The following is a 72,089-nucleotide window of genomic DNA, read 5'->3' on the forward strand; positions in this document are numbered from 1 at the left end:
TTTCAATTACTGTGGGACCTTTGTTCTGAGAGATCATCGTCTCTCAGCACTCAGGGCTTCATCAGCATGCAGCTCCTCCATGGATCCACAGGGTTAGCTGCTTCTCCGAACATCATTAAAAATAGTTCAGACTGTTGCTTCGCCGACTACATAGACTGATTCAATTAGCTATGTGGATCTGCAGAGAGACAGAGGCCAACCAGGTGTATGAGAGAGAGAAAAGGGGAAGGTGGTGCTTCTCCACTTTAAAATGGTTCTCTGGCTGGTTCTGGTTCTTTCTGGTCTGGGTTATGCCTGCAGGCTCCGGAAGGTTTCCTCTTCAGCTACCTCTCTGTGGCTCCCAGACAGACAAGACAAGGACCTGGCCTGGGGAATTGCAAAGCACTGTGTGTGTATGTGTGTGTGTGTGTGTGTGTGTGTGTGTGTGTGTGTGTGTGTGTGTGTGTGTGTGTGTGTGTGTGTGAATAGAAAGATCCTTATGGTTCAAGCCAGGCCTCTGAAGTAAAATATAGTGAAAAATAATAGAAAGTTGTCCAGAGAGAGAGAGAGAGATGGGAAAGACAGAATCACTAAAGAGCTAATTTCAGCCGGCCCAAGTTCACGTGGCCCAGTTTGTTTGGATCATAAGCCTGCTTCCCTAATTAATCACATTTTAATTAATGAGTGTGTAACAGACAAAACAGCAGCAGCACTCCACACTGCAGAGTCATCCAGCTATAAATAATCGCCTGAGCATTTACACACACTGACACACACACCCACGCATGCACGCACACACAAACATGCAGAGGTGCATACACACCCATACACACATTGATACTCAGAGATGCACTACATAGCAAAGGTGACAGGTCATTTTACTGTCCCCTGAGAATCTAATTGATTATCTCCCAGTTGGTTGATGAGCACTATATGCATTGAACAAGACTAGTGAAGAGCTGCAATATGCTGTACTTCAGAGGGCTGCTGCACATTCTGATGGAGCTAAGCTACTCTGTCGGTTAATTAATCACACAGACACATTAAGTGTGAAGACAACACTGATACTTAGGAATCAACCAAGAGAAAAAAGAGTAGGGAGTCGCATCCTTTTAAATACAACCCTGAATAATAGATGAATAGGCTCTCCATCTTCTCTTTCCCGCTGTCTATAGTTCAATCACTATCTGTTCAAAGATACAAATGAAATTGTATTCGTCACATGCGCCGAATACAACAGGTATAGATCTTACAGTGAAATGCTTACTTACAAGCCCTTAATCAACAATGCAGTTTTTTTTAAGTGTTAAAGTATTTACTAAAATATTGAAAAATTCCAAAACAAAGCAATGTACAGTAAGTAGAGGGAATTGTCTTTGGGAGAGGACAAGGTACAGTTTGCTACCACACCAGGGAATACAGGGAATACTGCAGGACTTGACTTTGTGGTCAAATGCATTTAAGTGAAGATACCAGTGGAGAGTCCACTGTCCTGCAGCCCTGCGGTGCCCTTACAAACCTTGCTCTTTTCTCTCTTCTCCCTACTGTGACTCTTGAATTAAACACTTGTGGGAAATCGCCTGGCAATTTGCTTCTGGTGCTGGAATGTGAGCCACCACCAACCAAACACTAAATTTCCCCCCAAAATGACTCTGGGAGGCAGGTGGCTGCGTTGGTTGCATCGGACACAGCCAGTGGGACACATTATTCAATTATTCATTGGGCCCAGATGAGTTTAGTCTCTTGTTAGGCAGATTGGTGGCGGTGGTATTTGTCCTCATGCTGTACATCCCGCTGATTTGGGATAAGCCACTTTCCCCTCGGTAAAAAGCGCTGCTTCAACATCTTTCAACGGTTTTTATTAGTTTCCCCCTGACAGGTACATGGCTCTCTCTCTCTGGCTATCTCTCGCTCCAACTTCTGCAGATGACAATCTATCTTGCAAATAAAAATGAGACTACTGTACAGCTAAATGATCTTCCTTCAGTTCAAAGGAAAATTCAAGAAAAAATGTAAAACATTAACGCCTAATGCCATCTGGTGAGATCCATGGCACAATAAATTAGGGAAGTTCTCTTTTCCAGGCACATTGTCGTCATCAGGCAGGAGCCTTTCTACTTCTTTATTGTAGCCTGTGGACACCATGCACAGTCTGAGCAGGGAAAAACCTTGACACTTAACCAGCCTCCAATGTCCTCTCAAGGTGAAATCTCATGTGGTGCTGCAGGAATGCTCTCTGTCTCTCTCTCTCTCACACACACACACACACACACACACACACACACACACTGTGAACCTGGACGGAAGTTCTTATCGTCAGGGAGATTCTATTATCTTTTTGCCTGACTCCAACAAATAACAGTTATGAGAATGTCAGGTAGGTTAGTGTTTAAGAGCTTTGGGCCAGTAACCAAAAGGTCGCTGGTTCGCATCCCATAGCCGACTAGGTGAAAAAAAAATCTGTCGGTGCCCTTAAGCAAGGTACTTAAACCCTTAACCCTCCAGTGAGTCGCACTGGATAAGAGTGTCTGCTCAATGACTAAAATGTCAAATCTAATGAGGAAATAAGTGTCTCCTTTGAACTGTTTGGACCAAGAAACGAGGCCTTTTTCAGGGCCGACATGTCAGTCCATTTAACTATATAACAGTAGCTCTGAACTTCAACTACAATGTGATGATTCAAAAGTGATGTGACAGCTTGTTCAAATGAAAATTAATTATTCAGTGAGACGGCAACGCACAATGCAATTCAAATGGAGAAGGTCAACACAGACTAAAATACAACTCCGGGAAAAATGCCAGCTCCATGAAAAATGAAAAAGGCTGCAGATGACGACATTGGAGAAAAAACAAATTGACGTATTGATGAATCAGTCTGTGTCCAAACCACATTTTTATACATAGAGGTAATTTTGCTGAAGGTTAAACAAAGACGTGGAGCAATATTCACTCAAAATATTAATGTCTGTTTGTGCTTCTCTTGCTAACTGAGCTATAGTATTGTCACGTTCTGACCTTTATTTCCTTTGTTTTGTATTTATTTAGTATGGTCAGGGCGTGAGTTGGGTGGGCAGTCTATGTTTGTTTTCTATGATTTGGGTATTTCTATGTTTCGGCCTAGTATGGTTCTCAATCAGAGGCAGGTGTCATTAGTTGTCTCTGATTGAGAATCATACTTAGGTAGCCTGGGTGTCACTGTTTGTTTGTGGGTGATTGTTCCTGTCTCTGTGTTTTGCACCAGATAGGGCTGTTTTGGGTTTTCACGGTTCTTGTTTTTGTTAGTTTGTTCATGTGAAGTGATTTATTAAAACATGAATCAAAATAACCACGCTGCGCTTTGGTCCGCCTCTCCGTCAATGGAAGAAATCCCTTACAAGTATAGATTTTCTATATGATAACCATATAACCGTTACACTTTAGCCCATCTCAATCAGTGCAATCCCAGCAGAAGCATGCACGCTAGGAGCAAAGCATATGAGAGAAGTCAATTTGAAAATGGTTGTTTTCTTTTCTTAGTTGTAAAACTTAGCTAAACGTTTGAGGTTGGATTGAAAAGTCAAAAGAAATGGGAAAATGGTATAATGGCCGAACTACTCACTTTTCTCATCGAGTATTACTCCACTTTCCCATGCACATCCAAACATACTTCAAAGCAATGTTTAATGTGCAGTTCCTTTAATCTTATGATAAATTCAAACTAAAAACAGGTGCCGGAAAAACTTGTGTCAGGTAACCTCTTGTCCTACCCCTCTGTCCTATTGTCCTGTCTTCTATCCTCTTACACATGCACACAGACATGTGACAGGCATAACTGTCTCTCACTGACTACATCGTAGTGTGAGTTCAAACGACACGTTTCATTTTGATAATTAAACAAATTAAACTCTAGCTACTGTACCCTACAAACAACAAAGAGACTGATATGTGAACATAAAAAGAAAGTAATGAATTCCAAATAATTGATCAAAGAATGCTTTGAGTGCTCCCTGCTCTCCCTGCGCTCCCGAGACACTTGCATGCAGTAGAAGCGGTGGAGCATCACGCACACTCTCAATATTTGATAGCACACAGGCTGTAATGGAAACCTCTGGGTGCGAACAAGTCCCCTTGCAGCGTAATGAAGGAGCCTGAAGAAGATGCTATGTGAAGTTTACCCTCAGAAGTGCTCTAAAGCCAATGGTATGGCACGGAGAGGAGAGGAGCTGCTGCAGTAAAAAAACAGTCATATAGTATTGCATCAGAGGGGGGAATTAAGGGTTTTGTCGTAGAAAACAAGGTATGGCGTTCATTGAGTGCCTCCTTCCTTTGACAGTAAATCAGTGCGATAGGGAGATACTGTATTTCCAAGCCTGTCTATGATGAGATAGAAATTAAAGAGGAAGAGCACGTAACAGGAAAGAAGTTGGCCCCTCAGGTCAAAACAGACACGTTTTGGTAGCATGGTGTCGGTTTGACACGCACACTTGCATCATACAGATGGTGATATCAGATCTGTTTCCCCACTGCAGGTGCTATAACCGATACGCACACTGGATATAACTGTTCATCTGGCCAAGTGGGCTTGATAAATGTGAAGTTAATCAAGAACATCACATTACGTGCAATCGAAGGCTGACTTAATGGAGATAAAATACATACAGTACCAGTCAAAAGTTTGGACACACCTACTCATTCAAGGGTTTTTCTTTATTTGACTATTTTCTACATGTAGAATAATAGTGAAGACATCTCAACTATGAAATAACACATGGAATCATGTAGTAACCAAAAAAGTGTTAAACAAATCAAAATATATTTTATATTTGAGATTCTTCAAAGTAGCCAACCGTTGCCTTAATAACAGATTTGCACACTCTTGGCATTCTATCAACCAGCTTCACCTGGAATTGCTTTTCCAAAAGTTCCCACACATGCTGACCACTTGTTGGCTGCTTTTCCTTCACTCTGCGGTCCAACTCATCTCAAACCATCTCAATTGGGTTGAGGTTGGGTGATTGTGGAGGCCAGGTCATCTGATGCAGCACTCCATCACTCTCCTTCTTGGTCAAAAAGTCCTTACACAGCCTGGAGGTGTGTTAGGTCATTGTCCTGTTGAAAAACAAATGATAGTCCCACAAACACAAATCAGATGGGATGGCAAATCGCTGCAGAATGCTGGTTAAGTGTGACATGAATTCTAAATAAATCACTGACAGTGTAACCAGCAAAGCACCCCCACACCATCACACCTCCTTTTCCATGCTTCACTGTGGGAAATACACATGCAGAGATCACCCCTTCACCTACTCTGCGTCTCACAAAGAAACGGCGGTAGGAACCAAAAATCTCTCATTTGGACTAATCAGGACAGATTTCCACCAGTCTAATGTCCCTTGCTCGTGTTTCTTGGCCCAAGCAAGTCTCTTATTATTATTGGTGTCCTTTAGTAGTGGTTTCTTTGCAGCAATTCGACCATGAAGGCCTGATTCACTCTGTTTCCTCTGAACAGTTGACGTTGAGATGTGTCTGTTACTTGAACTATGTGAAGCATTTATTTGGGCTGCAATTTCTGACGCTGGTAACTCTGGGTCTTCCGTTCCTGTGGTGGTCCTCATGAGATACAGTTTCATCAGGGAGCTTGATGGTTTTTCCGACTGCACTTGAAGAAACTTTCAAAGTTCTTGAAATGTTCCTGATGAACTGACCTTCATGTCTTAAATTAATGATGGACTGTTGTTTCTCTTTGCTTATTTGAACGGTTCTTGCCAACATGGACTTGGTCTTTTATCAAATAGGGCTATCTTCTGTATACCAATCCTACCTTGTCACAACACAACTGATTGGCTCAAACGCATTAAAGAAAACGCATTAAAGGAAAGAAATTCCACAAATTAACATTGAACAAGGCACATATGTTAATTGAAATGCATCAAATCAAATGTTATTGGTCACATGCACGTGTTTAGCAGATGTTAATGCGAGTGTAGCGAAATGCTTGTGCTTCCAGTTCCGACAATGTAATATCTATCAAGTAATCTAACAAATTCACAACAACTACCTTACACATGCAAATGTAAAGGGATGAATAAGAATATGTACATATAAATATATGGATGAGCGATGGCTGTGCGGCATAGGCAAGATGCAGTAGATGGTATAGAATACAGTATATACATATGAGAGTAATGTAGGATATGTAAATATGATTAAAGTGGCGTTATTTAAAGTGACTAGTGATACCATTATAAAGTCCATTTATTAAAGTGGCTAGAGATTTGAGTCTATATGTTGGCAGCAGCCTCTATGTTAGTGATGGCTTTTTTACAATCTGATGGCCTTGAGATAGAAGCTGTTCTTCAGTCTCGGTCCCAGCTTTGATGCACCTGTACTGACCTCGCCTTCTGGATGATAGCGGGGTGAACAGACAGTGGCTCAGGTGGTTGTTGTCCTTTATGATCTTTATGGCCTTCCTGTGACATCGGGTGCTGTAGATGTCCTGGAGGGCAGGTAGTTTGCCCCGGTGATGCATTGTGCAGACCGCGCTACCCTCTGGAGAGCCTTGCGGTTGAGGGCAGTGCAGTTGCTGTACCAGGTGGTGATACAGCCTGACAGGATGCTCTCGATTGTGCATCTGTAAAGGTTTGTGAGTGTTTTAGGTGACAAGACAAATTTCTTCAGCCTCCTGAGGTTGAAGAGGCACTGTTGCACCTTCTTCACCACACTGTCTGTGTGAGTGGACACAGAGGAACTTAAAACTTTCCACCTTCTCCACTGCTGTCCCATCAATGTGGATAGGGGGCTGCTCCCTCTGCTGTTTCCTGAAGTCCACGATAATCTCCTTTGTTTTGTTGACATTTAGTGAGGGGTTATTTTCCTGACACCACACTCCGAGGGCCCTCACCTCCTCCCTGTAGGCCTTCTTGTCATTTTTGGTAATCAAGCCTACCACTGTAGTGTCGTCTGCAAACGTTATGATTGAGTTGGAAGCGTGCATGGCCACACAGTCATGGGTGAACAGGGAGTACAGGAGAGGGCTGAGAACGCACCCTTGTGGGGCTCCAGTGTTGAGGATCAGCGGGGTGTCGGCCAGTCAGAAAGTCCAGGACCCAGTTGCACAGGGCGGGGTCGAGACCCAGGGTCTTAATGACGAGTTGAGAGGGTACTATTTTATTAAATGATGAGCTGTAGTCAATGAACAGCATTCTTACATAGCAATTCCTCTTGTCCAGATGAGATAGGGCTATGTACAGTGTGATGGCGATTACATTGTCAGTGGACCTATTGGGGTGGTAAGCATATTGGAGTGGGTCTAGGGTATCAGGTAGGGTGGAGGTAATATGATCCTTGACTAGTCTCTAAAAGCACTTCATGATGTCAGAAGTGAGTGCAATGGAGTGGTAGTCATTTAATTCAGTTCTCTTAGCTTTCTTGGGAACAGGAACAATGGAGGCCATCTTGAAGCATGTGGGGACAGCAGACTGGGATAGGGATTGATTGAATATGTCCGTAAACACACCAGCCAGCTGGTCTGCGCATGCTCTGAGGACACGGCTAGGGATGCAGTCTAAGCCGGCAGCCTTGCAAGGGTTAACACGTTTAAATGTTTTACTTACGTTGGCCACAGAGAAGGAGAGCCTATAGGCTTTGGTAGTGGGCCGTGTCAGTGGCACTGTATTGTCCTCAACGCGAGCAAAGAAGTTGTTTAATTTGTCTGGGTGCAAGACGTCGATGTCCACGACGGGGCTGGTTTTATTTTTGTAATATGTGATTGACTGTAGATCCTGCCACATATCTCTCGTGTTTGAGCCATTGAATTGCGACTCTACTTTGTCTCTGTACTGACGCTTGGATTTTTGATGGCCTTGTGGAGGGAACAGCTGCACTGTTTGTATTCGGTCATGTTTCCAGTCGCCTTGCCATGATTAAAAGTGGTGGTTCACGCTTCAGTTTTGCGCAAATGCTGCCATCAATCCACGGTGTCTGGTTAGGAAGGTTTTTATAGTCACAGTGGGTACGACGTCCCTGATGCTCTTGCAAAGTAACTCTCTCACAGAGTCAGCGTATATGTCAATATTATTGTCTGAGGCTATCCGGAACATATCCCAGTCCTCGTGATCAAAGCAATCTTGAAGCGTGGAATCCGAATGGTCAGACCAGCGTTGGATAGACCTAAGCACGGGAGTTTCCTGTTTTAGTTTCTGTTTATAGGCTGGGAGCAAAAAAATGGAGTCATGGTCAGATTTGCCAAACCTTAGGGCGGGGAGGATAGGGCTTTGTATGCATCGCGGAAGTTAGAGTAGCAATGTTCCAGAAAGCTACCAGCTCCTGTCGCACATTCGATAGTCTGATAGAATTTAGGAAGTCTTGTTCTCAGGTTAGCTATGTTTAAATCCCCAGCTACAATAAATTCAGCCTCAAGATGTATGGTTTCCAGTTTACATAGAGTTCAGGGAAGTTCTTTCAGGGCCGACAAGGTACCTGCTTGGGGGAGGTAACATGTGCGGTCAGCATTTGATTGTAAGGAATTCTAGGTCAGGTGAACAAAAGGACTTGAGTTCCTGTATGTTGTTGTGATTACACCATGAGTCGTTAATCATAAGTCATATAACCCCGCCCTTCTTCTTACCAGAGAGATGTTTGTTTCTGTCGGCGCTAATGCATGAAGAAACCGGGTGGCTGTACCAACTCTGACAACATATCTCAAGTGAGCCATGTTTCCGTGAAACAGAGAATGTTACAATCTCTGATGTCTCTCTGGATGGCAACTCGTGCCACCTTGTTAACTAGGGATTGGACATTGGTGAGTAATATGCTCGGAAGCGTTGAATGGTGTGCTCATCTTCTGAGTCTGACCAGCAGGCTGCTCCATCTACCTCTCCTGCGGCGACCGCTTTGATTTGGGTCGGCCTCTGGGATAAGATCCCATGTCCAGGGTGGAGGTCCGAACAATGGATCCGCTTCGGGAAAGACGTATTCCTGGTCATAATGTTGGTAAGTTGATAGCGCTTTTATATCCAATAGTTCTTCCCGGCTGTATGTAATAACACTTGATATTTCCTGGGCTAACAATGTAAGAAATAATACATTAAAAAAACAAATAACTGCATAGTTTCCTAAGGACCTGAAGCGAGGCGACCATCTCTGTCGGCGCCATCATGCTGAAGCTGATTGAGAGAATGCAACCAGTGACTACTTTGAAGAATCTTTTTTGGTTACTACATGATTCCTTAAGTGTTATTTCATAGTTTTGATGTCTTCACTATTATTCTACAATGTAGAAGATAATATAAATAAAGAAAAACCCTGGAATGACTAGGTGTTCAAACTTGACTGGTACTGTATGTGTAGAATAAGTTCAACCCATGGAGACAGGGAGTAAAGCAAGCTTTCTGTTTATGACTGAAAATAATGACAAAGGAATCAGGGCCTGGTGATCTCGAAACAAACAACCCAAACGTGTCTCCAGGGTGTTGTTCAGTTCAGAATCTCCTTCTCATGGCAAAGTACAGACATCTTTCATGGGGGAAGACAAGAGCAAAGACCGTGATCTAATCATCGCAACTTAAAATCTAAATACATGGCCAACAACCGGAGGGCACTCAGTAACCAATGGAATAATGTAATGTTCATGTACCTTGATGGGTAATGATGGGTATCTGTAACTCCAAGACCTGAGCGAATGGGAACTCTTAGGAACAACATGGTAACCAATCATAGCTGAGGAAATACAATGAAAAGCTTTAGGCCTGGTGCACATGCAACTGACCCGGTGCACATGACCAAGGTAAGCACTCATTGGTGGATCTCCTCCCCTGTATGTTAAATTAGAAATGGCCCATGAAGGTTTGGGAATAGAAATAGAGGAGGGGTGCGGGCTGTGTTTGGGGAGGATGGTGGCAACATTATTTGATCTTACATTTGGCTATTGTTAAAAAACGTATATTCCTGCCAGGAATTCATGCAAGTAACTGACAACAACCATACTAAATTTCAACATATAGGAGAGTAATAATGACTAATGTGTAACTACAACGTTGTTACTGAAGTAATTAAAGTGTTATAACAGAAGTATAAGAATAATTAACATTTTTGCAGAAAGGTGAATCAAGAGCCAAAATCTTTTTGTACTCTGACCTGGATGGAAGAGAAAACCTAAGCACAGCTACGTACTATACCACTCTATTGGGCAGCATGTTTCTTCATTCTAACAAAGACACCGGTTGACCTTTATGTGATGAATTAAGATGTACCTTTCAAGGAGCTCCCTTGTCTCTGATTTGAAGGTAATTGTATTTCACTGGATATTAGGTATGCATGGCTGGAAGATTTCAAAACCGCTGTATCAAATTGCTATGAGTCATTCTGACGAAGATGGCTGTCAGTAGGAATAGTCTCTCTGGGAATGTAAGTGAGAAAACAGCTTCTCAAAACTAAGTATTATCACTGCCAGCTCTACATTGATTACCGGGACCTTAGTGAACACAGAGGTTGACCTCTACGTCAATCATGGGGTTATTTGTCTATCCAAAGTCACCCTTCATTTAGCCAGTTTTATAGGCGAGAGGAGTACTGTTCATTACAGACATCCTGAGTGAAAGTGGTTCGACATGTCAGATCACTCATGGATAGAAAGAGAGCCCACCCGTGTTACTAACCCTTCCTCCTATATAGTGTCAAATTGAGATTCCGAATGGGATTATAGGCTGGTATGACGCAGCTGCCATCTAGCTGAATCCCAGATTGTAGCTTTCAATGAGAAAGAAAGGTTCTCAATTGACTTACCTGGTTAAATAAGTATTTTTAGAGTCCAACAGCATCATATCTGAAACACGGAGTATACAAAACATGGCTCTTTCCATGACATAGACTGACAAGGTGAATCCAGGTGAAAGCTATGATCCCTTAGTGATGTCACTTGTTTAATCCACTTCAGTCAGTGTAGATGAAAGGGGAGGAGAAAGGGGAGGAGACAGGTTAAATAAGTGTTTTTAAGTCTTGAGCCAATTGAGACATGGATTGTGTATGTGTGCCATTCAGGGGGTGAATGGGGTATGGTAGTAGTTGCTAGGCACACCGGTTTGTGTCAAGAACTGCAATGCTGCTGGGTTTTTCACTCTCAACAGATTACCATTTGTATCAAGAATAGTCCACCACCCAAAGGACAACTTGACACAATTGTGAGAAGCATTGGAGTCAACATGGGCCAGCATCCCTGTGGAACGCTTCCGACACCTTGTAGAGGCATATATACTGTAAGGTATATTCTTCAAGAATCAATTGGCATTTATTATTCATCTAAAATGTCCCCAAAAAATATTTAGCAATTGCAGATTGCCCCTTTAAATTTCAACTGAAAAATTACTTCAAATTTTCCCCAATATGTTGAGACTGGATAAGTCTGTACAGTCCAGCAGCACAGCTGTGTCTCTTGAAGATGAACAGTGAGGAATGGATGTGAGATGACAGCAGCAGTGAAGGGACTTCAGATATTTGATTGCTGGATGATCATCTTTAAGCGGCTCATCTATTGGAAGGAATCAGTGCTGTCACTTGAGATCTAAAGCCATCGCTGGAAGCAGTGAGGATCTGATAGAAGGGTCTCAGTCAGGAGCAGAATGTGCTCTGAGCAAAAGTAGTGCAAATTATGGAGTATATTTTTCTGAACAATATCAAAAAGGGTCCATTTGAAATATTCATATTAATAGTTTTAATGTTGAATAAATGGAATGTGAAAATAAAATGTGTATTTCAGAATTTAGACATACTCCATATGTTAGAGCACACTATAAGTGTCAGAGTCGTGTGTGTATAGGTGGCAGGGAAGTCAGGCGCAGGAGAATCAAACTTATTGGAATGGAGTTGTTTAATAACTTGAAAACAAACAACTCCAAAACCATGAATACAATAAAACAAAGTGGGTACGAGGACCCGTCGCGCAGCAATACAAACAACACGAATACTGAACAACAAACAATCTCTGACAAGGACATGAGGGGAAACAGAGGGTTAAATACACAACAGGTAATGAATGGGATCGAAACCAGGTGTGTAGGAAGACAAGACAAAACCAATGGAACATGAAAAATGGATCAACGATGGCTAGAAGACCGGTGACGTCGACCGCCGAGCTTCGCCTGAACAAGGAGAGGCATCGACCTCAGCAGAAGTTGTGACAATAAGGACACCAGGATGTCGTCTGTATCATGTACGGTTCACAGATCATAGGGTCCTACAGGAGGCATGTAGAGGTCTAAAAACACGTGTCATTCAGCAAATGCTCTTATCCAGGGACTTAGGGTTAAGTGCCCAGCTCAAGGGCACATCGGCAGATTTTTCACTTAGTCAGCCCATGGATTTGAACCTGCCGCACCTAAAATGACCTAAAATGGCCACTTTTATCATGATTTTCATATTTATTTTATAAAACAGGGGTGGAAACGGGTGGTATACCCTCCAAATTGCATTGTGTTTTGACTAGTAGACAAAGATTTGTGTAGTCGGCGTAATGACAATCACCGAATGTCATTACACTTTTAGTGTTTTTGTAACAGATGTCTCTTTCCACTCATCAAATTGCAGGTACACGTTGGTGTGGAATCACCCCTTTAGTGAATACTGGACATGAAATCAGACATTATGACCACCCAACACACCTTTCCCATACACAATAATAATATTCTGGTTGTGTTCATGTACCAATGCCTTTCACCACTACATACTGGCGTTAAGGAGAATGGACAGTGGATAAGGACAGGTTACTAATAAAGTCATATTATATATTGAAATGCTTCAGATCAATGAGCTATCTGCTAATTAGAGCTCTTCAAATCCTTTGCTACAAAAGCACCACCAACGCCGTAACCATGGAAATAGAGAGACAGCCATGCTGATACTGGCTAATTAACAGTGAAAGATAATGCTTAATTAAAACCTCATAAAGTCAAACCTTTAAGTGAGACATAATTTCAAGGGCCGTCTCCCCCTTCTCTCCTCTCTCCCTTTCTCCCCTCTCCTCCTTTCTCTCGCTCTCTCACACACACACACACACACACTCACGCACCCCCCACCCCCCCTCTCTATCGTTCTCATTCTCCCTCTGTCTCCGTCTCTCTATCTTTGTTCTCTCTGTTACGCAGCTGCTCCAGGAGAATCCCTGGTAATTGTTATGTGATCAGTGTAAGCTGTGTGAGTCTCAGATAAGACATGGCTGGGAATAGGCAGCACAATATTAATAATAACGATGATGGCACTGATGGAACCTGGCTCGAAGAGAGAGACAGAGGGAATGTGAACAATATGTCCTCAGGTAGGAGGGGTGTGTGTGCGCACATTCATGCGTGTACTGTGCTCTGTTGCCTCAACACACAAAGACTTTTATCTGGGGTGTCAGGAAGGGAGGGGAGGAGAGACAGGCCACCTGTATCAGTTTAACTTATAACATTATGTGCGAGAGAGAGGGAGAGAGAGGGAGCGAGAGAGGGAGAGAGAGAGAATCCCCCATTATCCCAGGGGAGGGTTAGTTGATGCCAGAGCAGTGACAGTTTTTTCCTCACAGGATGCAGTCCACCAAGCTGCCACATCACTTCCCTTGCACAGAAAACCACACACAACACGTTATCTTCACAACGCTAAGACCAACAGAGTAGACCTCCACAGGGGCCAAATCTTTCAGATTAAATATGTCTACAACAAATGTCACTTACTTTGCTCATACAGGGACTCAGGTGAAAAGCATGTCACCCACACCTGTGGTGGGTGTAAATATAAAAAGTGAGCATAGACGACTGGAGTGATAATCAACATGCTCCAGTGGGGGTTGAAAGAGACAGGACAAGAGGAGGAGAAGAGAGGGGGTGGAGGGAGATGGAGTAGTCTTGTCGGGCTGACAGGCATGGGACATTCCTGCTGACAAAGCTTTCTCTCTCTCTCTCTCAAATTCAATTCAAAGGGCTTTACTGGCATGGGAAACATGTTTACATTGCAAGTGAAACAGATAATAAACAGAAGTTTATCTTTCTCTACTTGTCCAAGTGAGTTCTGGTCGGCGCAATCGTCCCCCTGCTAGCCATTAAACACAGTAACAAACTGGAATAAGAAAATCGAGCTTGTCAGCTGCCCCACCTCTCTCTCTCTCTCTCTCATAGCCCACCTCTCCCCCCTATCATCCCTTGCTCCAGAGTGCCACTGAGTGGGACCGGGACTGTCAGGAGCATGAAGGGTGTCCTTAGACACCAGGGGCCTCATTTATAAACGTGTACGTACAAAATAGACCCCAAAACATGCGGCCACCAGTTTTCACGGCAAAGTTGGCATTTAAAAACAGAACTGTAAAAATGTACTCACCTTCCCACAAACCTTAGATCATGCATACACAAAGTTTCTAGTGGTTAAGTATTGCATTGCAAGCAGGCAAGTAGATTAGTATTTTGTGCAAATGGGGAATATGATGACACGCTTACTCACAACAGTAAACAGGTTAATAACAAGATGCAATCATTTGCTGTTAGTGGGAAGAGAGAAAACCTATTCAGTTTATATCTTTGCATTTTCAAATGATTAGATATAGGCATCTATTTCCTAGTCGATAATGTATTTATTTATTTATGTCTGTGTAACGGTTTTCTTCCGCTGAAGGAGAGGAGGACCAAAATGCAGCGTGTTTAGTGTTAAACATCTTTAATAAAGACGATAACCGAGAACACTACGAACACCGAAACAGTCCTGTGTGGTGAAACAAACACAGACACGGAAACAATCACCCACAAAACAACAGTGAAACCCAGGCTACCTAAGTATGATTCTCAATCAGAGACAACTAACGACACCTGCCTCTGATTGAGAACCATACTAGGCCTGTAATACTGTAATTTCACATTTCTTGAGTAGACAATGCATTTTTACACATAATCCATCTTTTCATAACCATTGCAAAATAAATTCTTCACCTTTTCTGGCCATGATGGTTAAATAGTCCAGAATTAGCCACAGCCTACAACAAATTACCATGCGCCTACCTAATTTAATTGGACCTAATAAATACACAATTTTGCCAAGTGTTTTGCTCTATGCATCAGAAAGGAAATGTGGTTTATAACATACAATTGAATTTAACATGTGCATTAAAGTGTGTATAGCTACCACTGTGAGTATACCACTGTGAGTATATACCAACTCTGTGGAGTGTATGGCTTAAAGCGATCCTATGGACAGCTTTGCAGCTCCTTCAGGGTTATCTTCGGTCTCTTTGTTGCCTCTCTGATTAATGCCCTCCTGGCTTGGTCCATGAGTTTTGGTGGCAGGTTTGTTGTTGTGCCATATTTGTTTCCATTTTTTAGTAATAGATTTAATGGTGCTCCGTGGGATGTTCAAAGTCTCTGATATTTTTTTATAACCCAACCCTGATCTGTACTTCTCCACAATTTTTTCCCTGACCTGTTTGGAGAGCTCCTTGGTCTTGATGCCGCTTGTTTGGTGGTGCCCCTTGCATAATGATGTTGCAGACTCTGGGACCTTTCAGAACAGGTGTATATATACTAAGATCATGTGACACTTAGATTGCACACAGATGGACTTTATTTAACTAATTATGTGACTTCTGAAGGTAATTGGTTGCACCAGATCTTATTTAGGGGCTTCTTAGCAAAGGGGGTAAATACATATGCACAAACCACTTTTACGTTTATACATTTTTAAATGTAATTTTTTCACTTCACCAATTTGGACTATTTTGTGCATGTCCATTACATGAAATCCAGATAAAAATACATTTAAATTACAGGTTGTAATGCATCAAAATATGAAAAATGCCAAGGGGGGGGGTGAATACTTTTGCAAGGCACTGTAGGTTCAAGGAAAATGTAAATGAAAAACATTAGGCCCTATTCAATTCAAACGGTCTGTTTACAGGTCCACAACAATTTACAATTGTTGTTGTCTTGCATAAACTAATTGCCTGTCAGATAGAATTGGCCTACAGGAAATGTTACTACAAAAGTTTAATATTCTGCCATCGCCTACAAAGCCATTTGATCAAGTTTGTTATTGCTATTTCCTTTAGAAAACTGCCCCGGCCTAATACGAATAATTCCAAAATATACAGACAACAAGGGCGTTATCGTAACCATGAAAGGTGAATGATGGGTGTTTTTCAGGCAGAGTTTTAATGCTTGTTTAGTGGGAAATGTACACAACAGTCATACATGAGGCCTCGGCACCACACAGCCAACACTCAAATTATCTTGCTGGGCTGCAAAACCTGACTTGACCCTGTACCAAATTCAATAAACATTTTCATCCTCCTTTTCCATAGCCCACAACGTTTCGTTTTCAAATCAGCTACCAAATGTCAATGGCATTGCTTGTCAAGAGCAGAAAGGAAGGAAATATAATATTTTTAATTGGAAAATATAATGACTTTAGTGAAGTTAGAGATACTTAATAGCCAAACTGATCACTGTCCCAACAAATCCAGCAGCAATTAAAAACACATTGTGAGTCCTCAGGGAACGGCTTTGTCAAAACAACAACATCAGAAGGCAGTTTATATCCTTCTTGTTAGCACACTATTTATGCCACTTACTGTAAAAAAAACTGTCATTCAATGACAACAATGCTGAGAATGGTTTAGTAGTGAATCAGCTACTCAATGCCCAAGGAAGATAGGGCAGCCAAACAAACACTGTGTGTCTGGTTTCCACCCTAGAGTAGATTATATAGTTAGATGTGGGAGAGTTGTTGTGATATAACAACATACAATGTTTACTATTACAGAGCCCCCAAAATAGTGTATTGCAGTATATAATTATCCTAATGAAATATTCTGGTGTGTAGGCTGTTTAAGAGCCTTGTTTATCATGATTGTAGTGTACAGTACTGTAGTGCAGTGGTTCCCAAACCTTTTATAGTCCCGAACCCCTTCAAACATCCAACTGCGTGCCCACTCTAGTACCAGGGTCAGCGCACTCTCAAATGTTGTTTTTTGCCATCATTGTAAGCATGCCACACACACTATACAATACATTTATTAAACATAAGAATGAGAGTGAGTTTTTGTCACAACCCAGCTCGTGGGAAGTGACAAATAGCTCTTATAGGACCAGGGCACAAATAATAATATAATAATAATCAATCATTTTGCTCTTTATTTAATAATCTTACATATAAAGCCTTATTTGTTCATCGAAAATTGTGAATAATTCACCGCAGGTTAATGAGAATGGTGTGCTTGAAAGGATGCATTGTATTGGAGAGTTAGTCTGTGCCTGTATTTAGTTTTCATGCTAGTGAGGGTTGAGAATCCACTCTCACATTGGTATGTGGTTGCAAAGGGCATCAGTTTCTTAACAGCACAATTTGCCAAGGCAGGATACTCTGAGCGCAGGCCAATCCAGAAATCTGCCAGTGGCTTCTGATTAAATATAATTTTCCCAGAACCGCTTGTTGCAATTTCGATGAGGCTCTCTTGTTCAGATATCGGTAAGTGGACTGAAGGCAGGGCATGAAAGGGATAACGAATCCAGTTGTTTGTGTCATCCATTTCGGGAAAGTACCTGTGTAATTGCACACCCAACTCACTCAGGTGCTTCGCTATGTCATATTTGACATTGTCAGTAAGCTTGAGTTAATTTGCACACTGTCACACCCTGACCTTAGTATTCTTTGTTATTTTAGTTAGGTCAGGGTGTGACATGGGTGATGTAGGGCTTTTGTATGGTTATGGGGGTGTTTCCTATCTAGTTGTTTTTGTAAGTCTATGGTTGCCTAGATTGGTTCTCAATTAGAGGCAGCTGTCTATCGTTGTCTCTGATTGGGAACCATATTTAGGCAGCCATATTCTTTGGGTATTTTGTGGGTTATTGTTCCTGTTGTTTCCAGTGCTCACGTTACGGGACTGTTTTGTCTTCGTTCCTTTCTGTCGGTTTATTGTTTTTGTTCGGTGTTAAAGTATCCCATTAAATATGGATTATAATCACGCTGCATTTTGGTCCTCCTTTTTTTAACCTTTATTTAACTAGGCAAGTCAGTTAAGAACAATTCTTATTTTCAATGACGGGCTAGGAACAGTGGGTTAACTGCCTGTTCAGGGGCAGAATGACAGTTTTGTACCTTGTCAGCTTGGGGGTTTGAACTTGCAACCTTCCGGTTACTAGTCCAACGCTCTAATCAAAAGGCTACCCCTCCTCTCTTTCACCTGAAGACAATCATTACACACACAAAAAATTATACAATGATGGAAAGACCTGTGTGTTGTCCTTGTTAATGCAGACAGAGAAGAGCTCCAACTTCTTAATCATAGCCTCATTTTTGTCCCACACATTGAATATAGTTGCATAGAGTCCCTGTAATCCTAAATTCAGATCATTCATAGTGCAGAAAATACACATGAGTTCAGGGGCCTTGCTTTAACTTCTTGCGTCGAGCCAACCCGGATCCGGGATCATGACTACTGCCTCAAGCCCATTACCATAACGCAACGTTAACTATTCATGAAAATCTCAAATGAAATGAAATCAATATGCTAGCCCTCATGCTTAGCCTTTTGTTAACAACACTGTCATCTCAGATTTTCAAAAATATGCTTCTCAACCATAGCAAAACTAGCATCTAGCATTTAGCGTTAGCATTTAGCATTAGCATTTAGCGTTCGCATCACCAGGCAACATTTTCACAAAAACCAGAAAAACATTCAAATAAATCATTTACCTTTGAAGAACTTCGGATGTTTTCAATGAGGAGACTCAGTTACATAGCAAATGTTCAGTTTTCCTGAAAGATTATTTGTGCAGGAGAAATCGGTCCGTTTTCTGCGTCATGTTTGGCTACCAAAAAAAAACGAAAATTCAGTTATAAAAACACCAAACTTTTTCCAAAATAACTCCATAATATCGACTGAAACATGGCAAACGTTGTTTAGAATCAATCCTCAAGGTGTTTTTCTACATATCTCTTAAATTATGTATAGTTCCTGGAAGTGTGCTTCTCCCTCTGAATGGCATGGTAAAATGATTGCACCTGAGAATTGCGCACCAACTTAGACAAAGGACACCGGGCGGACCCCTGGCAAATGTAGTCTCTTATGGCCAATCTTCCAATGATATGCCTACAAATACGTCACTATGCTGCAGACATCTTGGACGAACGGCAGAGAGCATAAGCTCGTTCACGGCACATTCACAGCCATATAAGGAGACGATAGAAAAACAGAGCTTCAAAAATTCTTCTAATTTCCTGTTTGAGGTTTCATCTTGGTTTCGCCTGTAGCATGAGTTCCGTGGCACTCACAGATAATATCTTTGCAGTTTTGAAAACGTCAGAGTGTTTTCTTTCCAAAGCTGCCAATTATATGCATAGTCGAGCATCTTTTCATGACAAAATATTGCGCTTAAAACGGGAATGTTTTTTTATCCAATAAGGAAATAGCGCCCCCATAGCTTCAACTGGTTAACAAAGTTCACCATTTTCACTGTAGTGTCCAAAACGTCTTTCAAGCTGTCAGACATTCCCTTGGCAGCAAGAGCCTCTCGATGGATGCTGCAGTGTACCTAAGTGGCGTTGGGAGCAACTGCTTGTACACGCGTTACCACTCCACTATGTCTCCCTGTCATGGCTTTTGCCCCATCAGAACAGATACCAACATGAGCAGCAGCTACGTTTGGCTACATACGGACGATTAGTGGAATTCCCGCGAGAGAGTAATGTTCAATGTGATTGGATGTTAATTATTTGACGAGGCTACCTGTATTTGACATTGTGTTGTTATTTCGCTGAACACTAGATGGTTGAATTTTATTTTTGGCAGTGAAACGAGGATACTCAGGTGATTAAAAAAACTCACCGAAGTGTATAGCCCAATTGGAAAATATAAATTGACTTTTTGAAAATGTGAAGAAGCTTTAATTAATGATTTTTTAAAGGTGAATCACATTTTTATTTGACGTACCCCGACAACATTGCGCGTACCACTGGGGGTAGTTTGGGAATACCTGCTGTAGTGTAGAGGCTTGGATGGATTGTGTCGAGGTACAGATCTTGGGACGGGTACCAAAACATTTCTGCAGCTTTGAAGGTCCACAGTGGCCACAGTGACTTTGGAACCACCAAGACTTTTCCTTGAGCTGGCAGCCCAGCCAAACTGAGCAATCGGATGAGAAGGGCCTTGGTCAGTGAGGTGACCAAGAACCCGATGGTCACTCTGACAGAGCTCCAGAATTCCCCTGTAGAGATGGGATAACCTTCTAGAAGGACAACCATCTCAGCAGCACTCCACCAATCAGACTTTTATGGTAGAGTGGCCAGATAGAAGGATCTCCTCAATAAAAATGACAGCCCGCTTGGAGTTTGCCAAAACGCACCTAAAGAATCTCAGACCATGAGAAACAAGATTCTCTGGTCTGATGAAACCAAGATTGAACTCTTAGACCTGGATGCCAAGCATCACGCCTGGAGGAAATCTGGCACCATTCCTATGTTGACGCATGGTGGTCACGCATGCTCTTTATTCTTTATCAGTATTTCTATGTTAAACGTTGTTGTTGTTTAGGGGCTCGTAAGTAAGCATGTGACTAATACAATTTGATTTGATTTGCTATAGGTTTTGCAAGGGAGAGGGGAGAGTTGACCACAAGTTGAATGAATAATACATAATACTCGCTTTTGTGATAACAAAATAAAATCGGCCGGTATAGATCCAGAAATGACTCGACGTTGGCATCGGAAATAAAGAAGAAAAAAATAGAAAGGTAAAAAAATATCCCTCTCTTGACAACATCTTGTAATTACGGTCTCTGAAATGAGAACTTTAATATGATCACATTTAGCTCTATTTGCTTTGACAAATGTATGCAGTGTTTCAGACAGTTTTTTTTTACTGTCATAACACATTTACCGTATCAGCACATTGAACACTTCCTGTCACAGTTCATTGTATGAATATTAATACCTGTGCACTACAATATACTAAGATGGGATGGTTAAGCATGTGAGAAAACATGATACCGAGGCTGTTATGTGATACCAAGGCTGCATCTGTTTAGGATTTCTGGAAAAACCTGGGATTTTTTTCAAAGTTTACAGAATTGTTCAACCCTATGTCCGACAAGTACATTACATTTCCAGAGTGGGCTCTCTGCTAATTCTGAACTTCTGATGCATTTTTTTAAGAGCACCACCAACAAAGTGAATGGTAATTGGATTCATAGGGAATTGCTACTGGTTATTTGCTGAAAATGCAACCCTAAAGGATGGCTGTGATTGGTTAACGACCAATAATGACCATTTCTATCTATAAAATGGGTTATATCATTATAAGTACCAGTGAGCCCACGCATAGTATAAAATTCTGTATACAGTCGAGGACAAAGGTTTTGAGAATCACACAATTATTCATTTTCACAAAGTTTGCTGCTTCAGTGTCTTTAGATATTTTTGTCAGATGTTACTATGGAATGCTGGAGTATAATTACAAGTATTTCATAAGTGTCAAAGGCTTTAATTGACAATTACATGAAGTTGATTCAAAGAGTCAGTATTTGCAGTCTTGACCCTTCTTTTTCAAGACCTCTGCAATCCGCCCTGGCATGCTGTCAATTAACTTCTGGGCCACATCCTGACTGATGGCAGTCCATTCTTGCATAATCAATGCCTGGAGTTTGTGGGTTTTTGTTTGTTCACCCGCCTCTTGATGATTGACCACAAGTTCTCAATGGGATTAAGATCTGGGGAGTTTCCTGGCCATGGACCCAAAATATCAATGTGTTGTTCCCCGAGCCATTTAGTTATCACTTTTGCCTTATGGCAAGGTGCTCCATCATGCTGGAAAAGGCATTGTTCATCACCAAACTGTTCCTGGATGGTTGGGAGTTGCTCTCATAGGATGTGTTGGTACCATTCTTTATTCATGGCTGTGTTCTTAGGCAAAATTGTAAGTGAGCTCACTCCCTTGGCTGAGAAGCAACCACACACATGAATGGTCTCAGGATGCTTTACTGTTGGCATGACACAGGACTGATGGTAGCGCTCACCTTGTCTTCTCCGGACAAGCTTTTTTTCCGGATGACCCAAACAATCGGAAAAGGGGATTCATCAGAGAAAATGACTTTACCCCAGTCCTCAGCAGTTCAATCCCTGTACGCTTTGCAGAATATCAGTCTGTCCCTGATTTTTTTCCTGGAGAGAAGCGGCTTCTTTGCTGCCCTTTTTGACACCAGGCCATCCTCTAAAAGTCTTTGCCTCACTGTGCGTGCAGATGCACTCACACCTGCCTGCTGCCATTCCTGAGCAAGCTCTGTACTGGTGGTGCCCCGATCCCGCAGCTTAATCAACTTTTGGAGACGATCCTGTCGCTTTCTGGACATTCTTGGGTGCCCTGAAGCCTTCTTCACAACAATTGAACCGCTCTCCTTGAAGTTCTTGATGATCTGATAAATGGTTGATTTAGGTGCAATCTTACTGGCAGCAATATCCTTGCCTGTGAAGCCCTTTTTGTGCAAAGCAATGACGACTGCACGTGTTTCCTTGCAGAGAACCATGGTTGACAGAGGAAGAACAATGATTCCAAGCACCACCCTCCAAAACTGCAAAGATATTGTCTGTGAGTGCAACAGAACTGATGTTACAGGCGAAACCCAGATAAACATCCAACCAGGAAGTGCCCCATATTTTGAAAGCCCTGCATGCCAATGACTCCTTATATGGCTGTGAATGCGCTACGAATGAGCTTACGCTTTCTACGTATTCCCCAAGGTGTCTACAGCATTGTGACGTCTTTTTATGCATTTATGTTGAAGAATAGCCGTAAGGGACCACATTGAGCAAGTGGTCACATGATGGCTCCCGCAGAAAATCTTGCGTAAAGTACACAAGTAGCCATTTTTCCAATCGCTTTTTATGAGAAACCAATTGTCCCGGTGGATATTTTATCGAATAGATATGTGAAAAACACCTTGAGGATTGATTCTAAACAACGTTTGCCATGTTTCTGTCAATATTATGGAGCAAGTTTGTAAAAAGGTTTGGCGTTGTAGTGACTGCATTTTCCGTTCAATTTCTCAGCCAAACGTGAAGAACAAACGGAGCTATTTCGCCTACAAAAATAATATTTTTGGAAAAAAGGAACATTTGCTATGTAACTGGGAGTCTCCTGAGTGAAAAAATCCGAAGTTCTTCAAAGGTAAATGATTTAATTTGATTGCTTTTCTTATTTTCGTGAAAATGTTGCCTGCTAGTAGCAGAGCCTAGCATAGCATTATGCCATGATAATCTTACACAAATGCTTGTCTAGCGTTGGCTGTAAAGCATATTTTGAAAATCTGAGATGACAGTGTGATTAACAAAAGGCTAAGCTGTGTCTCAATATATTTCATTTGTGATTTTCATGAACAGGAACATTTGCTAGGGGTATTTATGTCCGCTGTGTTATGCTAATTAGTTTGAGGCTATGATTACGCTCCCGCATGCGGGATGGGTAGTATCAAGAAGTTTAAGTATGCTCTCTCTAATTCTCTTTCTCTCTTTCTTTCGTTCTTTCTCTCTCTCGGAGGACCTGAGCTCTAGGACCCTGCCTCAGCACTAACTGGCCTGATGACTCCTTGCCGTCCCCAGTCCACCTGCTGCTGCTCCAGTTTCAACTGTTCTGCCTGCGGCTATGGAACCCTGACCTGTTCACCGGACTTGCTCCCAAACCTGCTGTTTTCAACTCTCTAGAGAGAGCAGGAGCGGTAGAGATATTCTGAATGATCGGCTTGAAAAGCCAACTGATATTTACTCCTGAGGTGCTGACCTGTTGCACCTTCGACAACCACTGTGATTATTATTATTTGACCCTGCTGGTCATTTATGAACATCTGAACATCTTGGCCATGTTCTGTTATAATCTCCACCCGGCACAGCCAGAAGAGGACTGGCCACCCCTCATAGCCTGGTTCTTTTCTAGGTTTCTTCCTAGGTTCTGGTCTTTCTAGGGAGTTTTTCCTAGCCACTGTGCTTCTACACCTCCATTGCTTGCTGTTTGGGGTTTTAGGCTTGGTTTCTGTACAGTACTTTGTGACATCAGCTGATGTAAGAAGGGCTTTACAAATACATTTGATTGATTGAACTGCCTTTCTCTCCGGAGACAGAAAAAAGGAAACCATTGAGTGGTGAGAGGGCCGGCGCAAACTTCATACTTTTAACAAAATCAGACTTGGCAGACATTGAGTTCTCTGAGGAAATGCTTGCATCTGAGTGGAGGGATATACATGCCTGTTTCTGAGACGAAACAGACGTGATGAACTTCATAGCAGAGTAGTTTACTCTGTCTTCTCCGGTCTGTCACTGTGTGTGGTCGGTCAGTCCACTGAGCCTGGAGCCATTCTGTATCACCAACGTGAACATAATCCATCTCTCTCTTTGAGGGCTTGACAGCTCGTTCCTCCAAGGGGGGCAGACTGACTGGCTCTGTTCATGAATCAATGAACTGTCAATACCCCTGTCTCAGAGGCTGAGACAATCAGCCCATCTCTAGGAACTCTTTGGCTTAATTGTTTGTAATGTGGACTCTGCTTTTCCGACCTTGCTGACTGACAGAGAGAGAGAGAGAGAACAGTTGTCGGGCACTGTTTTATCAATCACCAATATCTCAGTCCCCCAGGAGCACAAATGACTAGCCATGCAGACAGATTGAAATGTCTGTCACATAGTTGGGAAGGACGGCTAAACTTTAATTCCTTTTGATGGATGAAGGCCAGTGACAAGTGAGAGTGAACCCCTCCTCTATTGATAAAGTTTGGTTTGCTCAAGTGATAGCATAGCAGAGATGAATGAGGAGACTTCCTATTCTTTAGTCTTCCCTAATGTTGCAATGCATTAAAATTAGAAACACATTTTAAATCAGAACTGATTACTACCATTAAGTGATTTTTGACAAGCATCATCATGATAGATGCTCGGTTTGTTCACTAAAAGTAAGTGTAAAGGACAGCCCCTTGAGTGTGTGGGAGGAGAGGGTGATACGGGGAAGGGATATGTGTGTGTGGGGGGGGGGGTGTATTGAAGCAAGTGACATCTGTGGATGACGCTGAAAACATAAAGGTCAGGGGATGACAGCTCTGGCACCAGGAACAAAGAGAACAACTAGACAGCACTACCATGTTTTGAAATATATGGCCTACTCTTGCTCTGCCATTTTCTTCAAATGCGTATTCAAGAACTCATATTCTACTTTCCGGTTACGTACATTAGCTACATTTTTGGTCCCCTGTGTTAGCTTGACTAAAGCAGAGGCCAGTTGTCCAGACAAAGTTTTTCAACCATAAAAATACACAATGTCTCTGAGTTTCTGAAGTAGGTGTTGGGACACAAACACCGATATACATCCACCCTGAAATACTAGTTCAGCTTGTTACAGAGCGATTTCATGGCTCTGTGGTGAGAGTACAGAGGCGAGCGTCGAGTCATTTGACCTGCTCATTGAGGATTCTGATGGTGGACCCAGGCAAAAGGCACCGAGATAGGGCTGTCTGAGAGATATCTACAGCCAATAAAAATTCATGATTGTGGGTAATATGATGGAGGAACCTGCATGCAGAGCAGCTTCCACAGTCAACACGATGAGAGGAATGACAAAACACACCTGTCTCTTTTCTTTATTTTTGTTATTGTACGTATGCTCAAGGGAATATGCAGTATAAGTCTACATTCACAACTTTAGAGTTATAACATATTCAGAGGCGTTGTTCACATCCAAACGTGTACTATTTGAACAGGTGGTCCCGTTTGTACAGCTGAATGTGTCGGCTTACATGTTGGAATGTCACTTACAGTATGTGAGTGACTGGACTATAGGGCTTCTTTTCATCCATGAACATCTAGTTCCGATTCAGTAGTTATTCATATAAGAGTGAGCAACATTTTAGCTCAAATTAAGAAACTGTAACACTTTGTGGCTTATTAAAAATGCACACCAGTATTTGCCGAAACTTTAGACAGGAAGTGTATGAAAAACCCTTATTGTACACTGGAATTGCATGATCCCACATGACAACACTATGCTAATTTAGCTCTGCAATATACACAGTATAATGAGAATCAGGACACCAGAATAGGTATTCCAGATTGGATAATGTTGTCTAATTCACTTTAATTTATCTCCCCCCCACCCCTATAACATATCTGGTTGGCTCAATCTACTGTAGGCGATGGGAAATATTTATTCCTGAGTGCTCATACATTTCTGTTAAGATTTTTTATTTTTATTTTAAGAATAAGGATTCTCCTCAAAATATATTTTTGTTTTAAATATATAAACATCTCAAAGTTAGTTAAATTCTCATGAATCTTAATAAAGGGAAAGGAAAGGGGGAAACCTAGTCAGTTGTACAACTGAATCTATTCAACTGAAATGTGTCTTCCAAAATCTTGGTATTCTATGAATTAATGTGTTTGTTGCTTACACACCATCTTGAAGGTGATCTTAGCTGTTATGAATTTTCTGTATATTGTGAGCCGTAGCCAGAAAAATACCTTTCTAAATAAGCAACAAAAAATATATATATTCCAAACTGATCTTTTAATAAAGTCAAAGAAATGTTTGCCTAAATGTTCTTTCATTTTAGTTTGAGTTTTCTTTAAATGGCTACACAACCTTGATTTTACCTTGACTGAAACTTTTTAAAACCTTGTCAGTTTATAAAGGTCTCCGTCCTGTAAATGTTCTGACCTTACTCCTCAAGTCCTTTGTAAAGCGCCAGAGCTAACTCTTTTCCTGCCTACAGTACCTGGGCTTTCTGTGAAGTCAGTATTGCGTTCAGAGAATGAGAAAGAGGAGTGTTAGTGACCTTAAACTCCCTCTACTGAGGATGAAACGCTTGTTCTTTGGGGGTAAGTGTTAAGACCTACACTTTTCTCCCTGGGAATTATAAGCAATGTATCACCTTTCTCTGGATTATTTCTGCACAGTTTCTTAATTCACACAGCTGTAAAAGTTCTCCAGGTATCACAGAGGGCTTTCCGTAACGCTATCTTGATATCCATCTTTTCAATAAGACTTGATATATAATTTGTTATTGTAAAGGTATACTACGCATTAATTTATCAACACTGAGCATTGTGAACTATGGGTTCAATAAAACCTAATTAGATTCCATATGTAGCGGAAACGTGCATATTAGAGCACACATAGTGCTCATTCTTGTACTTGTATGAGTCTCTCAAGTCACAATTACTGTTCAAGTTCTCTCATGAATCCTGTTATAATCACATGCATTCTTGTGTAGGTGGGCCAAACCCGGCCCTGATTCATGGTTGAATGAACACATATATTGAGGTGAAGCATTACACATGGTATCCTATAGTAGCATTCAAAGACCCATCTTCATCCACAGACTTTCCAGTATATGATATGCGTGGAAAAATACCCTTTGTTGAGCTGTGATGAATGTAGATAAATCTGTTTTTTATGTTCAGTAAAGACCCCACAGCAGAGTGGGCAGTCAAGAAAAAGGGTGACAAACATGGGCTAACCTTTGCCAGCCAGTCACCATCATTAGGATTCTACCATAGTTTCCATGCTATTTCTCCTGCAAGGCAAACAATGTGGTCCAGGAGGACCAGAGGATGTTGCTCTAAGACAGTGATGGATATGGGAGAAGTCAGCAGCCATGCCTCAGTGGTGAGTGCTGTGGAAGCCATGTGGTGTCTAGGACCAGAAACCCATGGGGAATGAATTAAGGTAATGATAGAAGTAAGGGTCAAATACTTCTGGGAGGCTTCGGTGCTCGGCCTGGATCCCGTTACAGTCACCACATTAAAGTACATATTACTAGGCAGCGGGAAGTGTAGGAGTATTCATTGGTTGCACCTCCGTCACTCGGCCGGTCATGCCATTATTATGAACGCTCCATAGACGTCTTAGCCATAGTTAAATCCAGTCATGCTCAGTCATTCTGAATGGGGGCTAGTGACAGTTGTGTCTAAATTGCAATAAAGTTGCCTGTAAATACAATAAGATTGTTAAAGAAGGCAAGTAGTAAGTAGGAAACAACTTTGCCATCATTATAATGTCATCCAATTTACTTTAGATGGAAATGTTGCCGGTAGCTAGCAAAGTTAGTCAAAAATAGCTTAGCAATGCTAACGTTAGTCAGCTAAAATTCTGTGCTGTTCCCTCAATCTTAACTAGCTAGCTAAGTTATCCTCTATGGGATAGGTGTCCCTATACCGGGACGGTTGAGCTAACGTGCGCTAATGTGATTAGTATGACGTTGAAAGTAACAGCAAACTTTCCAGGACATAGACATGTCTTATATGGGCTGAAAGCTTAAATTCTTGTTAATCGAACTGCACTGTCCAATTTACAGTAGCTATTACAGTGAAAAAATGCCATACTATTGTTTGAGGAGAGTGCACAACAACAAAAAACTTTTATTATGGCAACTTGTTTGATACATTCACCTCTGAAGGTAAATAATGTACTAATATTCAGTAATCTTGCTCTGATTTGTCATCCTGAGGGTCCCAGAGATAAAATGTAGCATAGTTTGGTTTGATAAAATATATTTTTATATTCAAATGTAGGAACTGAGTTCTACAGTTTGAACCCCTGCTGTCTCTGGCTCTACACCCACCCTGTCCGGCCATCTAGATGTGTGAAAGTTAGTGTGTAAGCTAATGATCCATCATGTAGGTTCCTGGGAGTGTGTAAACTTACATTCTGTATTTCGGCACATTTGGGCAGACTTGATGCAAAATACTGTGCAGTGTTGCAATGTTCCGCTAGATCAATCTGAAACTTTGCACACACAGACAAAATACAAATTGCGCCTAAACGGCAATATTATATTATGGCCTTTCCCTTGCAGTTATTTGTTTGTATTATCTTTTACCAGATCTAATGTTTTATATTCTCCTACATTAATTTCACATTTCCACAAACTTCCAGAAGAAGAATTGGGTATGTAATTTTGGGTATGTCATTTTAAGCAAAAATTTAAAATGAGGGTCAGGATTTATACTGCATCTAGTCAATCTGGCGACATCACAATGATGACAAAAGTTTTCCTACTAATTACTTGCTTCCTTTTGCAATGTCATTATGCTTCCAAGCCACCCATATTCCAAGTATCATACTCCATATTTCTTTCAATGAGCTTGACTATGAAGTCGTCTGTAGTAATTCATTTCAAAACAAGGTCATTACTAAAGAAACATTATTGATGTGAAACGCTTGATAACAAGTTGAATAGGAATGTCTGCTCTTCCCATATGAAAAAATACTACCGTTTACTAAAGAAAACTGCAGTTAATACTATAGAATTCTGTAGTATACTGTAGAATACCATCGATCACATTTAGTACTTACAATGCAATGTTGTAGAATACTATAATAACTACTACAGTATTATAAAGAAACACTAGTAAATACTACAGTAATGTCTGCAAAAACACTGCAGTTAACTATAGTACTACAGTATTTAATTTGCATATACCCTGCCCATTCCCCTCCCCCATATACCAATTTGTCCACCCATAAGTGAGACTCCTACATGCCAAATATAGAAGTTAGAAGAAACTCTGATATATCTGTTAGGACCCTGGTCCTAGATAACTATAGGCTTTGTAAACTTTGCTCTTTTAGTATTTGTCTAGTAAATTTCCTCAAGGAGATTGACCCCACTTCTTTATGAAAGATAACAAAGCAATGATCTTGATTCTTGAAGATTAAGATTTAATTACAGTACCTTCAGAAAGTATTTCACAACTCTTCACTTTTTCCACATTTTGTTGTATTACAGCCTTTGTGTCGCTGACCTACACACAATACCCCATAATGCCAAAGTGGAATTATGTTTTTAGAAATGTTTACAAATGAATTCAAAATTAAAAGCTGAAATGTCTTGAGTCAATAAGTACTCAACTCTTTAAGAAATAACAAGCCTAAAAAAGTTAATGAGTAAAAATTTGCTTAACAAGTCACATAAATTGCACAGACACACTCTGTGTGCAATACGTGTCTAACATGATTTATGAATGACTACCTCATCTCTGTACCCCACACATACAGTGCATTCGGAAAGTATTCAGACCCCTTGACCTTTCCACATTTTGTTACGCCTTATAATTATCTGTAAGGTTCTTCAGTCGAGCAGTGAATTTCAAACACAGATTCAACGACAATAGGGAGGTCTTCCAGGACCTAGCAAAGAAGGGCATCTATTGGTAAATGCGTGAACATTTTAAAAAAGCAGACACTGAGTATCCCTTTGAATTTGGAGAATCAATACACACAGTCACAACAAAGATACAGGCGTCCTTCCTAATTCAGAGGAAGGAAACCGCTCAAGGATTTCACCATGAGGCCAATGGTGACTTTAAATAGGAGAAAACGGAGGATGGATCAACAACATTGTAGTTACTTCACAACACTAATCTAAATGACAGAGTGAAAAAAGGAAGCCTGTACAGAATACAAATATTTAAAAAAAAATGCATCCTGTTTGCAACAAGGCACTAAAGTAATACTGCAAAAAATGTGGCAAAGCAATTAACTTTTTGTCTTGAATAAAAAATATAATGTTTGGAGCAAATCCAATGCAACACATTACTGAATTCTCTGCATAGTGGTGGCTGCATCATGTTATGGGTTTGCTTGTAATCATTAAGAACTAGAGAGTTTTTCAAGATAAAAAATAAACTGAATGGAGCTAAGCACAGGAAAAATCGTAGAGGAAAAAAGTCTGCTTTCCACCAGACACTGGGAGGTGAATTCACCTTTGCAGGACAATAACCTTAAACACAAGGCCAAACCTACACTGGAGTTCCTTACCAAGAATCTGCTTGAAAATGCATGGAAATACTTGAAAATGGTTGTTTAGCAATGATCAATAACCAATCTGACAGAACTTGACATTGTTTTTGAAATGTTCCTCCTGACAGAGCTGGTGTAACTGAGTCAGGTTTGTAGGCCTCCTTGCTCGCATACGCTTTTTCAGTTCTGCCAACACATTTTCTATAGGATTAAGTTCAGGGCTTTGTGATGGCCACTCCAATACCTTGACTTTGTTGTCCTTAAGCCATTTTGCCACAACTTTGGAAGTATGCTTGGGGTCATTGTCCATTTAGAAGACCCATTTGCGACCAGGCTTTAACTTCCTGGCTGATGTCTTGAGATGATGCTTCAATATATCCACATAATTTTCCTCAGTCTTGATATCATCTATTTTGTGAAGTGCACCAGTCCCTCCAGCAGCAAAGCACCCCCACAACATGATGCTGCCACCCACGTGCATCACGGTTGGGATGGCGTTCTTCGGCTTGCAAGCCTCCCCCTTTTCCTTCAAACATAACGATGGTCATTATGTCTAAAAAGTGTTCTATTTTTGTTTCATCAGACGAGAAGACATTTCTCCAAAAAGTACGATCTGTCACCTTCACTGTCTTCAAACTCCCTGTCATAAATGAGCCAAGGTGCAGCGTGCCTGTAATTCCACTTCTTTAATGAAGTGAAACCTTCACAAAAAAACAGTTAAACCCAAACCGAATGTGACGCAACCTTGGCGCACACAAACACTCACAGAAAATACATAATTACCCACAAACACAGGTGGGAAAAAGGCTACCTAAGTATGGTTCCCAATCAGAGACAATGATAGACAGCTGCCCCTGATTGGGAACCATACCCGGCCAAAAAGAAAGAAATAGAAAACATAGAATGCCCACCCAAATCCACCATGACATGACACGATCGTTGTTCCCATGTGCAGTTGCAAACCGTAGTCTAGCTTTTTTATATCGGTTTGGAGCAGTGTCTTCTTCCTTGCTGAGCAGCCTTTCAGGTTATGTCGATAATTTAATGCTGAGTGGCATTGTTATGTCAATATTCGACTTGTTTTACTGTGGATATAGATACTTTTGTATCTGTTTCCTCCAGCATCTTCACAAGGTCCTTTGCTGTTGTTCTGGGATTGATTTTCACTTTTCGCACCAAGTACACTCATCTCTAGGAGATAGAACGCGTATCCTTCCTGAACGGTATGATGGCTGCATGGTCCCAGGATGTTTATACTTGCGTACTATTGCGTGTACAGATGAACGTGGTACCTTCAGGCATTTGGTAATTGCTCCCAAGGATGAACCAGGTGTTGGTCTTGGCTGAGTTCTTTAGATTTTTTTCCATGATGTCAAGCAAAGTGGCACTGAGTTTGAATGTAGGCCTTGAAATACATCCCTTTTCCAAGGTGTTTAAAGACACAGTCAACGTAGTGTATGTACACTTCTGATCCCCTGGAATTGTGATACAGTGAATTATAAGTGAAATAATTTGTCTGTAAACAATTGTTGGAAAATGACTGATGTCATGCACAAAGTAGATGTCCTAACCGACTTGCCAACTTCTTCGGGATAGCGGAGAGCATTTTCACTTTTGGATGAATAGCGTGCCCAAATTCAACTGCCTGCTACTCATCCCCAGAATATAAGATATGCATAGAATTAGTAGATTTGGATAGAAAACATTCTGAAGTTTCTAAAACTTTTTGAATCATGTCTGAGTATAACAGAATTTATTTAGCAGGTGAAACCCCGAGGACAAACCATTCAGATTTGATTTTTTTAGAGGTCACTGTCTTTTAATGAGTTTTCATTTGGGAATCCAGATTTCTAAGGGACTTGCTTACAGTTCCTACCGCTTCCACTGTATGTCGCCAGTCTTTAGAAATTGGTTGAGGTTATTCCTTTGTTTAATGAAGAAGTACGGCCATCTTGAAAAAGTGTCACTTCATGTGTACTGTTTGATAGAGGCGCAAGACCAGAAAGAATGCTTGAGTTAGTTTTCTTCCTGTATTGAACACAGATCATCCCATCTTGAACTTTATCGATTATTTACCTTAATAAATACCTAAAGTAGTTTGAAATGTTTTGGCAAAGTTTACAGGTAACTTTTGAGATATATTATCGTCACGTTGCTCATGTTGGGACCAGTGTTTTTCTGGATCAAACGCGCCAACTAAATTGACATTTTGGATATATATGGACGGAATTAATCGAAGAAAAGGACCAGTTAACCCACTGTTCCCAGGCCGTCCCAGGCCGTCATTGAAAATAAGAATATGTTCTTAACTGACTTGCCTGGTTAAATAAAGATTAAAAATAAAAATACAATTATTTTTTTAAATGGGACATATTGGAGTGCCAACAGAAGAAGCTCGTCAAAGGTAAGGCATGATTTATATTTTTATTACTGCGTTTTGTGTCGTGCCTGCAGGGTTGAAATGTTTTCTCTCTTTTGTTTACTATGGTGCTATGCTCAGATAACAGCATCGTTCGCTTTCGCCGAAAAGCCTTTTTGAAATCTGAGACGTTGGCTGGATTCACAACATGTGTAGCTTTAATTTGGTATCTTACATGTGTGTTTTCATGAATTTGAATATTTGAATTCGGCGCTCTGCATTTTCTCTGGCTTTTGGCCAAGTGGGACGCTACCGTTCCACATATCCCAGAGAGGTTTAACAAGACATTTGTGGAGTGGTTGAAAAATAAATTTGAATGACTCTAACTGAAGTGTATGTTAACTTCCGACTTCGACTGTATCTAATCAAAATACTGTATATTTGTTTTATTTTTCATTTTTTATTTGACAAATTATTGTATTTTTTTATTAGATTGTTCACAGAAAATCACAATGAAATCCATTTGAATCTCACTTTGTAGCACAACAAAATGTGGAAAAGGTCAAGGGATGTGAATTCTGAAGGCATTAATGTAGCTCAGGCAAAACACAAGCTTATTGTTTGGTTTGTGATGGAGTAAGATAGTTGAACTAAGCCCAGAGGTATTTATAAATTAGACTATATTTTTCAAGAATCAATGACTATATTGTTAATTTAAACTACAAAAATAGATGTACACTATCAATCCCAGATTGCCCCTTTAATGTGCCTCAAGCATCCTGGGGGCTATGAATGGATTCCAATCTATTAATATGGGCTTGCGCTAACCAAAACTGTCCATTCACTACAGGATTTTCCTTCAAACAGTTCCTTGTAAAGATGTTTATCGAGATCATATTTGATCAACATAAGTGGAAAAACATATAATAATTTTTCACTGGCCAAATTTACCAAAATACACCCAAGTATCTGACAACAATGTCCCCACGTTACAGTAAGCCAAAATTATAATGTGCCGATGAGATATTGATTAGCTTATCGTAATTTGTTGTGGTCACGCGTATTCCCTTTCACACCCATGAGGTTTTTCTGACATCTAAATGTGCAATGTTATTAGTGAATCTTGACAGGAAAATACAAGCATCACGATAGTCAGTCATTGGTGTGGAGAGAAAGTTCTATCCGGTTATTTGAAAGGCATGGACATCAACACATTGTCCTTGTTATAAGCATTACTATAGAGTTAGCAAAAATCAATCATCGATTTAGGACATTTTCTCTAAGCATTTATTGAGAGACCTATTCTCTTAGGATTCACTCCACTGCACAACGAAAAGCCAGCTCTAAATGTTCTATATATTGTTGTCCTTTATAATTCAGGGAGTGACTCATACATAGCCATTAACCTTTCACTTCGTGAATGGACATTAATATCAAATGTGATGAACAACAGAAAAGGAGCACTTCTTGTTGTTTGTAGGTGTTTATTAGTTCAAGCAATCATCACATTTTATGCATAAAAAAATCGGAACGTAAATTGATATAAGCCTGCAATATAAGATACAGCGCCTTCAGAGAGTATTCGCACCGCTTGACTTATTCCACATTTTGTTGTGTTACAAACTGATTTAATAGTCATTTTATGTCAATGATCTACACAAAATACCCTGTAATGTCAAAGTGGAAGAAACATTCTAACATTTGTAAAAAAATATATACATTTATTTAATTTTTTAAAACTAATATCTTGATTAGGTAGGTATTCAACCCCCTGAATCAATACATCTTAGAATCACCTTGGGCTGCGATTTTAGCTGTGTCTTTCTGGGTAAATATTTGAACAGCTTTGCACACCTGGATTGTGCAGCTTTGGGCCATTACTCTTCTCAAAATTATTTAAGCTCTGTCAAATTTTTTGATGATCATTGCTATACAACCATTTTCAGATATTGATCGAGATTTTCAAGCAGTTTTAAGTCAAAACTGTACCGCGGCTGCTCTGGAACATTAATGTTATAGTTCTGCTGAAAGGTAAATTCATCTCACGGTGTCTGGTGGAAAGAAGACAATCAGGTTTTCCTCTAGTATATTGCCTGTGCATAGTTCCATTCCATTTATTTTTTTGCCTTTGAACTCCCCAGTTCTTAACGATTACAAGAATGCCCATAATACGATGCAGCTACCACTATGTTTGAAAATATGTAGAGTGGTACTCCGTAATGTGTTGTATTGAATTTGCCCCAAACATAATACTTTGTATTCAGGACAAAAAGTTGATTGCTTTGTCACATTTTTTGCAATATTACTTTAGTGCCTTGTTGCAAACAGGATGCATGTTTTGGAATGTTTTTTATTCGTTACAGGATTCCTTCTTTTCACTCTTTTCAGCCATTCACCATTGGCCTGATGGTGAAATCCCTGAGTGGTTTATTTTCTCTCCGACAACTGAGTTAGGAAGGACGCCTGTATCTTTGTAGAGACTGGGTGTATTGATACAATATACAAAGTATATTTAATAATTTCACCATGCTCAAAGGGATATTCAATATCTGCTTTTAATAATCTACCAATAGGTGCCCTTCTTTGCGAGGCATTGGTCTTTGTAGTTGAATCTGTGTTTGAAATTCACTGCTTGACTGAGGGACCTTACAGATAATGATAATATTCAGACCCCTTGACTGTTTCCACATTATGTTACATTACAGCCTTATTCTAAAATGGATTTTTCCTCATCAATCTACACACAGTACCACATAAAAACAGAAATACCTTTTTTACTTAAGTATTTTTCTGCTATGAGACACAAAATTGAGTTCAGGTGTATTATGTTTCCATTGATCATTCTTAACATGTTTCTACAACTTGATTGGAGTCAACCTATGATACATTCAAATGAATGAACATGATTTGGAAATGTACGCATCTGTATATATAAGGTCTCACAGTTTACAGTGCATGTCAGGGCAAACACTAACCCATGAGTTCGAAGGAATTGTCCGTAGAGCTCCGTGACAAGATTGTGTCAAGGCACACCAAGACCCTTCCTAGAGCTGGCCACCCGGCCAAACTGAGCAATTGGGGGAGAAGGGCCCAGGTCAGGAAGGTGACCAAGAACCCAATGGTCATTCTGACAGAGCTCCAGAGTTCCTCTGTGGAAATGGGAGATCCTTCCAGAATGACAATCATCTCTGCAGCACCCCACCAATCAGGCCTTTATGGTAGAGTGGCCACTCCTCAGTAAAAGGCACATGACAGCCTGCTTGGAGTTTGCCAAAAAAGCACTTAAAGGACTCTCAGACCATGATAAACAAGATTCTCTGGTCTGATGAAACCAAGATTGAACCTGAATGCCAAATGTCACGTCTGGAGGATACCTGGCACCATCCCAACGGTGAAGCATGGTGGTGGCAGCATCATGCTGTTCGGAAATTATTCAGCACAAGGGACCGAGAGGACGAAGGTTCACCTTCCAACAGGACAACGACCCTAAGCACACAGCCAAGATAATGCAAGAGTGGTTTTGGGACAAATCTCTGAATGTCCTGGAGTGGCCCAGCTAGAGCCAGGACGGGGGCACACAATGCAAATAGCCCGGGTAGCCATTTTATTACCTGTTCAGGAGTATTATGGCTTGGGGGTAAAAACTGTTGAGAAGCCTTTTTGTCCTAGACTTGGCACTCCGGTATCGCTTGCCATGCGGTAGTAGAGAGAACAGTCTATGACTGGGGTGGCTGGGGTCTTTGACCATTTTTAGGGCCTTCCTCTGACACCGCCTGGTGTAGAGGTCCTGGATGGCAGGCAGCTTAGTCCCAGTGATGCACTGGGCCGTACGCACTACCCTCTGTATTGCCTTGCGGTCAGAGGCAGAGCAATTGCCGTACCAGGCAGTGATGCAACCAGTCACGATGCTGTCGATGTTGCAGCTGTAAAACCATTTGAGGATCTGAGGACCCATGCCAAATCTTTTTAGTTTCCTGAAGGGGAATAGGCTTTGTCGTGCCCTCTTCACAAGTCTCTTGGTGTGTTAGGACCATTCTAGTTTGTTGTTGTGGACTCCAAGGAACTTGAAGCTTTCAACCTGCTCCACTACAGCCCTGTCGAGAAGAATGGGGGTGTGCTCGGTCCTCCTTTTCCTGTAGTCCACAATTATCTCCTTAGACTTGGTTACGTTGAGGGATAGGTTGTTATCCTGGCACCACACGGCCAGGTCTCTGACCTCCTCCTTATAGGCTGTCTCGTCGTTGTCTGTGATCAGGCCTACTACTGTTGTGTCGTCTGCAAACTTAATGATGGTGTTGGAGTCGTGACTGGCGATGCAGTCGTGGGTGAACAGGGAGTACAGGAAGGGACTGAGCACGCACCCCTATGGAGCTCCAGTGTTGAGGATCAGCGTGGTAGGTGTGTTGCTACCTACCCTCACCACCTGGGGGTGGTCCGTCAGGAAGTCCAGGATCCAGTTGCAGAGGGGGTGTTTAGTCCCAGGATCCTTAGCTTAGTGATGAGCTTTGAGGGTACTATGGTGTTGAACGCTGAGCTGTAGTCAATGAATAGCATTCTTACTCGAGGCTGTAATCGCTGCCAAAGGTGCTTCAACAAAGTACTGAGTAAAACTGATATCTGTTTATTTGTTTTATATACATTTGCAAACATTTTAAACACCTGTTTTTGCTTTGTCATTATGGGGTATTGTGTGTAGATTGATGAGAGGGAAAAATAACTTAATCAATTTTAGAATAAGGCTGTAACGTAACAAAATGTGGAAAACCTCAAGGGGTCTGAATTCTTTCCGAATGCACTGTATGTGTGGGTACAGAGTTGTGGTAGTCATTCAAAAATCATGTTAAACACTATTATTGCACACAGAGGGAGTCCATTCAACTCATTATGTGACTTGTTAGGCACATTTTTAACCCTGAACATATTTAGGCATGCAATAACAAATGGGTTGAATACTTATTGACTCAAGACATTGAAGCTTTTCATTTTTAATTAATTTGTTGAAAAAAAATCTGAAAGCATAATTCCACTTTGACATTATGGGATATTGTGTAGGCCAGTGAAAACAAAATCGAAATGTAAGACATTCTTATTTCAGGCTGGAACACAACAAAATGTGGGAAAAGTCCAGACGTTTGAATACTTTAATACGTTTGAATACTTTCTGAAGACACTGTATATGATAATGCCTAGAATTCCATTTTCTTAATTTAATAATCAAATTATCATAACCCATCACCTTGTTTCTGAGGACAAACCCCTACATTGTTGGTACCCCTTGTGGGGACAAACCACTTCGATATATTAAATGTTTTCCTGAGGATTCCCGATCACATTGCATATTGCTTACTTTTATCTGACATCTCCTGCTTTATCCCCCGAGGCTTTTACATCACCATTACCAAGAGCATTTGAGTCTACTTGTCTCATTCGTATGACACATTCCATTATCAAATGGTGTAGGAGTTGATGGAGCCACCTGCCAGTCTGATCAGACAGGTAGCCTCAGTAAACAGGCCAGCATCCAGTTTAACTGCAGGACTATCAATTCTGAGATAGTGCTACATCCACCCTTCACTCCGGCGCTGCCGGAGTCTCCCGTCCATTCGGGACCCGTGGCAATGGTCCCCAGTCCAAGATCGGCAGCGGGCTAAGAGGCGCACCAAAACTATGGTGAAGTGGGGTCCACGTCCCGCGCCAGAGCTGCCACCGTGGACAGACGCCCACCCAGACCCTCCCCTATAGGTTCAGGTTTTGCGGCCGGAGTCCGCACCTGTGGGGGAGGGGGGTACGGTCACGTTCTGACCTTTATTTCCTTTGTTTTGTATGGCCAGGGCATGAGTTGGGGTGGGCAGTCTGTTAGTTTTTTCTATGTTTGGTTTCTGTTTCGGCCTAGTATGGTTCTCAGTCAGAGGCAGGTGTCGTTAGTTGTCTCTGATTGAGAATCATACTTAGGTAGCCTGGGTTTGACTGCTGGTTTGTGGGTGTTTGTTTTCCGAGTCAGTGTTTGTCACCACACAGAACTATTTTGTTGATGCATGTTATTTTTGTTTTGTTCGAGTGTTCAGTTGTTTTTGTAATAAATCATTATGGACACTTACCACGCTGCATCTTGGTCCGATCCTTACTCCTCTTCGGACGAAGAGGAAATCTGCCGTTACACTCTGTATCTTTGAGATCCTGCTTGTGTGTGTAAGAACACAGGCTTAATTACAATGTAAAAAACAAATACTCCATTGTGTGTATTCGTAGGTAGCTCTCAGACCAAGCAGTTACAGTGATGGTGTGGTCAATTATTTCCCTCATTATCCTCAGTGATCTCACAGCGTCAGAGTGGACATGTTTACAGTCTGTCTGACTCTGTGTAATACACCTCATGATTTCCTACTTTTGGCTAATGTGCTGCACTCATCATCAGAGGTGACTACAGAAAACAGGGCACCTTTGTCTGACATGGCCGGCTGAACAAGTTAGATTAAAGAACGTTTTTTACTGCATGTAGTAAGCATGTACGGTGCATGCAATAGGTGTTATTGCTGAATACTTTTGAATAGCATGAGATTATTTAGACAAGCAAGCAATGTCAACATACGAAACAAATTACATTACCGTCACATTCTATTCTCATTTAGGGTGAGGTTAAAATGCCATGAATTAAAATGAATCCCTGCAAGTTAGATTATCACGAAACATCCAGAATTAACGTTTTAATACAGAGAAATACTAAGGAAGTCGATACCATTTGACTTGAAGGACACATGCATGGTAGGTAGGTAAACCCTATTTCGAATTCGGGATGGACTGCTGAATAATGTGATGGTGATGCATTTGCCCCAAAGGATTAATTACCCTTGGCTGCGTTGTCTTCGTTTTTTCCCCAAATTGTAATTGAAAGCAATTCAAGCAGTCAGCAACCATTATGATCCCCCTGACATAAACCAATGTCTGATGAACCAATCTCTTTTCTGTTGTTTTTGCTTTGCTTTACTTTGACGCAGTGAGGAGAATAGGATAAGTGTTTTGTTTTGAGCTTGAAATGAGCTCATCTGGTTTGCAATGTGCTCCAACAAGCACTTATCAGAATCCAGTTGTGTTTTAGCCCACAGATACAGTTGAAGTCTGAAGTTTACATACAACTTTGCCAAATACATTTAAACTCAGTTTTTCCACAATTCCTGACATTTAATCCTTGTAACAATTCCCTGTCTTTGGTCAGTTAGGATCAATACTTTATTTTAAGAATGTGAAATGTCAGAATAATTGAAGAGTGATTTATTTCAGCTTTTATTTCTTTCGTCACATTCCCAGTGGGTCAGAAGTTTACATACACTCAATTAGTATTTGGTAGCATTGTCATTAAATTGTTTAACTTGGTTCAAACGTTTCAGTTAGCCTTCCTACAATAAGATGGGGGAATTTAGCCAATTCCTCCTGACAGAGCTGGTGTAACGGAGTCAGGTTTGTAGGCCTTTTTCAGTTCTGCCAACAAATTTTCTATAGGGTTGAGGTCAGGGCGTTGTGATGGCCACTCCAATACCTTGACTTTGTTGTCCTTAAGCCATGTTGCCACAACTTTGGAAGCATGCTTTGGATCATTGCCCATTTGGAAGATCCATTTGCGACCAAGCTTTAACTTGGTCTTGAGATGGTACTTCAAAATATCCACCTAATTTTCCCACCTCATGATGCCATCTATTTTGTGAAGTGCACCAGTCCCTCCTGCAGCAAGGAGGGACTGGTGCACCCCCACAACATGATGCTGCCACCCCCACAACATGATGCTGCATGATTTATTTTATTTACAACCTTGGCAGAAAAACACAGACACAAAAAGACAAGGTTTTGTTTTACCGAACACCACTAACTCCAATGACTGCTGGATGTTCAAACAGTTTGGGCTTGCATGACATATACTGTATATTTTTGTACATTATATTTTAAGTCATTGCCTAGTGCAGGGGTAGACAACCTTGGAGTGCCATAGTTACTTCATGTTTTAATTGAACTGAACTGGAACACCAGGTGTGTTGAATTTAGACAATCACTGAACTGATAAACTAATATGGTAGCTCAGTGTGGTGCATAGCTGGGACAAAATCCTACAGTACCTGCAACACTCCAGGAACAGGGTTGCCTACCCCTAGCCTAGGGGATAAAGATTCAAAGAAAATAAGTGAGTTTCTATTTATTTTTCTATTTTCTATTTTATTCTCTTCCAGGCCTCCATGTCCCCACAAACCACCAACTGTTCCTTAGAGAAAGCAGCACCGCCTGAAACACTCTTCACAGTGGCACTGAATCACCCCAGCTTTATTGACCTGCTTAAATATTTTATGGATATCTATGTGGAGTAAATATAGATAGAAGCAGAGATGAGCTCACTGCACATCTATAGATATGGAAACTGACACCAGGAACTGCATGATTCATATTAAAATATGAGCATGGTTTCTCTCTCAACATCAAAAGGCTCATCATACTATTATATTTTGCTCCAGTGCTATATCAGAGTATCCTAATCTGCTCTGAAAAGGGTAACCAATTATGAGAGAAAAATATAATTCAAAATAGTCCTCCTGCTCCGCCTCCTCTTTAAGGCACATTGTTGGTAATGATTTATAACTTCATTATAAGTTAAATTCAGTTTTCCTAAAATGTTATGAAAGCATAAATTCTCTGCAATTCAACATTATCGAAGTAATCCAATTAATAATGCAGCTTTTTGATTATAAGAGCCTGTCTCTATATTTCACTAATTTTAGTATTTTTTTTATCCCAACTGAATATCTACAATGTGCTATGATATAATTATTTCCAAAGCCAGTTGGTTCCCTATTCATCAAATCCATATTTTAAAGTTGTGAGCATAGGCAGATCAGGAATGGGAAATCAATGACACTCTGACTAATCTTGGTTGGTGGCTTTTTGCATCTCTGAATGGAATAAACTGTAAAAATGACACCATGAACATATATATTGAAGAGATGGCAATAAGCAATTAATTGTGTCATTATCTTAGATGTGTCAGTTAATTAAATAATTTGTCAGTATATCTGGGACTCAATTCCAAACAGGTAAGCAATGTTTTATTTGAACAGGCCGTGGACTAATGAAGGATCAACTGTGGTTATTCCAAGAGGCAATGGACATTTCTTAAACCTCATCAATTAAAGGGCATTGAGAGGCATTGACCAATTTTAGTGATATATTATATACTGTATTAGTGATGAAATATGAAATACTGTAAATGTTTGTGAAAGGATGTGAGAGGGAAACGGTATGAAATTCTGTTACCATAAAGAAATATACTTGAGAACAAAGCCAGATGCCACAAATAGATCCATGAGACCATAGTTTATACAGAGAAACATACATGGATTACACATTTTTATCCCCTAGCCTAGACTATAAGATACATAAAATATACTGTATATTTATTCTAAGACCTTCACTTTCAATCCAATCCTACTTGACCCTTTTGAGTTATTTTTCACAAAAACTGTGTGAACATTAAATAAACAAGGCCTGCTGAGATTCAATTACTTAGTGTCCCTGCAAATTGAGCTTCCCCACAACCACCGTCTTCAAGGTTGTTCATTTGCAAAAGAAGTTGAGGGAGCTCAGAGACTGTTAGCCTCAGCAATTACCAGAGTAGATGAGCTCCCTTCTAATTACCACCAGGCCCACCAATTTGACTTTGAGAAGCACTTCAAAGTACACACCCTACATTCAATACTGCTAACTAATACTGCACTTTAACATCTTTGGGATCAGGACGGTTGTGCTAACGTAGGCTAATGCGATTAGCATGACGTTGTAAGTAACAAGAACATTTCCCAGGACAAAGACATAACTGATATTGGCAGAAAGCTTAAATTCTTGTTAATCTAACTGCACTGTGCACTTTACAGTAGCTATTACAGTGAAAAAAAATGCCATGCTATTGTTTGAGGAGAGTGCACAATTTTGAATATGAAAAGTTATTAATAAGTGAATTCGGCACATTTTAGGCACTTTTGAACAGAAATGCAATGGTTAATTTGATCAGTCTAAACCTTTGCACATACACTGCTTCCATCTAGTGGCCAAAATCTAAATTGCACATTGGCTGGAATAATACATTATAGCCTTTCTCTTGCATTTCAAAGATATTGGTACAAAAAAATACAAAATAATGGTTGTTTTTTTATTTCTATTATCTTCCTACATTTCTTTCACATTTCCACAAATTACAAAGTGTTTCCTTTCAAATGGTACCAAGAATATGCTTATCCTTGCTCCAGGGCCTGAGCTACATACAGGCAGTTATGGGCATTTTATGTAGCTATTTTGTGTAGGTATCTTTATTGCTGAATGGATCACATGTAATCAATATTTGTGGCCCGTAGTGATATGTGTCATTCAGGGTAACAAAATATTGTCATACAGTATAACACCAGAATTTGATATTAAAATACAATAACTTTGTTTTGTTGACTCAGAGAGACCAAAACAAATCTCAAAGGATGAAGTGAAAGATATTTTTGATAGATTTTAGCATTTTTTTCAGTGTAAGACAAGAAGTTTTTGTAAAAACATTCAACACATTTTGAGTTGTACCTGTGACACATCAAATATGTGCTATTCAAAATGAACAAATGTTGAATTTCTGCCAGTCTAAGCATGACTATATAACCTTGTGATTATGAAAAATGGGCATAAAATTAAAAAACACTTTGTTATACTGAATGACATTTTACTTCATATAAATCACAAAAATGAAATATTGGCTTTATTCGTCAATATAACTAATATAAGGGCATAGGTGACACTCCAATGAACATAAAAAGCCTTTTAGGAAATTGTAATTGCTGTTTTATTTTGCTACTTTGAAAACCTTATACGTCTTTGACCAACGTACTATATACATTTTACGGACACAATCTATTTTAAAATAATTGTATTTTGTTTTTAGTTGTGTCCTTCGCCTACCCTCAACCTCCCCCATCTATTTTGATATCTATTTGCCATATATTTTAACTGTACTTTTCACAAAAGTTCTGAACCTACATATATTTTACAGACACAGTATATTTTACATTTGTTATCTTGTTATTATTATTCCCACCCTTCAGCTCCATTCAACCCCTCCCATCTATCTCTTAACACCATCCATATTGAATTTCTATTCGCTATATATTTTTCGACTTTGCTGTGATGCTTCACAAACGTTCTGAACCTTTCTATTCTCAGTTTCTACAGATTGTAAATTAAAGATAACATTTTATTGATTGATTGACTATGTCTTTCCAAATCACCCAGTATTGCTATCAGCAGCGTTAGCTCAAGGTAAATGTCGCAATTCTGCAGCCATTCCTTGACATGTGACCAAAAGCAAGCTACATATGGACAGTACCAAAATAAATGATGTAATGACTCTCTTCGCAGCAAAACCTGCAGATGTGGGAAGGTTGTATCCCCCCATATGTATATAACATTCTATTGGTTACAAGAATTTTGTATAATAAGTTTTGAATTTTGGGTCGTTTTGCATATCAGTTCATAAACCGTGTGCCATGGAATCGAAAATCTCTTCAACTATTTTGCAATCTATATGGCATAGCTGTCATTTTTTGGTCCTTAAATTAAACTGGTATATTTTTTTATTTATCACAATTTTGGCCTTTTAAGCAAGGCCAAGAGACAAGTTCCTAACTTTTTCCCCGTTCCACTTGCCTCTTCAAAAGGTTATTTGTATAAACTTCGAGATTGGTTCTATAAAAAATCTTTCTCGTTCTCTATAAAGGTTATATAGAGAACCATAGAAAATTGTTCTATATAAAACCAAAAAGGGTTGTAACAATAGTGGGACCCTTTTCAGTGCTATATAGAACCTTTTGTAATGCTTGTCGTCTGGGGAAGGAGAGGATGGCCAAGGTGCAGCGTGGTAAGTGTTCATATTTTAAATATTTTAATGTACACTGAAAACAAAACAATAAACAACCAACGAACAGTCTTATAAGGTCCAACACTAAACAGAAAATAACCACCCACAAAACACAATGAAAAACAGGTTACCTAAATATGGTTCTCAATCAGGGACAACGATTGACAGCTGCCTCTGATTGAGAAACATACCAGGCCAAACACAGACATAGAAAATCATAGACAAACTAACATAGATAACCCACCCAACTCACCCCTGACCATACTAAAACAAAAGATGAAACAAAGGAACTAAGGTCAGAACGTGACAGTACCCCCCCCCCCCCCTCCCCAAAGGTAAGGACCCCGGCTGCAAAACCTGAACCTATAGGGGAGGGTCTGGGTGGGTGTCTGTCGGCGGTGGCGGCTCTGGCGTGGGACGTGGACCCCACTCCACCATAGTCTTTCTCCGCCTCCTTAACCACCTCCGTGGCCTCTTAAGAGCGGCGACCCTCGCCGCCGACCTCAGACTGGGGACCCAAGCCACGGGTCCCGAATGGACGGGAGACTCCGGCAGCGCCGGACGGATCGGAGCACCTGTAGGGAGAAGACGGAGAGACAGCCTGGTGCGGGGGGCTGCCACCGGAGGGCTGGTGTGTGGAGGTGGCACCGGATAGACCGGACAGTGAATGCGCACAGGAGGTCTCGAGCACCGAGCCTGCCCAACCCTACCTGGCTGAAAGCTCCCTGTAGCCAGGCCAGTGCGACGAGGTGGAATAGCCCGCACTGGGCTGTGCTGGCGAACCGGGGACAACATGCGAAGGGCTGGTGCCATGTACACCGGCCAGAGGAGACGCACTGGAGACCAGATGCGCTGAGCCGGCTTCATGGCACCTGGCTTGATGCCCACTCTAGCCCGGCCGATATGAGGCGCTGCAATGTACCGCACCGGGCTATGCACAGGCACCGGGAACACCGTGCGCCTCACGGCATAACACGGTGCCTGCCTGGTCCCTCTCGCTCTCCGGTAAGCACAGGGAGTTGGCTCAGATCTCCTACCTGACTTAGCCACACTCCCCGTGTGCCACCGCAAGAAATGTTTGGGGCTGCCTCTCGGACTTCCAACCGCACTGCCGTGCTGCCTCCTCATACCACCGCCTCTCAGCTTTCGCTGCCTCCACTCCAGCCTGTGCCCATGGTCCCTTGCCGTCCAGAATCTCCTCCCATGTCCAGGAGTCCTGCGATTCCGGCCGCTGCTGCTGCTGCCCGTTACCACGCTGCGTGGTCCTTTCTTGGTGGGGTAAGGGTTCATATTTTAAATATTTTAATGAACACTGAAAACAAAACAAACGAACAGTCCTGTAAGGTGCAACAACACTAAACAGAAAATAACCACCCACAAAACACAATGGAAAACAGGCTACCTAAATATGGTTCTCAATAAGGGACAACGATTGACAGCTGCCTCTGATTGAGAACCATACCAGGCCAAACACAGAAATAGAAAATCATAGACAAACTAACATAGACAACCCACCCAACTCACGCCCTGACCATACTAAAGCAAAAGACAAAACAAAGGAACGTGACACTTTTTAAAATAATCCTTCATAGAACCACAGGAAATAGGTTTTTACAGCACCATAAAGGTCCATTAAGAAGTGTATGATCATGGTTCTATATAGCCTCAAGTAAACCGGGAACATTCTCAGAACATTAGCTAAGATTGCCATTAAATTCTAGTTAGGGATTTATCTAAAATAAGGATGATAAAACCCCCAAAATATTCAAAGAATGTTTTTGATAACAAAATGTACATTTTTTCTTCAGAAAAGGTTTTAAATATCCTTGGAATGTTCCCTTAACGTTCACTAAAATGTGGTGCACAACATCTGTAACAACCACCACAGAACATTCCCCGAATTTTCTCATTAGGTTTCCAGGAAATGTAATAAGACAATGCAACGCTATGTTCTTAGAACATACTGCCACAACGAAATGTTGGAGCAATAGAATTGGTTCTGAGGAAACATTACAGGAATGTTCTGCTAATGTTGATGGATATGTTATTCACAAGACCCATACCAACAAGCAAGGAATATCCCTACTATGCTTTCATAAAGTTATAGTGTGACATCATGACATGATGGTTTAATAACGTTCCCTGAAATACTTTAGCAATAAATTGTTGGAGCAATAGGGTTAGAGTTAGTAGTTCTAAAAAAAACATTCCCGGAATATTCAGTTAATGTTGATGGAGCTATTACTTCTAACACCTGTAACAACAAACAGAAACATTCCTGTGAGACTCGAATATAAAGTATTCTTATTCTTTAAAGTGGCATGATGTTGCAGAATTGTTCATAAAACATACTTCAATGATAATGGAGGTGATTCTAAAAACATTGCTGCAATGTTCTGCTAATAATATAACATTATTATATGAAGTTGCCAAACTTTTCAATAAATGTTATTTCAATCATCTTACATTAGATTTTATTATGGTATTGTCCACACAGCTATAGCTTTTTTTAAAGAATGGTAATCAAGTAGATTTTAACCTGCGATCTATAATCTTCAAGGCCTGTGGGCTACTTTGTCTGCTTAGCCACCAGGATCTTAATGATTCTAGTGAATTTCCTTTTGTATAGAAATCCTTACATTATGATCCAAACTATGGTCTATATGTCTTAGTACATATTCACAACTATGTATACATCCCTGCAATCTGCCAGGCAATATTTGAACATGTTTTATGAAATCAAGTTTGTAGGGAAATTAAAAGTCAAAGCATCCCAACTTTACAGTATATAAAGTAGATTGGTAGAGTAAGAACTAATGGAGGATTGAATGTTGAACGTTATAACTACTAGACAGATTTTGTGTTTTGTGCCTACAAAAAGTATTCATATCCCTTGATCTATTCCACATTTTGTTGTGTTACAGCCTGAATCATAAATTTATTATTTTTCTCCTCACCCATCTACACAGCATACCCTATAATGACAAAGTGAAAACAGGTTTGAAAATTGATAAAATGAAATATAATAGAAATACCTGATTTACATAAGTATTCACACCCTTGAGTCCTTTGGCGGCAATTACAGATGTGAGTCTTTTGGGTTAAGTCTCTAAGAGCTTTGCACACCTGGATTGCACAATATTTGCATATTATTCTTATTTAAAATTATTCAAGCTCTGTCAAGTAGATTGTTGATCAATTCTCGACAGCCAGTTTCAAGACTTGCCATAGATTTTCAAGTTGATTTCAGTCAAAACTGTAACTAGGCCACACAGGAACATTCATTGTCATCCTGGTAAGCAACTCCAGTGTAGTTTGGCCTTGTGTTGTAGGATATTGTCCTGCTGAAAGGTGAATTTGTTTCTCAGTGTTGCAGACTGCAGAGCATGCTCCCATAAGAAATACAATGTAAGCTACAGTGATGATGTGAAAAAAACAAACATTGCATTAAGTAGTTTACCTGCAGAGGGCAAGCGACTCCATGAAATTTCACACATTGATTATTTCTAAACGCTATTTCCTTCTACAGATTCAAAACTAATTAGTATGCTTACATATATTTGTTGCATGTTAAAAGCAACAATTTAGCCATTTACTTTAACTAGGGGCTTATTCAAGAGCTAGGTTGCAGGTATTGTCTTTCTGTGTTAGCTAGCTTGATAATTAAACACAGGTCACATACATGATATGAGTTGAATCCAATTAAAGAAGCAGTCCTCACAAATACATTCATAACAGTCAATGCAGCTACATGCTGTAGTTTCATCAACTCTAACTACAGTATGTAGCCTCACTGGCCTGTAACTTGTTAGTTACAATCAATATGATCTGGCTGCAGACTCTCATTCCACAGGACTATCTCAAAATTCAAAGAAAGTTCATGATTTAACCATGATCACTCTGAAAGCATGTAGTCAACAATTCTCAAATGTCCTTTACAAAAAAATGCATTCTGCACCATTTTGCATCAGAGAAGGAAATCATTGCTCTCTGAGATGTTCCATGTGTCACTTCACAAATCCATCAAAATGAGATGTTCCCACATGCATTCCTCCTATAATGACTTTACATCTCTCTCTTATTAAATACATCTCTATGGCTAGAACAATACAATAGACAGAGAGAGAAATCAATACACGACTTCTTGAAAAATAACTTCCTGCAAATGATTCATATAACCAAATTTGATGATCTAAATGTGTATTTGCTATGCATGAAAGATGGGAGCAGGCAGGAGAGCAGAAGGGCTGCATGTGGTGTAACCTTTTTAATCTATTGTGATTGCGTTCACGCTTGGCTGAGGAGTCGCAGGAGGCCGCCAGCGTGTTTACAGTAGAGAGGCTGGGCAAGCCTAACTGTGAGGAAGTCATGTGCCTTTTACCTCAAAAAAGTAAGAAGACTGCCTACTGTGTCCTAAATGGCACCCTATTCCCTAAATAGTGCAGAAGTTTTGACCAGAGCCCTATTGCTCCTGGTCAAAAGTAGGGCCCTATATAGCCATTTGGGACACATACCTGTCTTCTTCAGGATGCTTCCGCTCATCTCAGCCTATAAGCTGGAGGAGGAAAGCTGCTTGGGGGGCATTAAGCAGGGATATGTTCTGAGGTCAGGAGTCAGATAAGAGGAGGAATCATTCGAGGGGTTTTTAACAAAGCAGATTTGTTTGGCTTACACAAGAAGAAATTCCTGCAATCTGGTAGGGGCCTAATGCAATGAAAATGAGGGAGGGAGAGAATGAGTAGGGAGGGAGGGAGAGAAGGAGGGAGAGGAGGCACATGACTAAGTTATCTCCAAGCAGTGTTTACAACAAATCCCTTAATAGATCTTGGCAGTGTCTAACACTCAGCGATAGGGCTGCTTTAGGGGTTTCATTGGCCGTGCACATGTCTTTGGTGTTCAGGCTGAATTTACCTGTTGGGCTCAGAAGTGATAAGGAAGATGGTGTCTTTCTTGTATTTTTCGGGGTGTCCTTGTATTATACGCTATGCGTTTTTTTTTAACATGAGAGGACAAACACTTCGTCAAGCAAGCAGTTCATATCCTTAAAGTTCATTGGTTCCTGACTCCATGAAAAGTTGCATATCGTGGGACTGTTCGATGCTAGTGCCGTCCGCCACAGGATATTTTTGTGCCTGCCGGTCGAGGGCAGTCAGGTCTGAAGTGAACCAAGGGCTTTATCTGTTAGTTCTATATTTTTTTTGTAAGGGGCATGCTTATTTAAGATGGTGAGGAAATTACTTTTAAAGAATGACCAGGCATCCTCTACTGACGGGATGAGGTCAATATCCTTCCAGGATACCCGGACAAGGTTGATTAGAAAGGCCTGCTCGCAGAAGTGTTTTAGGGAGCGTTTGACAGTGATGCGGGGCGTGCTTCTACACCTGCATTGCTTGCTATTTGGGGTTTTAGGCTGGGTTTCTGTACAGCACTTTGAGATATCAGCTGATGTACGAAGGGCTATATAAATACATGTTTGATTTGATTTGATTTGATGAGGGGTGGTCGTTTGACCACGGACCCAGGCAATGAGGCTGTGATGGCTGAGATCCTGATTGAAAACAGCAGAGGTGTATTTGGAGGGTAAGTTGATCAGGATAATATCTATGAGGGTGCCCATGTTTACAGATTTAGGGTTCTACCTGGTGGGTTCCTTGATCATTTGTGTGATCTGGGAGCTCAGGGGGTCTATAACAGGTGGCAACAATGAGAGACTTATTTATGGAGAGATTAATAAAAATTAAAATTGAAGCTCGAACTGTTTGGGCATGGACCTGGAAAGTATGACAGAACTTTGCAGGCTATCTCTGCAGTAGATTGCAACTCCTCTCCCGTTGGTAGTTCTATCTTGACGGAAAATGTTGTAGTTGGGGTGGAAATCTCCGAATTTTTGGTGGCCTTCCTAAGCCAGGATTCAGACACAGCAAGGACATCAGGGTTGGTGGAGTGTGCTAAAGCATTGAGTAAAACAAACTTAGGACGGAGGCTTCTGATGTTAACATGCATGAAACCAAGGCTTTTACAGTTACAGAAGTCAACAAATGAGAGTGCCTGGGGACATGGAGGGCCTGGGTTAACCTCCACTTCACCCGAGGAACAGAGGAGGAGTAGGATGAGGGTACGGCTAAAGGCTATCAAAACTGGTCGTTTAGTGCGTTGGGGACACAGAATAAAAGGAGCAGATTTATGGGCGTGGTAGGATAGATTCAGGGCGCGGGTACAGTGGAGGTAAACCTAGGCATTGAGAGGTCGCATCTCTGGATGCACTAGTTATGCTGGGTGAGGTCACCGCATGTGTGCGAGGTGGGACAAAAGAGGTATTTAATGCATGTTGAGTGGGTCTAGGGGCTCCACAGTGAACTAAAACAATGATAACTATCCTAAGCAACGGTATACAAGGCATATTGACATTGGAGAGAGACATAAAGCGAGGCATAAAGCAATCACAGGTGTTGATTGGGAGAGCTAGCCAAGACAACAACGGGGAAGACAACAACAGCTAATCAGCTAACACAACAACAAAAGGTAAAATGGTGATGAATGGGCAGAGAAGGTCAGTTAACTACAGGGCCTGAGTTCGAGGCTGGAGTACCGTGATTAATGACCAGTCCAGCAGGCATCAGCTATGTAGTCAAGTTATCATAGGGTCCAGTGAACAGCAATGGATGAAACAGGGAAGCCGCTAGGTAGTCGTTACTATGCTAGCAAGCGGGAGACATGGCGTTAAAAAATAAACAAGTTTGCAGGCCGGGGCTAGTAGAAGCATCTGCTCCGACATCTGGCAAAGGCTGGTTGAGGGCACAACGGATGGAATTACGTCGGCAGACCAGTCGTGATGGAACGGCGCGGCTCTGTGTCGACAAAGAGTCCAGGCCAAGGGGTCTGAGGATCTCATCTCGGTACCTAATGGCAGTCAGGCTACCTCTGGCGAGCACATGGAGGGCTGTGCGGCCCTCCAAAGAAATGCCACCCCACACCATGACTGACCCACCGCCAAACCGGTCATGCTGGAGGATGTTGCAGGCAGCAGAATGTTCTCCATGGCGTCTCCAGACTGTCACGTCTGTCACATGTGCTCAGTGTGAACCTGCTTTCATCTGTGAAGAGCACAGGGCGCCAGTGGCGAATTTGCCAATCTTGGTGTTCTCTGGCAAATGCCAAACGTCCTGCACGGTGTTGGGCTGTAAGCACAACCCCCACCTGTGGACGTCGGGCCCTCATACCACCCTCATGGAGTCTGTTTCTGACCGTTTGAGCAGACACATGCACATTTGTGGCCTGCTGGAGGTCATTTTGCAGGGCTCTGGCAGTGCTCCTCCTGCTCCTCCTTGCACAAAGGCGGAGGTAGCGGTCCTGTAGACTCCGTCTCATGCTACCACTAGAGTGAAAGCACCGCCAGCATTCAAAAGTGACCAAAACATCAGCCAGGAAGCATAGGAACTGAGAAGTGATCTGTGGTCACCACCTGCAGTACCACTCCTTTATTGGGGGTGTCTTGCTAATTGACAACAGGTGGAAATTATAGGCTATTCAATTTGCACAACAGCATGTGAAATTTATTGTCAATCAGTGTTGCTTCCTAAGTGGACAGTTTGATTTCACAGAAGTGTGATTGACTTGGAGTTACATTGTGTTGTTTAAGTGTTCCCTTTATTTTTTTGAGCAGTGTATAATACTAACCAAAATGAAGTCTACTAGCTAACCTAAACCATTCGCAAATGTATGGTGTATGTTAATACTAGAACCACTGGACCACGAGGGAACCCCCTTCAAGCTAATGAGCAGTCAGAATGACTGCAACATTCTAACAGTGTAAAAAATGAATACATTTCCTATGCTAGCACAAAAATAATAATTTGGTTGTGTTTTGAAGGCCTTGGATAGCATTAGAATGCAATTTGTTATATTTATGTTACTGAATGTAAAAACTAAATACCACTAACAACACAAAAATTAAAGTGTTCAATCACAGCTTACACACTCTTGGCATTCGCACAACCAACTTCACCTGGAATGCTTTTCCAACAGCCTTGAAGAAGTTCCCACATATGCTGAGGACTTGTTGGCTGCTTTTCCTTCACTCTGCAGTCCAACTCATCTCAATTGGTTTGAGGTCAGGTGATTGTGGAGGCCAGGTCATCTGATGCAGCACTCTCCTCCTCGGTCAAATAGCCCATAGATAGCCTGGAGGTGTGTTGGGTCATTGTCCTGTTGAAAAACAAATGATAGTCCCACGAAGCGCAAAACAGATGGGATGGCGTATCGCTGCAGAATGCTGTGGTAGCCATGTGGTTAAGTGTGCCTTGATTCTAAATAAATCACAGACAGCGTCACCAGCAAAGCACCCCCACACCTCTTCCTCCATCCTTCACTGTGGGAACCACACATACGGGTATAATCCGTTCATCTGCTCTGCGTCTCACAAAGACAAGGCGGTTGAAACCAAAAATCTAAAATTTGAATTTACCTGTTGGGCTCAGAAGTGATAAGGAAGATGGTGTCTTTCTTGTATTTTTCGGGGTGTCCTTGTATTATACGCTATGCGTTTTTTTTTAACATGAGAGGACAAACACTTCGTCAAGCAAGCAGTTCATATCCTTAAAGTTCATTGGTTCCTGACTCCATGAAAAGTTGCATATCGTGGGACTGTTCGATGCTAGTGCCGTCCGCCACAGGATATTTTTGTGCCTGCCGGTCGAGGGCAGTCAGGTCTGAAGTGAACCAAGGGCTTTATCTGTTAGTTCTATATTTTTTTTGTAAGGGGCATGCTTATTTAAGATGGTGAGGAAATTACTTTTAAAGAATGACCAGGCATCCTCTACTGACGGGATGAGGTCAATATCCTTCCAGGATACCCGGACAAGGTTGATTAGAAAGGCCTGCTCGCAGAAGTGTTTTAGGGAGCGTTTGACAGTGATGCGGGGCGTGCTTCTACACCTGCATTGCTTGCTATTTGGGGTTTTAGGCTGGGTTTCTGTACAGCACTTTGAGATATCAGCTGATGTACGAAGGGCTATATAAATACATGTTTGATTTGATTTGATTTGATGAGGGGTGGTCGTTTGACCACGGACCCAGGCAATGAGGCTGTGATGGCTGAGATCCTGATTGAAAACAGCAGAGGTGTATTTGGAGGGTAAGTTGATCAGGATAATATCTATGAGGGTGCCCATGTTTACAGATTTAGGGTTCTACCTGGTGGGTTCCTTGATCATTTGTGTGATCTGGGAGCTCAGGGGGTCTATAACAGGTGGCAACAATGAGAGACTTATTTATGGAGAGATTAATAAAAATTAAAATTGAAGCTCGAACTGTTTGGGCATGGACCTGGAAAGTATGACAGAACTTTGCAGGCTATCTCTGCAGTAGATTGCAACTCCTCTCCCGTTGGTAGTTCTATCTTGACGGAAAATGTTGTAGTTGGGGGTGGAAATCTCCGAATTTTTGGTGGCCTTCCTAAGCCAGGATTCAGACACAGCAAGGACATCAGGGTTGGTGGAGTGTGCTAAAGCATAGAGTAAAACAAACTTAGGACGGAGGCTTCTGATGTTAACATGCATGAAACCAAGGCTTTTACAGTTACAGAAGTCAACAAATGAGAGTGCCTGGGGACATGGAGGGCCTGGGTTAACCTCCACTTCACCCGAGGAACAGAGGAGGAGTAGGATGAGGGTACGGCTAAAGGCTATCAAAACTGGTCGTTTAGTGCGTTGGGGACACAGAATAAAAGGAGCAGATTTATGGGCGTGGTAGGATAGATTCAGGGCGCGGGTACAGTGGAGGTAAACCTAGGCATTGAGAGGTCGCATCTCTGGATGCACTAGTTATGCTGGGTGAGGTCACCGCATGTGTGCGAGGTGGGACAAAAGAGGTATTTAATGCATGTTGAGTGGGTCTAGGGGCTCCACAGTGAACTAAAACAATGATAACTATCCTAAGCAACGGTATACAAGGCATATTGACATTGGAGAGAGACATAAAGCGAGGCATAAAGCAATCACAGGTGTTGATTGGGAGAGCTAGCCAAGACAACAACGGGGAAGACAACAACAGCTAATCAGCTAACACAACAACAAAAGGTAAAATGGTGATGAATGGGCAGAGAAGGTCAGTTAACTACAGGGCCTGAGTTCGAGGCTGGAGTACCGTGATTAATGACCAGTCCAGCAGGCATCAGCTATGTAGTCAAGTTATCATAGGGTCCAGTGAACAGCAATGGATGAAACAGGGAAGCCGCTAGGTAGTCGTTACTATGCTAGCAAGCGGGAGACATGGCGTTAAAAAATAAACAAGTTTGCAGGCCGGGGCTAGTAGAAGCATCTGCTCCGACATCTGGCAAAGGCTGGTTGAGGGCACAACGGATGGAATTACGTCGGCAGACCAGTCGTGATGGAACGGCGCGGCTCTGTGTCGACAAAGAGTCCAGGCCAAGGGGTCTGAGGATCTCATCTCGGTACCTAATGGCAGTCAGGCTACCTCTGGCGAGCACATGGAGGGCTGTGCGGCCCTCCAAAGAAATGCCACCCCACACCATGACTGACCCACCGCCAAACCGGTCATGCTGGAGGATGTTGCAGGCAGCAGAATGTTCTCCATGGCGTCTCCAGACTGTCACGTCTGTCACATGTGCTCAGTGTGAACCTGCTTTCATCTGTGAAGAGCACAGGGCGCCAGTGGCGAATTTGCCAATCTTGGTGTTCTCTGGCAAATGCCAAACGTCCTGCACGGTGTTGGGCTGTAAGCACAACCCCCACCTGTGGACGTCGGGCCCTCATACCACCCTCATGGAGTCTGTTTCTGACCGTTTGAGCAGACACATGCACATTTGTGGCCTGCTGGAGGTCATTTTGCAGGGCTCTGGCAGTGCTCCTCCTGCTCCTCCTTGCACAAAGGCGGAGGTAGCGGTCCTGTAGACTCCGTCTCATGCTACCACTAGAGTGAAAGCACCGCCAGCATTCAAAAGTGACCAAAACATCAGCCAGGAAGCATAGGAACTGAGAAGTGATCTGTGGTCACCACCTGCAGTACCACTCCTTTATTGGGGGTGTCTTGCTAATTGACAACAGGTGGAAATTATAGGCTATTCAATTTGCACAACAGCATGTGAAATTTATTGTCAATCAGTGTTGCTTCCTAAGTGGACAGTTTGATTTCACAGAAGTGTGATTGACTTGGAGTTACATTGTGTTGTTTAAGTGTTCCCTTTATTTTTTTGAGCAGTGTATAATACTAACCAAAATGAAGTCTACTAGCTAACCTAAACCATTCGCAAATGTATGGTGTATGTTAATACTAGAACCACTGGACCACGAGGGAACCCCCTTCAAGCTAATGAGCAGTCAGAATGACTGCAACATTCTAACAGTGTAAAAAATGAATACATTTCCTATGCTAGCACAAAAATAATAATTTGGTTGTGTTTTGAAGGCCTTGGATAGCATTAGAATGCAATTTGTTATATTTATGTTACTGAATGTAAAAACTAAATACCACTAACAACACAAAAATTAAAGTGTTCAATCACAGCTTACACACTCTTGGCATTCGCACAACCAACTTCACCTGGAATGCTTTTCCAACAGCCTTGAAGAAGTTCCCACATATGCTGAGGACTTGTTGGCTGCTTTTCCTTCACTCTGCAGTCCAACTCATCTCAATTGGTTTGAGGTCAGGTGATTGTGGAGGCCAGGTCATCTGATGCAGCACTCTCCTCCTCGGTCAAATAGCCCATAGATAGCCTGGAGGTGTGTTGGGTCATTGTCCTGTTGAAAAACAAATGATAGTCCCACGAAGCGCAAAACAGATGGGATGGCGTATCGCTGCAGAATGCTGTGGTAGCCATGTGGTTAAGTGTGCCTTGATTCTAAATAAATCACAGACAGCGTCACCAGCAAAGCACCCCCACACCTCTTCCTCCATCCTTCACTGTGGGAACCACACATACGGGTATAATCCGTTCATCTGCTCTGCGTCTCACAAAGACAAGGCGGTTGAAACCAAAAATCTAAAATTTGAACTCATCAGACCAAAGGACAAATGTCCACCGGTCAAATGTCCATTGCTCATGTTTCTTTGCCCAAGCAAGTCTCCTCTACTTATTGGTGACCTTTAGTAGTGGTTTCTTTGCAGCAATTCAACCATGAAGGACTGATTCACAATGTCTCCTCTGAACAGTTGATTTTGAGATGTGTCTGGTACTTGAACTCTGTGAAGCATTTATTTGGGCTGCAATTTCTGAGGCTGAAAACTCCAATGAACGCATCCTCTGCAGTGGAGATATCTCTGGGTCTTCCTTTCCTGTGGCAGTCCTCATGAGAGCCAGTTTCCTCATAGTGCTTGACGGTTTTTGCGACTGCACTTGAAGAAACTTTCAGGATTGACTGACCTTCATGTTTTAAAGTAATGATGGACTGTCGTATCCCTTTAGTTATTTGAGCTGTTCTTGCCATAATATAGACTTGGTCTTTTACGAAATAGGGCTATCTTCTGTATACCACCCCTACCTTGTCACAACATAAGTGATTGGCTCAAACGCATTAAGAAGGAAAGAAATTCCACAAATTAACTTTTAAGGCACACCTGTTAATTGAAATGCATTCCAGGTGACTACCTCATGAAGCTGGTTGAGACAATGCCAAGAGTGTGCAAAGCTGTCATCAAGGCAAAGGGAGGCTACTGTGAAGAATCTCAAATGTAAAATATATTTAGATTTTTTTTGCACTTTTGGTTACTAAATGTGTTATTTCATAGTTTGATGTCTTCACTAACATTAAAAATAGTAAAAATAAAGAAAAACCTTGGAATGAGTTGGTGTGTCCAAATCTTTGACTGGTACTGTATGTGTGAAATTATTTTCGGTAGTTTAGGTTGTTTTGAGGCAATTGTAGGGGTGATTTTAAGCAGGGCAATAAACTTTCAATTATCGGCAGAAGGAGCAGAGCTGGCCTTACTAACTCTAGTTCTGTTTGTGATACTAAGATTCTAACATTGACAGTGTGTTATATATACTTATTTAGTAAAAGTCAAGGACGAAGGGGGTCATTACTTACAAAATGGCAGAGTAATAAAATAATAATTAGTCAAAAACGACTGCTTTAGTGTGTTTTAGTGTTATATGCATAGCTGAGCATCCTGTTGTGCAGATTGCAGAGATGTTTTTGTCCACTTCTCTGGTCTGGAAGGGTATATACCAGGGTTCCCCAACTGGTGGTTGCAAGCCAAATTTGGACTGTGGGTAGTTTTATTCCCCCACCCAAAAAAAGAAATGTATGAGCAATAAAAAATACAAATTATAATACAGTTGAAGTCGGAAGTTTACATACACTTAGGTTGGAGTCATTAAAACTTGTTTTTCAACCACTCCACAAATGTCTTGTTAACAAACTATAGTTTTGGCAAGTCAGTTAGGACATCTACTTTGTGCATGACACGTAATTTTTTCAACAATTGTTTACAGACAGATTATTTAACTTATAATTCACTGTATCACAATTCCAGTGGGTCAGAAGTTTACATACACTAAGTTGACTGTGTCTTTAAACAGCTTGGGAAATTCCAGAAAATGATGTCATGGCTTTAGAAGCTTCTGATAGGCTAAATTACATAATTTGAATCAATTGGAGGTGTACCTGTGGATGTATTTCAAGGCCTATCTTCAAACTCGTGCCTCTTTGCTTGACATCATGGAAAAATCAAGAAGTCAGCCAAAATCTAATTGAAATAAAATTGACCTCCACAAGTCTGGTTCATCCTTGGGAGTAATTTTCTATCTGTGCAAACAATTGTACAAAAGTTTTAACAACATGGGACCATGCAGCTGTCATACCGCTCAGGAAGGAGACGGGTTCTGTCTCCTAGAGAGGAATGTCCTTTGGTGCGAAAAGTGCAAATCAATCCGAGAACAACAGCAAAGGACCTTGTGAAGATGCTGGAGGAAACTGCAGCATCTCTCCCTCTGTCATCCAGCTCTCTCTCGCTCGCTGCAGCTGAAGGAGTGGCTTTGAGATTCCTGGCACTCCAGGCCCTTTGCATGCTATGCTGTCTCTGATGTGGATGATTTGTCTGCTAACACTGAGGGATGGCAGGGACTGGGGATGCTTAGCGACCTGGGGTTGAGTGCCAGCCTATGTTCCCCAAGAGCACTTCTCTGAATAGAAGTGCATGTGGATGCCATTAATGCTAGTTTGAACTGGTGTGTGTGAACTTTAAATATGCCATTCACTTCTGAGTGTCCCTGATGGCCTATTTATTGCACAACATGAGTCGACAGGATTAATAAAATATGCAGATGGATACAGCATGCTGAAGACTATCGAAGAGCAAGATATTTTCTGCCACTTTTTTCTATAAACAAATGAACTTACAGAGTGTCTTAGCCTATGTCTAATGTCTAATTGTCTAATTCCTGTGCATTTTGTCTCTTTTCCATTTTTCCTCTAATCGTTAACTAGAATGATTTTTTTCTGCGAAATAAAGTTCAATGAGGCATGTTCTTTCATTCTCTCAAACCCCTCCGAGATAGACGCACTCCTGGACAGAACAATTATTAAATGAGTGCATGGGTGCATGAATGGCTCCAGGGGTAAGCTCCCTCCCACCAGCCAGCTTCACTGTGTATCACCTCAGGTCTGATGGTAATCTTCACCTTTGGCTTTGAGAAAGCGATAAGATGAGGGGGCCAAAGCGAGAGGGAGCTTCAGAGTTCACATAAGATAAAGAGGCTATGTAATTAGATAAGGCACAACTAGCGCTGTGGTGGTCATGAAATGTTGTCAGCCTGTGATTGTCAAGCAAATTAATATAATAACCTTTAGCATTTCCGGACTTCTATGCATAGCCTACAAGCCACTGGTGCAGACCTTTGGAACATCAACTGTAATGAATATGAGGGGAGACAGAGAGCTGGTTTCTAGCGCAGGGCACAGCAGGTGTTTATTGCAAAGGACCACAGGAAGAGGCAGGTAGCTGGGTCCAGGGGCAGGCAAAAGGGCAACAGTACAGGCAGGGAAAGGCTAGTAACGTAGTCCGGGAGATCAGGCAATAGGTAGATAACAGGAAATCCAATAGGCTAAAGTACAGGCAGGGAATAGGCAAAAGGTGTCGTTAGTGAGGCAGAAAAAAAACTATCATACACGGGAGGAGTAACTCAAGGGGAAACCAGCGCTATGACAGACGTGTAGCACAAAACAAACAATACCTCACAGTGATGGGGTGCAAAGAACTGAACTAAATAGCTTGTGATGATGACATACAGGTGTGTGAACAGGTGATTAGAATTCAGGTGACTGGGATCTGGAGAGTGAGCTGCGTTCAGGGGATCTACATGTTTGAGGGTGTGAGTTGGAAGCAGACGTTACATCTACATTGTAAAAAGTCTAATAAATCCATATAATTTGCCTACACCAGGGGTATGCGCGCTGTGTTAAGAAGTTGTTGGGTTGTGTTTCAGAGGACGCATGGCTTTCGACCTTCGTATCTCCCGAGCCCGTAGGTCGAAAGCCATGCGTCCTCTGAAACACAACCCAACAGCTTCTTAACACAGCACGCATCCAACCCGGAAACCAGCCGCAACAATGTGTCGGAGGAAACCCTGTGCACCTGGCGACCTGGTTAGCGTGCACTGTGCCCGGCCCGCCACAGGAGTCACTAGTGTGAGATGAGACAAGGATATCCCTACTGGCCAAACCCTCCCTAACCCAGACGACGCTAGGCCAATTGTGCGTCGCCACATGGACCTCCCAGTTGCGACAGAGCCTGGGTGCGAACCCAGAGTCTCTGGTGGCACAGCTAGCACTGCGATGCAGTGCCCTAGACCACTACGCCACACGGGAGGCCATTAAGGTGCATTTTTATGGTGAAAATGATCTTCTCCAAACTTGAAACTCATGTGCCGCTTATGCATGCCAGTTAGGCTCTACACCGGTTGTAAATTGGATTCATGCGATTTATGGCCACGTTAGTTGTGATATAAACTTTATCAAAACATATATTTACGCTGTTTCTTGCCTTACTGCATACAGCTGGGCATCATTCACAAGTGATAGGCTAATATTTTCACCCATCAGACTATTCTTAATTTGATGTTGTCTTTTGATTTAGAATGGACCATTATCATGCACCTGTCTCGGCATGGTTAAACAAAATACATGTCATCTATGCACTTAAATAGCGAATGGAGGACGCTTTCCCCGAGATTGATTTTCATGCCAGCCAGGTAGGCTATATGCCTGTTGTAAAGCGAAGCAATGTGCTTGATATGAGGAAAGTATATAAATAAGTATAGTAGGGCTAGCCTATTGAAAGCTGATGGGATCATCCTCTTTTTAATAGAGGCCATTAAAACTGTTTTTAAAACTGCAATTGCATAGCCTATAGAAATGTTGAGCAACATGAGCACATGGGCTCTCATGAAGTGTTTGATTTGATTTTCGAAAACATTTGCATTGATGTCAGAGTGATTAGAGGGACAATAGAGTGCTGAGTACCAGGCAGTTAGCAAGTTTGGTAGGCTATTAATGACCATCAGCAGCATCATAGCTTGGAGAAGCCTAGTTACCATGACTAAACGGTCTTGTGGAATTTAACTGAGTTCATGACTCGTGACCGCCGGTGTGGCGGTAATATGGTCACCATAACAGCCCTAGGCACAGCTCAACTATACTATCCAGGGCCTTCAGATGAAGAAAAGCATGTTAATGTCGCTTTCCTCCAGAGAGGCTCTGACAGTACTTTAAACAGAGACTGTGAATAGAATAGAATAGACTGACAGAACCCTGGAATTCGAGCACTCATTCTTTGTCTGCTGAATCTTGATAGCACTCCTGGGGGAGCCTGGAGCCTGTATAAAGCCAACCCTTTTTACTGCTATGCTCTGCACACAAATACACAGATACTGTATAAACATGAGTGAAGCAGAGATGGTCACATGCTCAAAGAAGCTCCACAGAGACACTTCTCCATCTTTCTCTGTTATTTAATTTATCTCTGACAACACACTTATGGGTGACTAGCTTTATGCCACATCCCCCTCTACTCTCTATAAAGTGCACCTTTAAGGCCAGGCACCAAACCACAATAGGGACATTTTTTTTCTTAATCCTATCACAATCGTCACATAGACATTACACGTTTTCTTAAATATTTTATAAAGTATGCAAATTATCCGATATCTCATTAAATATGCACGTGCATTTGGGAAAGTATTCAGACCCATTGACGTTTTCCACGTTTTGTTACGTTACAGCTTTATTCTACAATTGATTAAATTCATTTTTTCCCTCATCACAGTACCCCATAATGACAAAGCAAAAACAGGTTTTTAGACATTTTTGCAAATGTATTAAAGATAAAAACATTAATACTTATTTACATAAGTATTCCTGACCCTTTGGTCAGTACTTTGTTGAAGTACCTTAACCAGCAATTACAGCATCGAGTCTTCTTGGGTGTGACTCTACAAGCTTGGCACACCTGTATTTGGGGAATTTCTCCTATTCTTCTCTGCAGATCCTCTCAAGCTCTGTCAGGTTGGATTGGTTGCATCGCTTCACAGCTATTTTCAGGTCTCTCCAGAGATGCTCGACTGGGTTCAAGTCCGGGCTCTGGCTGGGCCACTCAAGGACATTCAGAGACTTGTCCCGAAGCCACTCCTGCGGTGTCTTTGCTGTGTGCTTAGGGTCATTGTTCTGTTAGAATGTATACTTCCGCACCAGTCTGAGGTCTTGAACGCTCTGGAGTAGGTTTTCATTAAGGATCTGTACATTTCTCTGTTCATCTTTTCCTCGATCCCGACTAGTCTCCCAGTCCCTGCCACTGAAAAACATCCCCACAGCATGATGCTGCCACCACCATGCTTCACAGTAGGGAGTGTGCCATGTTTTCTCCAGACGTTCAGGCCAAAGAATCTTGTTTCTCATGGTCTGAGAGTCTTTTGGGGAACTCCAAACGGGCTGTCATGTGCTTTTCACTGAGGAGTGGCTTCTGTCTGGCCATGCTACTGTAAAGGCCTAATTGGTGGAGTGCTGCAGAGATGGTTGTCCTTCTGGAAGGTTCTCCCATCTCCACAGAGGAACTCTCAAGCTTTGTCAGAGTGACCATTGGGTTCTTGGTCATCTCCCTGACAAAGGCCCTTCCCCGATCAGTTTGGCTGGGCGGCAAGCTCTAGGAAGAGTCTTGGTGGTTCCAAACATCTTACATTTAAGAATAATGGAGGCAACTGTGTTCTTGGGGACCTTCAATGCTGCAGAAATGTTTTGGTACCATTCCCCAGATCTGTGCCTTGAGACAATCCTGTCTCGAAGCACTACGGACAATTACTTCGACCGCACGGCTTGGTTTTTGCTCTGACATGCACTGTCAACCAAGGGACGTTATAAAGACAGGTTTGTACCTATCCAAATCATGTCCAATCAATGGAATTTACCATAGGTGGACTCCAATCAAGTTGTAGAAACATCAAGGATGATAAATGAAAACAGGATGCACCTAAGCTTAATTTTGAGCAAAAGGTCTGAATACTTATGTAAATATGGTATTTTGGTTTTTCGAAAAACCTGTTTTTGTTTCGTCATTACAGGGTATTGTGTGTAGATTGTTTTTATTTAATCAATGTTTTCCTCATCAATTTTAGAATTAGGCTGTAATGTAACAAAATGTGGAAAAAGTCAATGGGTCTGAATGCTAATCAACTTATCCTCTGCAGCAGACTCTGGGTCTTCCTTTCCTGTGGTGGACCTCATGAGATCCAGTTTCATCATAGCGCTTGATGGTTTTTGCGACTGCACTTCAAGAAACATTCAAAGTTTCCGGATTGACTGACCTTCATGTCTTAAAGTATTGATGGATTCTTATTTGAGCTGTTCTTGCCATAATATGGACTTGGTATTTTATCAAATAGGGCTATCTTCTGTATACCACCCCTACCATGTCACAACACAACCGATCGGCTCAAACGCATTAAGAAGGAAAGAAATTCCACAAATTAACTTATAACAAGGCACACCTGTTAATTGAAATGCATTCCAGGTGACTACCTTATGAAGCTGGTTGAGACAATCCAAAATATATTTGGATTTGTTTAGCACTTTTTTGGTTTCCTACATGATTCCATGTGTTATTTCATAGTTTTGATGTCTTCACTACTATTCTACAATGAAGAAAATAGTAATAAAGTAAAACCATTTAATGAGTAGGTTTGTCCAAACTTTTAATAGGTATTGTATGTATAGTGTACACACACACACACACACACACAGTACCTTCAGAATGTATTCATACCCTTTGTCTTATTCCACATTTTGTGTTACAGCCTGCATTGGATTAAATTCAGGCTGGGTTTAGGGGCCTCAGCCCATGTAAGTCCCTGCATTACAGTTGTTTTCTTCAATTGCTAACAATCGGTCAATACTGAAGCCACTTTTTCAAAACTCTTCACACAGTCTGCATTACCAACATGCATCTTGGCCAAACATTTAATCTCACCTCCAAAACACTTCATGTTTCAAAATAAGCTTGTTTCGACCATAACACTGGCAACAATTCTCATTCAGAAAGGATACATTGTCACTCTTAACACACTGATCTAAAAAAAACACTAACAGGGAGCATTACATAAATTATGAACTTTTCTCTTTGAAGTTGAATGATTTTTCACATAAATCAGTATTTCATTACAGAATAACACCTTTTCATTTTATTGACTGTACTAAAGTATATGTAACAAGAATGAATCAGAAATGCAGCAATTTCCTTCAATAGCCTTTATTGTTTTCTAGATATGATATGCATATAGTAATTTACTTGTGAAAAATAAAAAGTTGAAACAAAAAACAAATTCCTGAAATTCCAGGGCTGCAATAATAATTACAAAAAACAACATGTAAAGTATAGTCACTCATACTGTACAGTACTGTAAGGGTTCTAGTTCTCCCTCTCTCCTGCATTTGGCCACAAGTTCTCATCAAGATCACACCTTATATTTTCTCTTGGAAATCATCTTGGAAGGTATCTTCTGCAATGTATAATCCAACCCTGACAGTCTTCAGGAGAAGTGTATCCTCACCCCGCTTTCAAAGCATCCAGTAACGACATCTGGTCATATGGATGATGCTCATAAACCTTCCACCTGTCAGGACCCGGTTACGAACTCAGGTCTCCGGTGTGAGAAACAGTCACTTAGCAAACTGAGCCACTAATAGTCAGCAGAACCCAGAAGATGAGGCAGACACAGCAGTACTTGAGATGGTGTTTTAATAAAGTAAAAAGGAAGGTTCTTCAGGTAAAAATATAAATCCACAACGTCAAAAGTAATTCCAAGAGAAAAAGGTAATCCTCTAAGTCAAAAGGTAAATCCACAAGGTGGTATGTACAGCAGGGAAATGCCTCAAAAGATAATCAAAAATAAATAAACGAGAACAAAAACAGAGTACCACAAGAGAGCCCAACTGGAGGAACAAATGTTCACAGCATCGCTGGGGCTGGGTGCTAACATTCAAACACAGAGCAAAGAACTGAGGAAAACTAAGGGTTTAAATACATTCAAGGGAAACGAGGCACAGGTGCAAATAATAACTGGAAACAAGGGAAAACAAAAGGGTCAAAAAAGCACAAAGGGGGCATCTAGTGGCCAAAACCGGAACAATCCTGGCCAAATCCTGACACCACTTCCATGCAGAGAAAACCCCCACTATGGGGTTTAGGAAGGGGGAGTATGGAGGCAGGAATATTAGTGACATCCTGGGATGTGCAGCAAACCAGTCTGTGACTGCAGCAGAGTGGTGAAATGCCACATTATCCCACAGAACAACAAAGGTATGGGAGGTTCTTGCCCCTCTCTCCTAAGCTGGCACAAGTTGATTATGCAGGTCATCAATAAAGTAAATTAGCCTCTCTGTATTGTAGGGGCCAATGAGTGGTTTGTGTAACAGAAAATCATCATTTGACACTGCTGCACACATTGTGATGTTAGCTCCTCACTGGCCTGGGACATCCAGGGTTGCTCTCTGTCCAATCACGTCTACCACTGCGGCGATTTTTTGCCAAGTTGAATCCAGCTTCATCCACAAAGATGAATGTCAACTCCCTTTTTCAGGACCCTTTCATTCAAAGATAATTAATAAAAATCCAAATAACTTCACAGATCTTCATTGTAAAGGGTTTAAACACTGTTTCCCATGATTGTTCAATGAACCAATAAATGAACATGCACCTGTGGAACTGTCGTTAAGACACTCACAGCTTACAGACGGTAGGCAATTTAGGTCACAGTCATGAAAACGTAGGACACAAAAGAGGCCTTTCTCCTGACTCTGAAAAACTCCAAAAGAAAGAGGCCCAGTGTCCCTGCTCATCTGCATGAACGTGCCTTAGGCATGCTGCAAGGAGGCATGAGGACTGCAGATGAGGCCAGGGAAATAAATTGCAATGTCCGTATGTGAGACGCCTAAGACAGCAATACAGGGAGACAGGGCGGACAGCTGATCGTCCTCACAGTGGCAGACCACGTGTAACAACACCTGCACAGGATCGGTACATCCAGACATCACACCTGCGGGACAGGTACAGTATGGTAACAACAACAGCCCGAGTTACACCAGGAACGCACAATTCCGGATCTCAATCCCATTGAGCATGTCTGGGACCTGTTGGATTGGAGGGTGAGGGCTAGGGCCATTCCCCCCAGAAATGTCTGGGAACTTGCAGGTGCCTTGGTGAAAGAGTGGGGTAACATCTCACAGCAAGAACTGGCAAATCTGGTGCAGTCCATGAGGAGGAGATGGACTGCAGTATTTAATGCAGCTGGTGGCCACACCAGATACTGACTGTTACTTTTGATCCCTTTGTTCAGGGACACATTATTCAATTTCTGTTAGTCACATGTCTGTGGAACTTGTTCAGTTTATGTCTCAGTTGTTGAATCTTGTTATGTTCATACACATATTTACACATGTTAAGTTTGCTGAAAATAAACGCAGTTGACAGTGAGAGGACATTTCTTTTTTTGTTGAGTTTATATACCGGACAGATGGAGAAGCTTGCATTTTGGAAAATAAACTGCTTAATACCATCAACATGAAGTAGCAGGTCATAATATGGATTTAAAATCTAATAATAAAGTATATTTTAAATGCTATTTAGGTATGACCAATAGCCTGTAACACCTGCATAAATGCAACATGAAATTCAGTATGCAATTTTTTAAACTGTTCTGAATTAATAGAGAAGTAAACATCATTTTAAATGAGCAAAGCTTTAGTATATAATTCTTCCAAATCCTTTATAATTGTACCACTCACTGAACATAGTTGTCCTTTGATGGTAATTTAACCCATATAGTTCTCATTTAGCCTCATTGGCTTTCTCAATTGCCTCTTAAAATAATAAGTGAAGAGTATAAATATATTTGTTGATTACCATTGAGGACACATTTGCCTTTAACACAGAATTTATTAACATTCAACATAGTACCTGGAGAAATTCTGAAAGTCGTCCAATCAAAGATAATTGCAAAAGGTAAGGGGACGAGAAACCAGTGATGCGAGAGCAAGACAAATGCAACAAAGTGGAAAGTGATGGGAAAAGAGTGACACATAAATATTTTATGAATGTGTCAAAACGAATATGTCAATCTGTGTTGAAAATGTTTTCTATTCCATGGGGTAGTTTAGACTCTTAAAGTATCTGATCTTATCATGATTTTTTGATGTCCCGAGTTAAGTAAATGCGGGTAACATCTTATTGGTTCATGGTCTGTGAAAGGGTCATGAATTCTTAATAAAAATGAACTGTGGTAAATGTCATGTACTTCAAAAAAGGAAAATGCATCAATCTGTATGTGTGAAGTGTTCAATTGGCCGCATATTGTATAGCAAGATTAGCTTTTATAGTTGACTGTGATTATTTCTCATGCATTTAAGCATCTTATATATTAACTCGACAAGAAAAGGGCTGACTGGCCACTGTAAGAATATTTTGAAGATAAATACACAACGCAGTTGAAGTCGGAAGTTTACATACACCTTAGCCAAATACATTTAAACTCAGTTTTTCACAATTCCTGACATTTAATCCTAGTAATAAGTCTTAGGTCAGTTAGTATCACCACTTTATTTTAAGAATGTGAAATGTATGAAATAATAGTAGAGAGAATCTTTTATTTCTTTCATTACATTCCCAGTGGGTCAAAAGTTTACATACGCTCAATTAGTATTTGGTAGCACTGTCTTTAAATAGTTTAACTTGGGTCTGTAACGATTGTCCTACCCGTTACCACGCTGCTTGGTCGTTCTAACGAAGAGGAGTAGTAGGAAGGTTCGGAGGACCAATGTGCAGCGTGGTAAGGGTCCATATTGTTTAATAAGAATAATGAACACTGACCAAAACGATAAACGACAACGTGAAATAACAAAACCGAAACAGTTCCGTGTGGAACAAACACTGACACGGAAAATAATCACCCACAACTCAAAAGTGGAACCAGGCTACCTAAGTATGGTTCTCAATCAGGAACAACGGTTGGCAGCTGCCTCTGATTGAGAACCATACCAGGCCAAACACAGAAATCCCAAATCATAGAAAAAGATTTGACAACCCACCCAACTCACACCCTGACCATACTAAAACAAAGACATAACAAACTAAGGTCAGAACGTGACAGCACCCCCCTCCCCAAGGTGCTGACTCTGGCCGCAAAATCTGAACCTATAGGAGAGGGTCTTGGTGGGTGTCTGTCTGCGGTGGCGGCTCTGGCGCGGGACTTGGACCCCACTCCAACATAGTCTTTCTCCGCCTCTTTAACCGCCTCCGTGACCTCTAGAGAGGCGACCCTCGCCGCCGACCTCGGACTGGGGACCCAAGCCACGGGTCCCGAATGGACGGGAGATTCCGGCAGCGCCGGACAGGCGGGAGACTCCGGCTGCTCCGGAGTGAAGGGCGATTCCGGCAGCTCCTGGCTGATGGACGGCTCTGGCAGCTCCTGACTGACGGACGGCTCTGGCAGCTCCTGGCTGACGGACGGCTCTGGCAGCTCCTGGCTGACGGACGGCTCTGGCAGCTCCTGGCTGACGGACGGCTCTGGCAGCTCCTGACTGACAGGCGGGTCTGGCAGCTCCTGACTGACGGGCGGCTCTGGCAGCTCAGGACAGACGGGCGGCTCTGGCAGCTCAGGACAGACGGGAGACTCTGGCAGCGCTGGACAGGAGGAAGAGTCTGGGCAGCACTGAGCAGGCGGGAGCACCTGTAGGGAGGAGACGGAGAGACAGCCTGGTGCGGGGGACTGCCACCGGAGGGCTGGTGTGTGGAGGCGGCACCGGATAGACCGGACCGTGAAGGTGCACTGGAGGTCTCGAGCCTGCCCAACCTTACCTGGCTGAATGCTCCCTGTAGCCAGACCAGTGCGGCGAGGTGGAATAGCCCACACTGGGCTGTGCTGGCGAACCGGGGACACCATGCGTAGGGCTGGTGCCATGTACACCGGCCCGAGGAGACGCACTGGAGACCAGATGCGCTGAGCCGGCTTCATGGCACCTGGCTCGATGCCCACTCTAGCCCGGCCGATAAAAGGCGCTGCTATGTTCCGCACCGGGGACACCGTGCGCCTCACGGCATAACACGGTGCCTGCCCGGTCCCTCTCTCTCCACAGTAAGCACGGGGAGTTGGCTCAGGTCTCCTACCTGACTTAGCCCCACTCCCCGTGTGCCACCCCCAAATACATTTTTGGGGCTACCTCTCGGGCTTCCAACCGCGCTGCCGTGCTGCTTCCTCATTCCACCGCCTCTCGGTTTTTGCTGCCTCCAGCTCTGCCTTGGGGCGGCGATACTCTCCCGGCCTTACCCAGGGTCCCGTGCCATCCAGGATCTCCTCCCATGTCCAGAAGTCTGGAGTTCGCTGCTGCTGCCCGTTACCACACTGCTTGGTCCTTCTGACGACGAGGAGTAGTAGGAAGGATCGGAGGACCATTGAGCAGCGTGGTATCGCAAAATAATCACCCACAACTCAAAAGTGAAACCAGGCTACCTAAGTATGGTTCTCAATCAGGAAGAATGATTGACAGCTGCCTCTGATTGAGAAACATACCAGGCCAAACACAGAAATCCCAAATCATAGAAAAAGGAACATAGACAACCCACCCAACTCACGCGCTGACCATACTAAACCAAAGACATAACAAAAGAACTAAGGTCAGAAAGTGACAGTGTCAAACGTTTCAGGTAGCCTTCCACAAGCTTCCCACAATACGTTGAGTGAATTTTGGCCCATTCATCCTGCCAGAGCTGGTGTAACTGAGTCAGGTTTGTAGCCACCTTGCTCGCACACACTTTTTCAGTTCCGGCCACAAATGTTTATGGGATTGAGGTCAGGGCTTTGTGATGGCCACTCCAATAATTTTACTTTGTTGTCCTTAAGCCATTTTTCCACAACTTTGGAAGCGTGCTTGGGATCATTGTCTATTTGGCAGACCCATTTGCGACCAAGCTTTAACTTCCTGACTGATGTCTTGAGATGTTGCTTCAATATAGCCATGTCATTTTCCTCCCTCATGATGCCAAAAAAATATATACTTTGGAGAATGACCCCAAAGTACAATTTTCCCATGTGCAGTTGCAAACCGTAGTCTAGCTTTTTTATGGTGGTTTTTCAGGTTATGTCGATATAGGACACATTTTACTGTGGATATAGACACTTTTGTAGCTGTTTCCTCCAGAATCTTCACAAGGTCCTGTGCTGTTGTTCTGGGATTGATTCACACTTTTCGTACCAAAGTACGTTCATCTCTAGGAGACAGAATGCGTCTCCTTCCTGAGCGGTATGACGGCTACATGGTCCCATGGTGTTCATACTTGCACACTGTTGTTTGTACAAATGAAAGTGGTACCTTCGGGCATTTGGAAATTGCTCCCAAGGATGAACCAGACTTGTGGTGGTCTATAATTTTTTTTCTGAAGTCTTGGCAGATTTATTTTGATTTTCCCAAGATGTCAAGCAAAGGGGCACTGAGTTTGAAGGTAGTCCTTGACATACATCCACAGGTACACCTCCAATTGATTCAATGATGTCAATTAGCCTATAAGAAGCTTCTAAAGCCATGACATCATTTTCTGGAATTATCCAAGCTGTTTAAAGGCACAGTCAACTTAGTGTATGTAAACATCTGACCCACTGGAATTGTGATAGTCAATTATAAGTGAAATAATCTGTCTGTAAACAATTGTTGGAAAAATGACTGGTGTTATGCACAAAGTAACAGACTTGCCAAAACTATAGTTTGTTATCAAGAAATTTGTGGAGTGGTTGAAAAACGAGTTTTAATTACTCCAACATAAGTGTATGTAAACTTTCGACTTCAACTTTATATGTCCTCAGTACGGGCAAGGAGATGAGAGCAACAGGAGGGAGGGGGTGAGGTGGGGGGGCAGATATGAAACAGACCAAACCATTATCAATTTCTATTGGTCCAATGAAGATTGATGTAGGGTGTGGATAGGCTCATTTGAACAATCTATCTTAAGCCTTGATGTTATTATGCAACTTGACTTTACATTGAACATCTGAAGGAAAGGTGACGTGGCAAATTAGACAACTGCAGGAATCTACAGATTATAACCATGCTATTTGGACAACAAAGAAAAATGAGTGTGGAACTTTAGATATGAAACCAGTGTGTTTGACAGGTGTTTCCCCAACTTGCACAAAACAATATCCCATCAGCAAGGAAGCTATGGACGCTACTTAGTGATAAAGATCTATGGGACATGATTATAGTTGAAAAGACACATTCTGCCGACATGCTGTTCATACTCATTTGACAATGAATCGAGCTGCACAGGGCCATAGCTGCTCGTTGGAACAAATGGTCAATGGTGTTGGAGGCTCCTAACATCATCATACAACATGGCACATCATGTAATTCAGCTACTCTGATGCTTCCTCCAGATACCACATTATTTCAACATTACTGTTGTGAGTTGGTTTTGGATCAGATCTCTGATGGGTCTATTAAGAGTCATCCGTTGGAAAACCCGGAGTTTATCATATACACAGACAGTTCAAGCATTGTGGAGGGGGGAGGCAGGCTTGA

The sequence above is a fragment of the Oncorhynchus nerka genome, linkage group LG12 (assembly GCF_034236695.1).
Source record: "Oncorhynchus nerka isolate Pitt River linkage group LG12, Oner_Uvic_2.0, whole genome shotgun sequence".
Classification (NCBI taxonomy): domain Eukaryota; kingdom Metazoa; phylum Chordata; class Actinopteri; order Salmoniformes; family Salmonidae; genus Oncorhynchus; species Oncorhynchus nerka.